Here is a 72089-nt window from a genome sequence, read left to right as displayed (position 1 = left end):
TTCTTCTGCATTGTTTACCTCTTTTAAAATGAAGTTGTATTCACATAATTTAAATTGCTTTTACATTTGTAAAAAGTAAGTGAACACATCTGGGAACCTCTCTCCTCTAGCAGCTCTTTAATAGGCTTTGAGATTTTTTTCTTCCAAAAATGCAAATATATCAATTTTAGCAAATTAGTCACCTGTATTTTGTTGTCATAGCCAGAGGCACTTAGTCACAGAAAGGACTTAGAATATATCATTATCTTCAGTCTATACCCTATAAACAGAATCTGACTCTGAATTGTTGGCACATGTCTGCTGGGGAGTCAGGGGCAATACCCATGAGTGGTGACAGAAGCCAGCCCGGGCACCAAGTGTCCCGACCTGCAGGACAGTCGAACGGGCCCTGGAAGGGGGAGTGGGAATGGAGGAGACAAGAAAACACAAGAAATGGAGACAAGACAAGTAGCCTGATCAAGTCTCGTTTATTGAATGCAGGGTCATGCCTTATATAGGCTGGCAGGGGAAGAGGTTGGGCCAGGGCGGTGACGGGGGGCCGGTCTTCTCAAATTACAATCGCGCATGCGCCGTGGGTTTGTACTTTTCCCGGGCGCGGGATCGCGCCTGCGCCCTAGGCTGCATATCTTCCTGGGCGGGAAAATGTTTGCGCGAGCGCGGGAAAGGTTGGCGCGCGCGGGAACAGTTTAGGCGCGCCCGGTAAAAACTTAGGCGCGCGGGAAAAGCTTTGGGCGCGCGCGGGAACAGTTTTGGGCGCGCGCGGGAACAGTTTAGGCGCGCGCGGGAAGGGTTTATAATAAAGAACCCGGAAATGTGCCGTCTTGTCTCCGCTTTGCGGGGATCAAGCAACAGAGGTCGGCTAATTCCGGGCCTCATGGCTCCGGACAACCAAGAGAGACCGAACTGTCACATAGTTACATTGGAGGCCTCGGTGGATCGGGCTGGCCACTCTGACCGTCAGAATTGCTCTGCCTCGAGGCAACTGCCCCATCCCCATCCAACAGCTCTTACTTAGCTGGGGCTGCCCCAGGGTGTGGGTGTGACAGTGACCAAGGACTTCTCAGAGAGGACTAAGCTGGGTGCACTTCAGCCACCAACACATACAGCAACTGGGGCAATGAGAGTCCCAGCTTGAAGCGGGGATTTGGACGGTTCTTCACCAAGGATCCCACTACCATCACATCCCCAACTTCACCCAAAGAGTGATAGTTTAACTAATGGCACAGCAAAAGCCCAACCTGGGCAGTAGAAAACTGGGCCTTACCTAGCACATAGCATACATTCAGCAAGTATTTGTTGGATGAACAAATGAATGGCGCTATCCTTGGACCAGGCTCACAGAAGCCTGAGGAGCCTGTGAGAGTGGATCAAGGAATAGGATCCCTAAAGCAGAGTCTCCATACATTGCAGAAACAAATCCGGGTGAGTCTGGACCTCACACTCTCTAGGCCTCACCCTGTTGGTTTCCATTATTCTCACAGGCATGGAAGGAGGGAACACCTGGAGGTTGCAGGAGGCTAAGCCAGCCTGTGACCATCCAGGCTTCCAGCTTCTTCCCCTTCCTTCCATCTGCCCCATCTGGTCATTTCTCTGCTTCTCAGCACTTTCTTCTAAGGGCATCCATGGGAAGAAGAAGGAGATAAAGCTCTAGACAGATGCTGTGCCACTGGAGGGTAGCCCTGGGGAAAATATTACAGCTATTGAAAGGAGAGTTGGCTCCTATTGACTCCTAAGACACAAGCTAATTATTGGTTAAAATGGGTTGAAGTCCTTGGAATGTTCTAGGCCCGGGCTTCTGAAACTTAAATGTGAATACAAACCATCTGTGTGTCTTTTAAAAATGCATATTCTGATTTAGAAGGTCTGCAGCAAAGCAAAGTTTAGTTTTTTGTTTTGTTTTGTTTTGTTTTTTTAAGATACTTTCTCACTCTGTTACCCAGGCTGGAGTGCAGTGACGGGATCTCAGCTCACTGCAACCTCTGCCTCCCAAGTTCAAGTGATTGTCATGCCTCTGCCTCCTCGGTAGCTGGCCAACACGCCTGGCTAATTTTTGTATTTTTAGTAGGGATGGGGTTTCACCATGTTGGCCAGGCTGGTCTCGAACTTCTGGCCTCAAGTGGTCCTCCTGCCTCCCATAGTGCTGAGATGACAGGCATAAGCCACCACGCCTGGCCAAGATTCTGCATTTCTAACAAGCCCCCAGATAATGGATGATTCCTCTGCTGCAGGTCCAGGGACTACACTTTGATTAGCCGAGGCCTTAGAGAAGGAGATTACAGATATGTGTCACTGGCTTAAGAGTCAAAATTATATATCATCATCACCACCTGACCACTAACAGCTTGCTATGCTACGTGCTTTCAACACTTTTTCTCATTTAATTTTTAAGGAGCCCTCAAAATAGCTATTATTACCATGCCCCATTTTACAGAAGGAAGAACTGAGACCAGGGATCCTTAGTGACCAGCTAGTATGTGGTGAAGCCAGCACTGCAACACAAGTCCATCAGAGTCCTGGTCCTGTGTTCTTCACCACTTCACAGGAGAGAGAGCAGAGCTTTGAAGCAGTCTCTTGTGATTGTGTCTTCTTGGAGGGACCTCGGCAGGGCCCCAGCTTGCTGAGAAGAGAAAGACATTGGAGTCTTTGTGTCTCTAGAGAGGGAGATGAGGACGCTTCTGGTAATAGCTAATGGTGGATCAGCCGCTTGTGCTTAGCTGCTTCCCTGATGCTTCGGGCAGCATCTTGCAGCTAAAGGAAGGAATCCACGCTGAGCCACCCAGACGGTTCCTGGCCGCCAGTCCCTGGCCGGCAGGGCGTCCACTGAGCGGTCATCAAGGTCACAGCGCTGCGCCCGGGCACGGAAACGCCGCCTCTGCCACGCCCACGTCCCCAGCTCAGCTGCATGCTCATTGCACAGGGTCTCTGCGCTGAGCTGGGCTGAGAGATTGCTTAGCTCAGCTTTGAAATCCAACCTAAATTCACCCCCTGGGCCTGCAGACACTCTGGCCAGATGCTCTTCCCAACCAGAGCTGGGTAATAGGAGGTGACAGGCTGAGCTCAGGGACTTGGGGGCGTGGCTGAGCGGCTGACAGCTAAGAGATCCTCTCCCCAAAGGCAGGACGCTAAAGGCTGAAGGCTGGAGCTGCGTTCCTGCGCTTTTTGAGGTGCACAGCTGCAGGATGGGGGTTCAGAGATGCACCCTGGGGAATCAGGAATTTCATCTTTTTTTTTTTTTTTCGGCCTACATGTTCCAGTGTCTTCACGTGCGGGAAGTTTATTTGCTGTAGGTAGCTCCTACTCCCTTGAGGGGGGAAAGGATCCCACCCGCATCCTCAGAGTCCGCTGCCACAAACCCTGACAAAGTTATGGTGAATTTCTTAAGGTGGAAACAAATTGAGGTAATACTGGTGACTAAATAAATAAATAAAAATACACATTTCCTAGACAAAATATTTTCCATTTAGCCCCTACCCCATCCTCAATCCATATAGCACCTTGTGAAAATTAGCAGAAGTGTCCCTTTTGGGACCAGGCAGCAAATGAGGACAGTACAGGCAAGTGGGAGGACACAGCCAGTCACAGGACTCCTGACTTGGTGAGCAGAGTGTGGCCTAGCTTTCTGCACTAGTCTGCCCCGTCAAATGGTGCCCTTGTGCAGTGAACAACAGCTACAACCACACCAGGTGACTGATCTTCCTTTCCTCCTTCCTTCCTTTTCATCAATTGCTTATTGAATACTTCCTCTGTATTTCCTGTTCCCTGAACCTCCCCTCCACATCTCCCTACTGTGTAGGTAAGGAAGACCTAAAGATAAAGAGGACATCAAGAGGCTTATGGTACAATGGGGGAGGCGGACATGTAAACAGACAAACCATTAGGATTTCTGATATCTAAGACTGCACAATTTATACATGTCTAAAATCAGGGAACCTGGCTGATACATACTATTCATATCAGGAATAAGAGCCTGGGAACTTACCTCCTTAAAGACCAGTGCACAGTGGAGGATGCTTAGAAGTGTCACTGTACAACATTTGCCGTCCAGAATCCTGACTTTTGGAAAGAGACATGGACAATGTTAACAGGGAAGAGGGCTTGCTCTTCAAATATCTTGATGGGTTTGCAACAGCACATTTGAGAGGAGGCTGCATTTGTCTGCTTTATTTAAAGGGGGAAGTTTGAAGTAGAGGTGGTGGGGGCACTGGAGTAGGAGAGGAGTAAGAATGGCAGCATTCTACATGGACAAAAGGCTGGAGAAAAATCTCCATGGAGGATGAATTTGTAAGTTATATCTACTATGAGCAGTGCTATTAAAATCTTTACTCCCTAACACTCCCCATCCCCCAAATCCACTCATAATCTTGAACTGCCTGGGGTAAAAGGAGGAGACCAAGGAAGAATCTGGATCCTCTAAAAATGTATGGGTCAAAACTATAGGAGTTAGAGGCAAAGAAAACCACGAGAATAGAAATCCATGACATTCACACAACTACTGGGGAAGTCTTCGGATATTTTTCAGGCCATGGAATTGAGGATTCAAGGGAATTTCAGGCAGCTGCCAAGGAATAGGGAGGCCCCAAATGCTATCTACGTTGGAGCAATAATATCCATGAAATTGTTGGTTTTATTTTCAACTTAGGGTCCTGTTCAAACGCTTACAGCAGCAAGGGAGGTCAAAGAGTAAAGCAGGCTGGATGTGAGACAGCAGGGAGTGGTGGGCGCTGCAGCAAGCTGTAGGGTGCAAGTCCTGTTAGAAGGAGACAATTGCCTCCCAGCTCCAGCAGGAGTGTTGCCTTTCAAGAATGCAAGCCCAATGTTGCCAGATAGTCCACATTTTAAGAGAAGCCAGAAAAGCAGATGTTTCAGAAAAACCTAGTTTTTTAAAAAATGTTAACTAATTCAAAAATATTTTCGAACTTCAAGGGTCAAACAAAAGATGTCTCGTGATGTATGTGGTTTCTAATTTAGAAGACAGAACAAATACAGGGATAAGATTCATTTTCAAAACAAGTAATGAAATGCATGACATTTAAGTGAGATATGATAGGAAAAGCTCTGATCCATGCATCCTAAATCCAGGGCTTTAGGCTCTGCTTGACTACTATTTTTCTGTACAATGAAATAATTTATAATATCTTGGCCTTCATCTCTTTATCCATAAAATGAAGGCATTAAATCTGACACTTTTTTAGAGTTGGAGTTCCGATGATTGAGGGGGCAGAAAGAGAGTGTAAGCAGTGGAGAAATGAGCCCTGGGGGTGTTCCAAAATGTATTGAATTCATTGACATTTATTACGTGTCCGCAAGGTACATTGCATTGATCATGGAATTCTTGCTTACTGTGAAAAAGTAAACATAAACTAAAAAAGCACCTTAATTATTTTGCCTACCTGAGAACAGTGCTTTCAAAGAAGTGGGAGAAGAGCCTTCCCCAACTGGGAGCTGTGTTACTGACACTATCAGCAGGTGAGTTACAGAGTCTGTCAGCAATGATAAGAACACTGGTGTATTTCCTATTCAGACTGACGTTGCTCCGAGACAGGAACCTAATTGATGTTTGTTCAATAATACCAAGATATGTCACAGAACCTGTGGGGGTGTCCGGTATCTGTTGTCAGCTTAGAGTCAAACCCTGCAGAAAATAAGTTGCAGACTGTTGCAGATGTTCTGAGATGAAATGATGTTTTCCTGAAAATGCATGAGGCATGGTCTACCAGTTTGCCTGTTGGCAAACCAGCTCTTGCTGCCATCAAGACCCCACCCCCTCCCCAGGTCATTCTGAAAAAGCAGAGCTGCCTCTAGGCCTTTCAGCTTTACCCTGAACCTCAAGACACTCCCACACTCTTCAGGGATTTGGGGATGGGTGGGTTGGTCTTACGATCACAAAAGAATGGGATAGGGGAGAAGTGGGGGTGGGTGGGAGGATGAGAGGTAGCTGCAAAAAAACGGGTGGGGAAGAGAAGACCTAAACACAGGGCTGAGATTGAGTAATTTTAGGACGCAGTACTGTTTATGGAACATTTCATTCTTTATAGCTACTGTCACATTCTAGTCATTAGACTGCATTTACTTGTGGGTTGTAGAAATTACTTCCCATGGGAAACTAAAGCAATTCCTTCTTCAAAGGATGCTTTGTTTTCTAAGAGAAGCATATGACAGTGCAGCCAGCTATGTAACCTACATTTCCTGCTAAGCCACTCTTAGTTCAAGTTCACTGTTTAGCATGACCACTTTAAGAAGTAACCAAGGAATGATGATGATGACGATGATAATGATAATAATAGCTAGCATGTACTGAGCATTATACATACACCAAGCCCTGAACTGAACCTTTATATATGTTTTAATCCCTATAGAAACCCTAGCCATTATCATTAACCCCATTTTACAGATGAGAAAACTGAGGTTTAAAGAAGCTCTTTGTGCTCAGTATAACACAGCTAGGACTTAAACCTGATCTGTTCTGCTCTGAAGTCCATTCTTACAGGCACTGACCTCTGAATGTATCACATTTGGCTGAGAAGTCCTTTGTCATTTCTGACATAGAATCTCTCCCAGTAAAATCTGAAGGAATAAAGAGTGAATTAAACATATAGGAGTGCACAAAACGGACAATGGTGTACCTGAAACCGGAGAAGTCCATGTGAATTTCAGTTTTAATCAATTACATCCATTAGGCAATAGCTGCTTCCCTTCTGCCCTCCAGGTGCCTGCACCTAGAGCTTAAAGCATCTGCAAATTAAAGTGAGACTGTGCTGCTGTCCGAGGAAATGAGAGCAGCAGCTTCTGCTCTCTGCCGTCTCTGCCAGCCCAAATCCTATTCTTGCCTTGTTAGCATTTATATAAGACCTCTGGCTGCAGCACCAATCTACTGTACCTCCCTGCCCTGCGTATTCTCATTTTGATTAGTTACAGTGGAGCTGTAATAACTGGCTTTATTTCTTCCCTTCACACCTGATAGAATACCAGGAGCTCCCTGGGCCCTTCCTCTGGTCTAGCATCAAGCCAGGATCAATCCTACCTGAGCAATGATTATTAATTAAATCCTTCCATCCTTCTATTCCATGTTCCAGTTTTCAAAGAGCTTTCAAACACATTCTATTGTTTGCAGTGACGTAATGAGTCAATGGGGGCCCAGCGAAAAGCTCCATGTGTCCCTGCCCCTATCACGCAAAGAATTCTTCTTTTTGCTCTTGAGAGCAGGACTCTAGAAGGGTTTGGGTTTTGGCTGTGATGCTAGAAGGAGGAGGAAGGGAACCCCCATCATGCAGCTCTTATAGTGTTAAGGAGAGAGTTTATCGAAGAATAGAGGCAAGAGCCTTGGAGCCTCTAGAAATGCACTTTCCTAAGGTTGGGTGCCTCCGCTCAGGTGTCCTCTGCCTTCAAGGTAGTTGGAGATTTAAACTGATTCCTTGGAGTAGCCGGCCACCCACCCTCATGGAGGGCACAGATCAGCACCCTCCTTTCCCCTTCCAACACTGGATCCATCAGTTCGCCAGTAGCTCGGAGGGATGCTTTTGCCCTTGGTCAACAGACTCTCCCTGGGCTTAGCACATGGGGCCCTCCCAGCCCTTGGATCCCAACTCAGTTCCTGTGTTGGATGCTTTTCCATCCTAAAAGAAGAGAAATCTTTTCTTATTTAAACCACACAGTAGAGTGTGCCGCATTGCTTAGCCAAGCACATTAATGAAACTTTGGAGATGTCAAGAGAAGCCAGAGTTGAGTTTGAGAATAGGGGTTGGAGCAGCTGAAGTGTGCTGCAAAATGATTCTCTGAAAAATGTTTCTATGCTGGTGAGAGCTGAGAAGAGGAAGGAGGCATGAGGCATGACTTATAGTAGGAGGCAGATGCCTGCGCTGACAGAAATGGGCAAGGTGTTTCGGAAATGAAAGTCCAATATTTAACTTTGTGTTGTTTACAGTGTGGCAATGGGAAACCCTTCTGTTTCCCAGTCAGTGCAGTCTGACTTATTAACATATGTGCAGAGTGAGTTGTTTTGTGCAAAAATGAAGGGAAAAGAGGAGATTCACAACTAGAAGCAGAGGAGGAGGACAGTCCCAGGAGTGGGATGTAAGGAGGATAGAATGTGAGTGGAGCCAGGGTTTTCATGAGAACAGAACCCCAGAGGAATTGCAGAAGGCCTCTGGGCATAGGATTGAGTAGGGTGGATGTGAGAGAGCGGGCTGATGATGACACTTGGGGGATACCTGTTATAGTCTTGTGAGGTAGGCAGAGCAAGTGTTGGTATAACCGTTCCATTGTATAGATGAGAAAACCAAGGCTCAGATACGTTACAATACTTGCCCAGTGTCACATAGGGCCTGGCAAGTCGGGAAGCCCAGAATAGAATGCAAAACTATGTTTCTTTCTAGCCGAAAATTTCCTAGCCATATTTGCCAGCTAAAAGGCATCAAGTAAAAGATAATTGAAGGTAAATGAGCACCCAGAGGCAGGCAGAGCTGCCTCTAGGCCTTTCAACTTTAACTTTTTATATACTTTGGTATAATCCATTACATCATCAGCCTCCTCATCACTGGGTCACTCTGCTATAAACTTCCCCATCAACAAGCAGGAGGGAAGGAAAGGTAATTTTGATGCAAGGAACATTCCCAGAGCAGAAAAACTAGGTAGGACATCACAGCAGTGCAATCGGATGGGTGAGCAAAGGGTGGGAAAGTGGATGCTCTGACTCGACCAGGCCCAAGCTACCCCTGACAGGATCAGGAGTCCTTACAGGTCCTGTCCTGCCTGAGTGTTTTTTCTTCTGCAGAAATCCTGCTAGGATTTTTCTACTTTGGTACCATACTTCATCTGACAACCTACCTGGCAATGTAACCTTCATTTCTATCTTGTGACCTTCTCCTCCATTGACTACTTCCTCCATTCTGTGGATCCGTGATTAGGGAGGTTTGCTTATGCTTAGCCCTGGTCTGGCTTCCTGTGGGCCCTTGCTTACTGGGTAATTGGTGGTTGATTCACGGATGTTTTCACCCTGAAACGTGTGATTCTCACATGACTCTGAACAAGAGGCAAGCTGAACTTGGGCCATGTATCATTTGCAGGTAGCCTTGTTGGCTCATTTCTTGCAGCTGCATGCTCTGGTAAGTGAGCATGGGACAAACCTGATGGCTTCTGTCCTTGGCGCTGCCCTGATGACTGCTGTCCCCAAGGCGATCGCCCAATGACTTCATTCCCTGAGGCTGTCCCTAATTGCTTCTGTCCCTGGGGTTGCTCCCAGAACTCTGCCTGATGCTGAGGAGTAAGCAGTCAGGCCACGGGATGATAGAATGGAAAAGCAGAAACTCTGAGCTGGAAGAGGACTTTGTGGTAGGGTACTCATACATTTCTGTCTAATATGGCATCACTTAAGTCTGTTATCCCAGTATAATTATTAAGAACATCTTTTTAATCTCAAAATATCCCAGTGTGGATAATAAATTATATATGATCATCCTACTTTAGGGATCATCTAGACTAGTTTTTTTTTTTTTTCCAAGTTTTTGTTTAGCCTTGAAGACCGCTTCTTGAAAGAGATACTTATCCTGATCTCTAATGTGTAAACCCAAAAAAGGGAGAGTTGTCCAGGCCAAAGGGGGCAGAGAAGGCTGAAGCTCCCCACTACCCTACCCTAACCTGCTGTGGCAGCCCTCCCTGCCAGCCAATGGAGGTCTTGGAGCTCAGTGCATCCCTGGTTATACCCGCTACTTTAATCTTACACATGAGGGAACTGAAGTCCGTGGAGAGGTTAAGGAACTATGTATGACCACATCACTAGTTAGTGCAGGAGCCCAAGCTAGAACTCAGATATGCAGACTGCACAGTGATCTTGCCACCATGCCGAGTCTCCTTCCAGCTTGCCTAATGGTCTTAAAACTAAGTGGCAAAATGTCCACTATTGTGCTAGTGTGCACCCTCTTTCACTCTGTGTGTGTGTGTGTATGCATGTAATTTTTAAATGATGTATTCTTTATAAAATGTATGTAAAATTTTTATACTGGGAAAAATAGTCATGATTTTAAAATTACCCAGTTCACCCTTGAGAAGTCAAAGTCCATAAAGCAACAATAGCGGAATAGCGTTGTATTGAGGTGACTTCGTGTGAATTGTATACGTATTATTAAAGTCAACAGTGCTTAGGGACAAACACCTTTTCTAGAGCCTATATCCTTGAAAATATTTGGATGGACTTCATTAATCCTGTCTAGCAGCTCTCAAAAGTCAAACAGGAAGCAAACCCCAGGCTGTAGTATAAAATAAACACTGTCTCTCCCAGGACCTCCTGGGTGGACAGAGTCCTCCCTTTGTCTTAGCTCTTCTTCTGAGGCAACTGTTGGCAAATCTAAACTGAAACAGAGTTCTATCTTGAAAGCACACAACTTCTCCAAGCCCCTGGTTGTTTAAATAGTTGTCTACCTTTCCTTCTGCCTTCTGCTTCCACCTGCCCTCAGCTGGGACCCAGCCAGGCAGTGTCAACTTGAACCCTGGGCAGGAAAAGCAGATACCAAATGCAAATCAGACAGCAATGCAACCTTTTGATGGCCCAGGGAAGGCCAACAGGAGGTAAGGTCACGTAGAACGCAGCCTGCTGGTGGCAGCTCCCTGCTGAGGGCAGGGTTTTGCTGTTTTATTTTAACTTTGTTTCAGTTTGATCCAAGCACTGTCTCAAGGAAACAAGCACCTGTAACTGTGGCCCACACAAAACCAATTTTCCCACAATCAGAAAGCAATCATTTCCGTCTCCTGGTGTGGAAAAAAAACAGCCAGATACAAGCAGGGCGGGGTATGGGCTTGACCTTGTCCTTCTTACCTGCTGACTCAGAGGATTTGCATAGCTGGAATTCTGAGGAAACACCCAAGTCCAAAAGTGTAAGAGTTTGGGGTATTTATGCAAAGCATATGTTCCCTGTTCTGAGGCAGAGACTCAAGGGTTTGATAGCAACAATAGGGCAGAAATGAAATCTAACATTTGTGAAGCCCTTACTCTGGGTTCATTTTACCCAATTCAAGCCTCACAAAAACCTCATCGGCGGAAACTATGATTATCTCCATTTCAAAGATGAGCAAATAGGGCTTGATAAAGATTAAATGACTTCAGCCACTCAGCAAGGAAGTGGTGGAGTGAGGGAAGTTCAGACTCAGAGCCTGCCCCTGAAAACAACCAAACCCACATACCGAGAAACATCCAGGCTAGTCTTCCCAAACTTCAGGGCGCATTCAGATCACCTGGGGCTTTTGTCAAAATGCATGTTCTCATTCAGGAGCTCCAGGGCTGTGCCAGAAACTCTGCAATTCTAAGTAGCTCCCAAGTAATGTCAATGCTGTTGCTGGTCTGTGAAGGATCTAGGGCAGCCATCAGCAAACTTCTTTTCTGGAAGGGGTGAGATAGTAAATATTTTAAGCTTTGTGGGCCACACCCAACCTCTGTTGCGTGTTCTTTCTCCCTTTCTTCCTTCTCTTCCCTTCTTTTCCTTTCATTCTCCATCCTTTGGCATGTAAAACCACCCTTAGCTGTTGGCTCGTGGGTGCCTTTGGCCAGAGCGGTGATTTGCTGTTTCTCGCCCTAGGACATTGAAGATAGAGAAGTTGCCTTGCCAGTGGGCTCAGATGGGGACCCTTTCCCAACAGCAGCTACGAGATTCAGTCCTACTGTTCTCAATTAGGTATGCTCAACCAGGACAGTAAGATGCTAGACAGGCTGTCTCCCCAGTGATCAGTCTGAGTTACAGGTAAGAGGGGGGCTGACTTACCCCAGAAAGAATGCGTTGGAGTGGTGAGGGGGCTGGACTCCAAGGTGTGCAAGAAAGCACTGGAGGAGGATTGGGACAGCGGAGGGAAGGGGGAGCCTGCTATGCACACAGTGAACACTTTACCTATTGGGGCAGTAGGTTGTTGAGGGGCTCCTGTGACAGGTGGGAGGTCAAACTCAAAAACCCCTTCAACTCCAAGAGTTCAAGACCCTGTGATCCTTGCGTGCAAGGCTAATCTAATGTTGTCCTGAGATAACGTGCACATGCGTGATCTGATTCTCCTGAAGCTGATCGGCAACCGCATCTCAGAGCAGCTGCCTCTTTATCTCTTGCCCTGCCTGGGAGGGGGAGGCTGAAATTCACTCCAGGATGTCACTGCTCTGGGGGAAAAGGAAAATAACTCCCACCATCCAGCTCAGAAGTAGGAAGTGAGGGCCTTCCGCTCAAGGCAAGGGCCTTCTCTAACTACTGGGTAGTTTTTCCATCTTCTTGTAACTTGAGAATGAAGTGAAGTCATCTTACTTCCAGGAATCCAATCTAGAGAAATAAGTATGGATATGAATAAAATGTTTTGTCCTCTTTCAGGTGCAAAGAGTCTATTCTGCCTACTCTGTCATTCAAGGCTTGGTTGAGAACTGGCTAATTAAGTGAGATCACTTCTATACAAATAGAATACTATGCACAGATTATAAAATGATTCTTGTATGAAACCATGTGTATACATGTATGTAATTAGCAAACACCCAAACAGTGGCTCTTTATGGGCAATAGGATTTTGATCATAACTGTGGAATAAAGAAGGGACCCAGTGAGAAACAGTGAGCGCTCAGCGGGAAGTGTTCTAAACTGCGAAGTTCTACAATGACCTACTACCCTCAGTGGTAAGGTAAGTTGGCAGCAGGGAACTATAGATCAGAGCTTCTCAGACTTAAAGGTGCATATTCACCTTGGGGATCTGGTTAAATTGTAGGCTCAGACGTAGGGGTGCAGAAGTCCCTGACATTTTGCATTTCTAACAAGCTCCCTGGGGTGGCTGATGCTGCTATGCTGCTGGCCCAGAACCTTATTTCATGAAGCAAGGCTCTGCCTACCTTGCAGGAGAAGGCACTGAGAAGAGGAGTCACCAGTGATGATATGTTACTCAGATGAGGTGGCAAGTTTAGTTTACATGTGTGTATGTTGTCCTGAGATTGTTGTTTTTGGAGGGGGACAGAACAAGGAGTATGTATAGAATTGAAATTACCTTTATCAATAATAAATATGGCCTAGCAGAAATTCTCTTGCCTTTTTCCTTTTCTCCTCCCCGTAGTTCAATTTAGCTGCCCAATTTCCTCTCAGAAGTAGGTCCTGAGGTTGAAGCAGGAAGGAGGGTAAGGGCTGTCTGGCCCCAGGCACACAGCTGGCCCCATGGACAGGGATCACCTGGGTAAGGTGAAGAGCACCCATACTAGCTTTAAGTCAAGGTGATGACTCTTTCCGAGCATCAGTGACCTGGATCCACCCCAGGTAGTTAGAAAGCCACTCCCCTTTGATTATCCACTGCCATTTATCAGCCCTGAATCCTCTGTCCTGCTGCCACTTTCCGGCCCTGACAACCTGTTTTAAATGAAGGCAAGCAGAATTCTCTCTCCCTTACCAAACTGCTTGAAATAGCCGGCACAAGCAGATTCTTCTTAATGGCCCAGTGATTTTTCACCAGCTGATGGACAAGGGGGACCCACAGAATAAGAATTTACAACAGAGTGTCTGTTCACGGTGTAGACTGTAAACCATTTTCATGTGTTCTTCCTTGTAAGCATTTAGAGCCTAATCACATGCATAAACAAACCCCGGATATTGTTACTATTTAGCCAACATTTATTTCACATTTTATATGTGTCAGGTACCTAGCTAGGTGCTTTCGCATTTGTCATATGACTTTAGCCCTGAAACAACTCTAGAGGCAAGATATTCCAATGAAAATATCAAGGTTCAGGTTCAGAGAGGTTAAGTAACTTGTGAAAGGTAGCACAGCTTACAAACAATAAGCCCCCAGTGAAAGAAAGGAAGAAAAGAAGGTGACAAGTAGATTGCGGGGATATGTTGGCAAGTTTGTTCTGAGTGGAGTTCTTGGTGAAGAGTAAGGAAAATGCCCTCAGAGGTAATGTGGTCCTGCACACCTACCTAGAATAGACCTCAAATAATGCTTCCTAGGCTATGGAAGAAGAGTCATAGCCACTTCTTTCTTTCTAATAGAACTCTAGTTTTGTCCAAGTGGCAACATGTCTAGTCCCAAGGGAAGAGTCATAGTTGATCTAAGCCGATCATGGTCATCTCCTTCCCCTTTGCCAGTGATTGATTTACTTGTGGGCATCTGATCTGGCATGAGATGAAAAAAAAGATCATGGGTGCTTCTGGGAAAGCCCTTCTCCCTGATAAGAAAGAGGTCCATAAAGAGAGGGTCCTTTCCCATAACCAACCATCCTTCCTTCCTGCTTAGGCTGATGTATAATAATATGAAAATATGATACTTTATACTTAGACAACCATCTTATGACCATGAGGAGAAATGTAGCCTTACACTGAATATGGCAGAACTAAACACAGACAGGATCCTTGTTGAATTTGTTAAAAAAACAAATGGAGTCAGGCACAGTGGCTCATGCCTGTAATTCCAGCACTTTGGGAGGCTGAAGCAGGTGGATTGCTTGTGCCCAGGAGTTTAAGACCAGCCTAGGCAACATGGTGAAGCCCCATCTCTATCAAAAAAAAAAAAAAAAAAAATTAGCTGGGTGTGGTGGTACATACTTGTGGTCCCAGCTACTCAGGAGGCTGAAGTGGGAGGATCACTTGAGCCCAGGAGGCGAGATTGCAGTGAGCCATGACTCCAGACTGGGTGGCAGAGGGAGACCCTGTCTCAAAAACAAACCAAAAAATCATCTGGGACCATGGGACATCTGCCTCTAGACTTCTCCAAATGTGGGATAATGTAGCATCTTGATAATGTGGCCTACTATACATCAACTATTCTTTTGCCTGCAGGCAAAAGCACTGCACATATACAAGAGGCTCCCCTTGGTGAGAGACTAAGCATTCCCACACAAATATCTCTGTCCCAGACCGATGACTTGTCTAGAATTGCTTTCCATCTGGTCTTCTCAAGATCTTCTCCTTAGGGCTCCCTTTGTCCACAATTAGCTCAGTCCAGCACTGGCAACAAATCAGGGAAGAGTCTTCATTATTCTACAAGAGACAGTTTGTTTGCTCTTCTACATTACTTCCATCTTTGCAAAACTCAGCTCACCTCCTCATGGTAGTCTGCCTCCTTTATTAGGACTTAGCTGTGATAGGCAGAACAACGGGACCCCCAAAGATGTCCGTATCCTGATCCCTAGAACCTGTGACGATGCTACCTTATGTGGTAAAAGAGACTGTGCAGATGTAATTGAGGTTAATGACCCTGAGATGGAGAAATTATGGTGGGTTTTCTGGGTGGGTACACTCAAATCACATGAGTTCTTAAAAGTGGAGAATGCTTCTAAACTGTGATCGGAGAGAGAGGTGGCTATAGAAGGAGATCAGAGAGATGTGACATTGCTGGCTTTGAAGGTGGAATATGGGCAGCCTCTGGAAGTGGAAAAAGGCAGAGAAAACAGATTATCCTCCAGAGCCTCCAGAAAGAAACACAACCATGCCAACATCTTGATTTTAGCCCAGAGAAACCTGTGTCGGATTTCTGACATACAGAAACCTGATTCCTGATAACTATAATATATTTGCAGTGTTTTAGCCACTAGGTTTGTGGTAATTTGCTGTAACGGCAATAGGGAACTAACATATTGGCCGTAAAGTTCCTGGCACTACATTTTCCACTAAGGTATGTAGTATACTAGGGGAGGATATGGGTAGATCCAGAAAGATATGTGTGCAAATCCTGGCTCTGTTTCCATGTGACCTTGAGCAACCCACTTCAATTCTCTGGATCTCAGTTATATCATCCAGAAAGCAGAGATGAATAAGAATGTTTCTGTCTTACAGGTTTGTTGTGATATTTGAATGAGGCTGTTCAAGTAACACACTTAGCATGTGGCTGGCAAATAACAGTCACTAGATAAATGGTAGCCATTATAATATTTACTGGAAGAGAGGGATTGAGGACCTTGTACATTCCTCTGTGGTGAGGAATACATTTAAAGCAGGCATGCTTCACATTCAGTTTGGAGTTGAGCGACCATGTGGTGTAACGGGAAATATTGTAGATTGCAAAACAAGACTCCCTGGGTTTGAATCCAGAGAGTTGTGTGACCTTGGCACAAGCTTCAGCATGTTAGGGTATCTTTCCCCAGAAGCAGACCCTGAAATAACCATTTGAGGGCACGTAGATCTTTCTGAGGTGATTTCAGGAAATATGTGTAGGGAATGGAAAAGTCAGATGGAAAGGGAAGTGGCCAAGAAGTGTATGTTTCCAAGCAAGTTACCACTGTGGGAGCTGGAGTGTAAGCCCTCCAGGGAAATTGGGGACACATGTAGAATTCATGCCTCTGAATTATCACACTCAAAGGGTGAGGGAGCTGGGGTCATTATATGCCAGCTCCCATCTGTCATTAGTTGAGGGTCACTTCCAGGGGACAGTAATTCCCCAGCAGGTCCTGCCTGCCACACAAGGGTGGAGAAAGCCCTCAGGCAAAGCTATGGTGGCAGTGGAAAGATGGGCTGGCATGTGCTGAAGTGGTGAGGGCTGAAGGGATATGAAGAGGAGCCCTCAGTATTACTATCTTAAACATGAGAAAATTTAGTTTTACATGGTCCCATAGTTTCTCAAAATGAGACAATGATAGTATCTGCTTCATAGAATTATCGGGAGAGGTATGTAAGTGGACAAGGCCAAGGGCTTCCATCAGAGTTTGGCATAGGACAAGTAAGCACCATTTAAGTGCTAGTTATCATCATCTGAAGATTTTTGCTGTTCTGTGATGTAAAAGTTGGTTTGTTCCCACCACCCCCCTCCACAATATTTAGTTAAGCTGTTCAAACTCACAAATACTTTGGGGAGATGGGGGCTTGTGGAGCAAAAGGAAGGGGCTAACGTTCACCCTTGGTCCAATCACACAAACTCTCAGTGATGGGCTTGCACAATATCTGGAGGCCTTTGGGCTTTTGGGGGCATGGATTTGGGAATTGGAACCCAGCTCTTACCTCTCTCTCAAAGGCCATGAGGCCACAGATGCTGTCTGGGTTATACACTAAATGGCAAACCTCTGAAGGTAGAAATGGTGTGCTCCTGGCTGGATTGACCCGGTTTCTTCCCCAGCACATTGTAGACACTCAGTGATTGGCTATTGAGTAGATAAGCATGAAAACAGCTTAGAAAGCCAGAAAGGAAATGTTTCCACCTAAAATCACAGGTGATTGATGTCATCCTTATGTGCAGCCCTCACCTCACAACCTCTTGTTTCCTTGGCCACTACTTGGCCACTTGGCCACCAGGACACAGGAAGTAACCTGCACCTGACCCCCTGATGTTGGCATTGGGAAGATTTTTCCACTCTCGGAGGCATCTTGTAGAATACAAAGGACTCGCTGTGATATTTATACCAACACACACATTTCAAATAGGCCCTCACTTCTTCCTGAAAGGAATCCAAAGACTCTGTTGGAACTGAAAACATTCGTATTTATGTATCACCAGTTATTGAGGGAATACAAAGTGTTCAGCAAATATGATCTCATTAGTGCTCATGACAGCCCTGAGGGAAGAAGTTGGCAAGAATTCCCACCCTCCTTGGAGAAGTGAGAGTATGGAGGCCCAGAAGGCCAGGGAACACACACCAGAACCACTCAGCAGGTGCTCCAGGGAGCTGGGGCAATGGCAAGGAAATGGGAGGCTCAAGAGAAGTGTCACAATGCTGTGACCTCCACAATCACTGCAGGGTCTGGGGGACGAGCAGAAACCTGGAAATATCTCCCACGTCTCTCATGATGGGGTCTGATAGATGCCTGATGGTACTAACAATGAAGTGCTATTCAGGCGTTCAAACAGATCCATGTTCTGTGTAGAAAGACATTCTAAAGCATTTAGATAAAAATACAAGTTTGCAAGAGTATATATAATATAGTCACTCATTACTATTAAGTAAATGTAATATGAAGGGGAAAAATCTAAAAGAATGTATACCAAATTATATATGAAATATATATGTCTTTGTGTGTTAGTATTTTCAAAGAAAAGGCCTAAAAGAATGGGTACCAAATTATACTGAAATATATATTTATTTATTTATTTATTTATATTTTCAAGGAAAGTTCTAGAAGAATGTGTAACAATGGTTATCTCAATAGTTGGATTAAATATACTTTTCTTAGTCACACGTTTGTTAATTTCCAATGTGCATTTTTTTGGTAGTCAGATTAAAACTTTCTAAAAACCAGAGAAAGGGAAATTCATTGTCACTTAGAAAGTATTAAAAATAGAAAACTATTAAAATATGCTCAGAGTGTTTTTCTTTCATTAAAAGAGAACACCAGGAGTGTTTTCCTTGATGTAAAGAATTTGGAAAAATTCCACCAGACTTTCTATTTAATTCCTACTACAGAGTGAAATTTGGATCAGATATTCTATTTTGTAAACATATGGTCCTATGTCTGCAAAGCCCAAATATAGAATGAAATCTTTCTGCTTTTTTCCTTGATGTTTTTAAATATGAGCTAGACCTGACTATTTAGTATTTTTACCTGAAAAACTTCAGTAGAAGGAAAACCAACCCCACCCTGACAAGGGATTTAAAATGTCAACTACTCAACATTTTCATGAGCTACTGAGAAATAGATGTAAATTTTGTTATATATTAAATTTCAAAAACTCAGACCACTGTGCTTTACAATGTGAATGTACTTAATACTACTGAACTGTACATGTAAAAATGGTTAGGATGGTAAATTTTATGTTGTGTGCTTTTTACCACAATAAAAATTGCCAAAAAACAAAAAAACCAAAGCTACCCTAAACTTAGATCCTTTAAGTCTAAGGTAGAGTACAGTGTAGGAAAGGAAAGGGTGGGATCCAGAAGAGTTGCATTCAGGTTTCAGGTGTGGTTCTTAAATGTGGTTCTTAAATGGATGTGTCCCATTTCGTGGTCACTGCCCTGGTGGAGTGACCTAACTTCTCTTAACCACAAATGCCCCCCAGAAAATAAGAAATAAGACTGGGCTCAGTGGCTCATGTTTGTAATCCCAGCACTTTGGGAAGCTAGAGGCAAGAGGATTGCTTGAGGCCAGGAGTTCAAGGCCAGCCTGGCCAACATAGTGAGCCCCTATCTCTATTTTATTTAAAAAAAAAAAATTATTCCAAAAATTAAAAGAAGTTTTTAAAAAAGAAAATGTAAACTAATAATACTTACGCTGCCCAAGCTTCATGAGAGGGAAAGAATTTGCTACCAAGGCTACAGCTTGACTGCAGGTATTAAAAAAAAAAAAAAAAAATCTCAGCTTTATCCCCTGGGAGACACACCAATGGATCAAAATCTGAATTTAGACTCACTTTCCGATCAGGAGCAGGGCCTGTCAGCAGCATTTTGTACCTTTGGCTTCTCATGCCCTCTTACCAATGGGGCTGGACAAATGAAGGGCACATTTGTGACCTGTGGTGAATTCACAAAGGCGGGACATTGGATAGTTACTGCAGGAAATTGGCCGGTGTGAGGGAGCTGCCCAGTGGCAGGCACAGTGGCGAGTGTTTATTGTCTGCCCTTTGAGACTGTAGTGATAACATTGATGATGGTGATGTTGGCTGTGCCAGGCACTGTTCGCAGGGCTTTGCATTTACTTACTTAATGCTCATGATGACCCCGTGATAGAACTACTTTTATTATTCTGTTATTACAAATGAGGAGACTGAGGGGCAGAGAGAATTAGCTAGCTAGAAAGTGGTAGAGTTGAGGTTCAAACACAGGCAATTCAAACATAGACCCTGGCTGGGCATGGTGGCTCCCACTTGTAATTCTAGCACTTTGGGAAGCTGAGGCAGGCAGATCACTTGAGTCCAGGCAAAAACTCCATCTCTACAAAAAATACAAAAAATTAGCCAAGGCTGGTGGTGCGCACCTGTGGTCCCAGCTACTCAGGAGGCTGAGGTGGGAGGATCACCTGAGCCTGGAGAGGTCCAGGCTGCAATGAGCCATGGTTGCACCACTGTACTCCAGCCTGGGTGACAGAGTGAGACCTTTCACATTTTATGGATAAGGAAACAGAAACTCAGAGAGGGACTTGCCTAGGGCTCCGTGTAGAGAGCTAGGTTTAGCTTTTTTGGGACTCCAAAGCCTGTAAAACACGACACTGTCTTGTAATGCCCCAGGCAGTGAAAATCTCCAGGACAATGAGGTACACCCTCAGGCTGGTAGCTGATGGGCAGAGCCACTGTCACAAGCCCCATTCTGCATCCTGACTCCCCAGGCTAAAAACAGGGCCTGGGGAGGGGTAATGCTTGCTTGGCTTTCTACCCATGGCAGATGAGACCATTTCACTACCATCTGTGAGTGAGCCTTAATAATTACCTGGATATTCATTCATTCGTTCAACAAATATTTATTGAACTCTTTGCCAGGTCCTGTTCTAGGTGCTGGGGATTAAATAGTGAGCCAAATAGTCAACAATGATTTTGTCCTTGGGTTCCAGGGTTTAAGCTCTTGCCTTCTTCCTTCTTACCCCATCCTTTTCTGCACCTCATTTCTTTCTGTAAATAGAGTCCCTTTTTGACCTTTAGGTATTGACATGGTCCATCTGCAGGACTCTGCTAGCCTAAATGGTGTGTATGTGCAAATGAAAGTGCCCCCTCAGAGTGCATGCAGCCTCACAGGCCCCCAGCTTGGAGAGTAGCGAGTGGGCTGGATTTCAGCCCCCATGCACCCTCCAACCTAGGCGTCTTTGGATAGAACACAGTTTATGTTATGGCATGTAGCAGGTCGCTCTCTGAGCACTTCCAGAGATTAGAGATGTGCTCTTGACACACAAGCCCAGTGTCTTCAAGTCGCACCTGCTTCCATGTCCCACCTGCTTAGCCAGGTCCCCCATTCGCTTCAACTCCCATAAGCTGGGCCCTGCAGACCTCCAGTTCTTTATCCATTGCCCACTGCTGGGCTGGTCAGACACACCTTGTCCACCTCTCTGGACCCCTTTCCTCTTCTCCTCCTCTTGTCTGCCAGCTGTGGGACAACTCTCTCCCACTTTGTAGCTCTCCCCCACCCTCAGGCCAGGATTCAGCCATCCCTGCATGTGCTTTTCATGTTCACATCCAGGAGCCATTGTGACAATGGGGCCGTTTGAAGGGTGCCCCAAACCCTCACTTGATTCACAGAAAGGCACTGAAGTTCTGCTCAAGAGCTGGAGGGTATAAAACACACAACTATCAGGATGTCCTCCTTCCTGATTCCATTCTGACATGAGACAGAGATGCCATATCATGACTAGGAGGTTATTTAGAGGTAGCACTCAAAATATAGAACAGATATTATATATTATGTAATTTTTCACAGAGAAAGTTGTGGTTTTAAAAAATGTAATACTTCCTATTTAATTCATGATTGAATAATTCACCTGCCCAACCCCTACATGTCCTAAGACCACATCTTCCAAGAAGCTTTCTCAGATTGCCTCCTGTCTACCTCCCCTGCCTGACAACCAGAGAAGGATTAGGTACTCTCCTCTGCAATCCTCCAAGAGCACTCAAACTTGTCCACCATGACACTCATCACATTGAATTGTGATTGACCGTTTGCTTCTGTACCTCCTCAAGTAGACTGTAAGTTCTGTGAGAATCTGTACTAGACCCAGCTCACCTTTATATCCTCTGCACTTGACATAGAACCTAGCACCTAGCAGGAACTCAGTAACTGTTTGTGAAATAAATAAAAGGTATTTGTATGGGGAAAAAAATTGGCACCAATGCCAAGCTGGAGTTTTCCCCAGTAATGGACATCCTGTTCTGTGCTGGGAGGAGTGAGGGAAATGAAAAATTGTGGCTGCTCTCAGATCCCCCAGACAAACATCCATAAATAAATCAGAAATTACTATACCATATAGCAATTCCATCCATCCATTCATTGATTGATTCATTCATGCATGCATGCATTTGTAGCAGCCATTTATTGAACATGCCTGTGTCTCATCACTGGAGATTCTGCAGTGAAAAAGATAGTCAAAGACCCTGCCTTCTTGGAGCTTATCTTCCAGTGAGAGTGAAAGGGTAGACAGACAACAATACCTTCTCTAGTTGGTAATTTATATGACCATGAAACTTCATAGCTTAATTGGTGTTCATTGGTCCCAGCTACTTCGCAGAATAGTATAATGATTAACTTGTCAAGCAGTGGAGATAGACAGGTTGGAAGTAAGTTCCTAAGCTGTGACTTACTAGTTAATTTACCTTTGGGCAAGCAACTTGACTTCTCCAAGCCTCCGTTCCCTCCAGAGGTAACAATAACAACAGCACTTACTTCCCTATACCTATATGCCTGTCTGAGAGGAAGGACAGTAGAGGTTAGCAATAACAATTCCTCACCACTTAGGTGGTTTGGGAAGGGATTCAATGCCCTCTAGGCATCAATACATATGCACTTTAGTAACATTAAGGCATTATTTTGATTTTTTGCTTTCACTGACGTGTTGCAGGGTGTAACTGGCTTAATTTAGTCCTCTCGGTTGTACAGTATTTGCATGTGATCTTTGAGCTCAGCCTTAGTTCCCAGATCCCCTGCAGTGGGTAGAGACACTGTCCACAAGCTTCAAGCAGGAACACAGAGCAGGCAGCGGTGGGGACTCCAACATGAAGGATCCTGCTTGGGTTCTGGCCATTGACTCTACCATGGAAGTCCTGGAGCTAATTTCCCCTTATTCTTGAACTTGAAACAGCTAGGATAAATAAAGCAGATTTTTATCAACTACATTGTAAACAAAAGGCACAGATGGCAGGGGAAGATTGACTGACAACAGCAAAGTCCTCAGGGTGTTCTTGAATCCCCCTTGGTGGGGGAGGTGCTAAAGACAGGGCCCCCTGCTTTGTTTTGTTCTTTGCATTTATGAATTCCAGGAACTCCTTTCCTTGAAGTCTATAGCTTCCATCAACAGGATATTAGTTGGTGAATTCTATTTGAAGCTACAGAGGAAAAAACTTTCAATTAGGATCTGAATAGGTCAAGGGGTGATTGACTGTCCAGAGGATAGGCAGCAGGAAGAGAAACCAGAGTTAAATGAATCGAGGGGAATACAAGAGTCCTTGTTGATTCTGGAATAATGGAATAGCAGAGGCAAAAATAAGAAAGAATGATGAGGCAAGTTTAATAAAGATGTTACCAAGAGATCCTAGATTCACTTTATTATTATACCTTCTCTTTATCATTCTCTCCTACAAAGCGCACAGGAACACACATACTTCATACGGACATACATACTTCATATGGACACACATACTTTATATGGACACACATACTTTACAGCACACACAAACACACCTGCCTCATGACTAAAATCTAAATCAACTTTCACAGATTTCATATTTAACCACGATCCAGTGTTATCCTAAAGCCATGACCACTATTATTTGTTCCAGAGGGGGTCACCTGACCCAAACAAAGCCAATCATATTTCTAAATCCGGACCCTAAACTTCAACCATAGTGGAATGGTCAGAGTTCTTCCCCAGGAGTTTACAAGCAGAACTAAGAGCACGAGTCATGTGCCTGCTGCAAAGCCAGAGTGTTTGAGGGCACCAACCAAAATTTAAAATTGGGAAGGTAGAAGAGAGGTAGACCTTAGTAGAAATGAGTTCTAAGATGAAAATAACTGAATTGAATGCTGAGAATGGGATACATTAGATCCTTGGGGCTATCTAAAAATGAGTGGATCAATAAAATCAAATTTTTCAAAGGGCTTGTTTTCTGTTAACTCGTGTGTGTTAGAGAAAGGATGGTATGCCGCAGAGCAGTGATTCCCAAAGTGTGGCCTTGGGACCTGGGTGGTGGTGGGGAGAGGTACCAAAACATTTTCTGGGGATCTGCAGAGGCAGAGCTATTTATATAATAATCCTAAGGTACCGTTTGCCTTTTTCAGTCTCATTTTCTTATGAGCATAAAGTGGAGTTTTCCAGAGACTATACAACATGCAGTGTTGAACAGACTGAATGAAGAAGCAAATACGAGAATCCTGACCAGCTTCTATCAAGCCAGGCGTGAAAGAGATTTGCAAAAAATGTAAAGCAACGTGACTCTTCTAGTTCCATTATTTTAGTTTTTGAAAATAGCAATTTTTATGAAATTTGTATTAATATAAACAAATGCTATGTTTATTGTTGTTATTCCTAAATAATAAATACATTTTTTCACTTTGAATTTCTAAAGTAGTAAATGCTTATAGACACACACATATCAACACAAGCTGTTTTGTGTCCTGTTATTTTTCAGAGTGTGAAGGATCCTGAGACCAAAAACTTTGAGAACCGCTACATCACAGGGTTTGAAAAGTGTGACAACATTTTCTTCCAGTGTTAGAAACAGTGTGGAATATACCTAAATTCTTTAAAAGGGAAGCAGCAGCTATGGGGAATAGGGTTTATATCTGAGGCTATGACACAAGCCCAGATCCCATCACCTTCATGCAAGTAAAAGATTGGACGTTGGACCACAGAAGATGGTCTTGGGGAAAGCCTGGTTTACTGTAGTTGCTGTGGAGTTGGAGACGACACTGCATCAGAAGGCTGCCTAATGGCCTCTTTCCGCTTGGCCTTGTCTTTTCATGCATGGGGAAAGATGCCCTGCTGAGTGCAGAAGCTGAGGAGGAGTCTCTCCCCTCCAGGCCCTGGGGGATGCCTTCCCTGGGAGAGACAAATTTCAGGCTCCAGAAAATTGACCAGTAACCTAATGGCATTGGCCATCATTGGAAATCAGAGCCACTTGGTGTTGAAGAAATAAGAGCTCTGGTGTGCCTTGCCTGTTTGCAGGGGAGCTCTTCCACCTGTGGAGACATGCAACAAGTTGACTTCTTGGGTCATGCAGAAACCACGTGCCTAATGCTACAGGGACAGGTTGAGCTCACAGCGAATTTCCCAGGCCCGAGTCTGGTGCTGGCTAGGTGGCTCTGTCCTTTGCACACAGAGATGTGATCCCAGTCCAGCTAGGGGCCTCTGCTTCTAGCTTAGTGGGTCAGAAGCTCCTAAACTTCTTCGGTCCTTTGCCAGTGGGTCTTGCCCCTGGCCCTTCCAAGGTAAGCCTCCGTTAGAAAAATAAAACAAGTATCTAATAGAGATCTCAGAATACCCCTTAAGAGACAATAAAATGGATCAGCAACCTTGGCTTTTCATTTCACATAATGGTAACAAACGAATCACTTTAATCCAGAAAAACAAAATGAGGGTGTTTTTTAGGCATTGTGCGTCTTTACTTATGGATTAGCCAATCCAGGAAATAATCAGAGGGAGCTGGGAGATGGATTCAGGGCAGGTCATTTTTGGTAGTGAAGTAATTTTTTTGCTGTATTTATATTTCATGTTCTCAACAGAATTATTTAGGTTGTAAAAATACGCAACAAAATAATTAAAACTGAGGAAGTCAACCAGATGGCTTTTCAAGCAACCTGAACCCTCAGATTTACTGAAAATAAAGAACAAAGGAAAACTTGGGAGTTTCCAATGGAGGAAGATATTTAGCTCCAACAACAATTACTAACATCTCTGTGGAACTATGAACTTGAATCAGGAAACTCTGGTTAAAATGGAAAGGAGAGCTAATTTCCAGTACATGAACATATGTTCACATGTGACTGTCTAGATTTCTGTTGAAGGTTTAATAGTATATTCTGGTAAAAAAAAAAAAAAAAAAAAAAAAGGAAAAGAAAGAAAAGAAAAGAAAAATACCCCCAAATACTTTAACCCTTAATTTTCAATTAAAATAGTGTATCTCAAATAAATAAACAAGTCACCAGGCCAAGGGATTAATACTATTAGAAAATAAGAAAATATTTGAAGTAAGGTCAGTATGCACACCATTTGTAGATGGAAAGCCATATATTTCACCTTGATCTTTCTAGCATCCAGCACAAGGAAAATAACATGATAAGGCAAATATTTCCTGAGGTTCATTAGATAAAATCAGTCCATCAGTCAGTCCTTGGTGTCACATAGGCAAGCCTCAAGGCAAGGAGGTTCAGCTGTGTAATTTGACTTTTCTTCCTGAATTGACTGCAAGTCCCTTGTTCCGGACTACACAGAGGTGACTTTAACAACTTAGCAAACTTAGTAACATATAAAAATAATCATCTAGTCAACTAATGATCATTGCATTTGGTTATATGGTTTTATCCCCCATCTTCCTCTCCGGTAATATTGTAACTTTATTTATTTATTTATTCATTTGAGACAGAATCTCTTCCTGTTGCTCAAGCTGGAGTGCAGTGGCACAGTCACTGTTCACTGCAGCCTCGGACTCCTGGCTCAAGTGATCCTCCTGCCTCAGCCTCCAAAGCAGCTGGAACTATGGATGCACACTACCATGCCTGGCTAATTTTTTATTTTTTTATTTTTATTGTCTGTAGAGACAATAAAATTATGTTCCCAATATGTTCCTCATTATGTTCCCAAGGCTGGTCTCAAACTCCTGTGCTCAAGCGCTCATCCTGCCTTACCTCCCAAAGTGGTGCCCAGCCTTAATCCTGACGTTTAAATGCAATCTGGCAAATAGGAAAACCCTGCGGGGAAAGGGGCGGAAAAACTGATTCAAATAACAGGTGTTATTAGAACTACTGAGAATTTTAGAACCAGGAAAATTTGAGTTATAGTTCTGGCTGTGGCTTATTGGCCAGGCCATCCAGGGCAAACTAGTGAACCCCGCTGAGCCTTTGCTTGGTCATCTGTAAAATGATCGCTATAATAGTATTTACCTCATAAGGCTGCTAAGAGGATTAAATAAAATAATGCGTGTAAAATATTTAGGAGAGTGCTTTGTCTATAATAAGCACTCAATAAATACCAGATTATGATACAAAGAACTCTCACTATACAGACTCATTAAATCCTGATCACAATTCTGTCAGTTAAGAGGACATTTATTATTATCTTATTCTATGGACTGAGAAAGAGACATAATTTGCTTAACACACACAACACCATCTGGTAAAGAGAAGGGTTACCTATAATATATAATCTAAATATACACATATAATAACATATAATCTAAAGGAATGAGCTACTCTGAAGGTCCTGCAATTCTACCATTAGAGATTAATTTATTTGTATTAATATGTCTTTAAAAATATGAATACTAACTCAAGAGTGGTAGCATATTGAGTGTATGGTTTTACTGAGGGGAGGTGCTTATCACAGTACCTAACACATAACCAGAATGTAGAAACCTCATTTTGCTTCATTGTATTTATTCTTACAATTAACTTCTATTAATGACAAAGGATACACTGGTTGCTCATTTACAATGGTAATATGTAATTTAAAAAAATTGTACTTGAGATTCAGAGTTGGTTGACATAAATAAGAACATAAGTTTAAAAAATTCAGTTGGTAAATGAATAATGCAATGTCTGAATACCTGCAGTTTGAAAACTGCAACTCTGTGGGGTGAAACATACTCTCGGTCTTGTCTCATGAGGCGTTCTTTGCTGTGGCATCTGCTTAAGTTTTTAGTGTCTTTCTTCAACATTTCCTGTACTCTAGTCACATAGGAATACTTGCTGTTTCCTCTTTGGGGTTGTTTTTTTTTTCTTTTTGTCCCTATATAAGCCGGTTTCACTAATTGGAATGCTTTCTTTTCTCACCTCCTTGACAAATAAATTTCTGCAAGTCCACTCTGCAAAGACTTTCCAGACACCGTGGCAGCAGCAGCTGCCCTCAGCCTTTCTCACCACATCAAGCAGGGTGGATTGCTGGTCTATGAGTCTGTAGCACCTTGAGCTGCCTCCTCGGAGAACATCTCCACCAGAGGATGACTTCTTCTGGGGACTCTGCTCTGAGTGTGCTGATAAATAATGTATAGTCTCATTTGGCAACTGCATGGTTTTATAAATATTTATATCATCACATTTGTAATTATGTTGTTCAAGTCTTCTGTATCTTTTCCAATTTGTGTACCAGTGTAATCTACTAGTGCATAAAAACCTACAACTATTATTATGAATTTGTAAATTTCTCCTTATAATTTGACTTGTTTTAATGTTGGTGTTTCCACACATATTGTTTTGTTGCCTACAAGTTCACAACTGTAGCATCTTTTTGGTTGGTTATGACCATGTCCCGGTCATCTCTGTATCCAACAGTTAGCTTGATGTGGAGTCAAAGGCAGAATTTGATAAGAGTTCGCTCTTTACAAGAGATTCAGAGGGCTTTGTGTTCACAGAAAAAAGAGAGCATTTTTTGCTGGCAGCAGGACTCTGTGCCCTTTAAATATTGTAGACCAGAGCCCATTCAACTTTCCAAGGGCCCATGGCAAGGAGGAACCTGTAAACAAAAAAAGTATTGACTCCCCAATAAATAACAAGAAACTGTAAAACCAAAATTAATAAAAATATATTAACTGTCTTCAATAATAGCTAAATTTAATATTCATCAAATTTTACTGTATTTGAAAATAATCTATGATGTAGAATAGATTTTCTGGCTGGGTGTGGTGGCTCACACCTATAATCCCAGCACTTTGGGAGACAGAGGCAGGCAGATCACCTGAGGTCAGGAGCTCGATATCAGCCTGGCTAACATGGTGAAACCCCATTTCTACTAAATGTACAAAATTAGCTGGGCGTGGTGGCGCATGCCCGTAATCCCAGCTACTGGAGAAGCTGAGGCAGGAGAATCGCTTGAACCCAGGAGGCAGAGATTGCAGTGAGCCGGGATCACGCCATTGCACTCCAGCCTAGGCAACAGAGTGAGACTCCGTTTAAAAAAAAAAAATGATTTTCTTACCCAAATTTCCAAGGATAAACAAAATAATTCACCAAAAATTATAGCCAATTGTAAACTAAATTTTAGTTGGCTAATAATATGTAATTTGATGAGCAAAGTTATATTTAAAGTTTTTATAGCAAAAATGTCATACTTAGTGTGCATCTTAATATCTCTGATGTGAAGGAAGGTGTAAAAGTACATGAGACTATAGCATCTTAAAATGTCCCAAGTTAAAGGGATCTTAGGGACAGATTGAAGGAGATGGCATTTGAGCTGGGCCCTAAAAAAATGAGTAAATCTTTGACCAAAGCAAATGGAGAGGAAGAGGACATTTTGCACAGAGGTAAGAGCAACAGTGCAGAGGCTGAAATGCACACAGAGGTTCAGAGGATGAAGAGGAATTTGCCTGAGAAGAGGGCATGGGAGCTGAAACCCTCCAACCCTGAAAGGCCTTGAATGCCTCGGCTGAAGGTTGGAATATTACTTTCTGAAATATGAGGAACAAAGAACAGCTCCACAATCTGAAAACGCCTCCCTGGGTCACCTATCACTAGAAACACGCTCAAAGGCTTCGCTTTCCTAAATGAATTTGTTTTCATTTCAGCCTGGGCCATCTGGCTTCCAAGGCATACAGTATGAGAAATCAAGAGGCCAAGAGGCCAGAATAAGCAACTGTCCCCTCTCACCCCTGCACGTCTATCCATTAACACACAATTAATCCCCTGGCTTTCTCAAAGCTTGGGCCTCCTGCCTCTTTCACCCCTCGGCAATTAAATCCCTGCCAGTGAAAAGGCCAGAGAGGACAGGTGTGTTTCACACTTGGTTTCACTTTCCTGCAAGGTGCCAGACGGGCAGCCCCAAAAACCACAGACTTCTTTGTTCATTTAACGGCATCGGTTTCTAGCCAGACAGTCTCTCTGCCTGCTGGTAGCCTCAGGTGTGGCCAGGAAGAAAAGGGGGCTTCATTGCTCCTGCTAATTCCTCTACTCCAAGGCTTGACATATTGAGACAAGCTCCTCCCGGGAAGGCAGCATCTGAGGCCACTGCTTTGCTGTGGGAACCCATACGTTCATTCATTCAGTCAACACCATTCCTTGAGCCTGGAAAAGCCAGCAAGTCTGCTACTACATGGGAGATTCAGTGTAGATGAGAAATGGCCCTTGACTCTTCAGAGATTACAGGCTAGTAGGGGGGATGCTTACAGGGTTTTATATAATGTAGGAAGCATAGCAGAAAGACATTTATTTGCAGCTTATTTATATACTAATTGACATATAGAGTTAAAAACATATATAGTGCTTATTAAATAGCACTACAAGAGTGTCAGGTACCATTTCAAACCCTGAACAAATATTTAGTCATTTAATCCTTATGAAAACCCTAGCTAGGTATTACCATATCCCTATTTTACAAATGTGGAAACAGAGGTATTAAAAGCTAATGTATAATAACTTGTCCAAGTTCACCCAACTAGTAAATCAAGGAACCAGGATTTGAAGCTGGATAGTTCCACTCCAATCTTGATCAATCTTCTATGCCACAGAGAATACTTTGCTGTTTGACCCAGAAAAGGGATTTCAAAAGTAGAAGTGTCATGCCAGTTGATAATAACAACAACAAGAACAGTAACTATCATCTACTGAGCACTTACTCTATGCCAGGTTTTGTGCTAAAGAATTTACACAGGTTATGTCATTTTATTCTCATGATAATTCTCTGAGGAACTATTGTGATCAACCCATTTTTACAGATCAGGAGAGTGAGGTTTGTAACAGAGCTACTAGGTGAAAGATCGGGCAACCTGACTCCAGAATTGAAAGTCTTCACCAGCATGCAGGCCTGTGAGACACATTTGAAGGCAGAAGCTGCTAGGCGCCCCTTAAACATCACAGTATAGGAAGGGTGTGTCTCTATTTTCTTGATGGCCTACCAGTCAATGAACTCAAGCTCCAGATCTCCCCCCAGTTCACTCCCTGAAGTGAAAGCAATACAGGTTCCAAGGATTTCTGGAGCTTGACTAGAAAAGGGTTTATGGCCATGAATGCTGTGGGGCCTAGACTTCAGATAGCCCCCAATGTCCCTTAGCCCAACCTCAAATGGTCATCATTCACCAAAAGTAAACTGAAGGCCCAAATCATGGCTGTCTTGGCTGCAGGGGTGAGTGCAGCTGTAGAGTAGAGCATTCCTGGCTCTGACCAAGGTGCAGCTGCATCTCAGGGAGGGGAAGCCTTTCTGTAGTTGTCTGCCTTGGAAGGGGCACCATTTTCTAATTCATACAAACACTCCGGGTGTGCCAGCCACTTGGCTGGGCGCAGGCATACCTTTGACTAGAACGTCAGGATATGACCTAAAGATGTGCTAGAGAGTTGAGATAATAAATCATGTTTCCTGACAACTTCTGTGGCCTCATTTGACCTCCTTCACCAAGACAGTGAATTCCAGCTTCATTACCAGGCTTGGGTTTCATGATTCATGTGGCAGAAGAGCAATGTCCCAAACAGAAGAATGGCTAAGCCCTGAAAAAGGAGGCTTCATCAGGAGTGACCCTCGGTAGATACCTGAGGAAGAAGAACCCCCTGGGAAGGAAGAAAGAAAGGCCCCCAAATCAGGTGGGAAGGATTACCTGGCAGATGTAAAAGAAACAAAGTTCTAGGGCCTGACAACTGAGTCTTCCTAAGAGACTTTGTGGTTGTGAGCCAAGCACCCCCGACAGCCGCCGCACCAAAAGAAAGATTGTAAAAACAGCAAAGTATAGTAGAGTAATAACAACTCTCAACCCTCTCAGACCCAAAGTTTGTTTTCAATACAAATATTACATAACTCCTTTACTGTCCTGAAGTGAAATACATGGCTAATATAACCACCCTCACATATAATTTTCAGAAAATCAATATAGTAGCCTAACTGTAATGTTACGCTGGTGCAGAAGTAATTGCAGTTCTTGCCGTTACTTTTGCAGCAACCTAATATAATAGAATAAATACAAGGAAAGGAGTTTATAATAAAGTAATATGTGTTTCTGTCCACAGACACTTAGGCACGACCATGCAGAGACTCCATGAAAGACCCACATGCTTAAGGCTTTATGCAGAATCTATGGGAACAGATGCACGAATGCAGACGGGCACAGCTGAGTTGTGTTCGCAGCTCAAATACTGTGAGGAGCATAGCCATCGCTGACCTAATTTTCCAAAATAATGCATAACTCTTGTTAAGATTGCCACATGATCAAAGCACAATCATCCCTTGCTTTCCATGGATCTTACCTTCTCAGAGCAATTAACATATAGTAAAATGATGCAAACAGTGCTCTGTATTTACAAGTACAACCAAATTACTCAGTTACTCTCTGAATTCATAAGTAGAAAAAGAGTTTTCACCTCCTTGCACGTCTGAGTGTGATTTGTGTGATGTTCTGCTCATTGACAGTCGTGCTTCCTCCATCATTAAAAACGAAAGACACCCCACACCTGAATGCTTCCCGGGGCTGGAATTACCCTTGTAGCAAACCAATAGTGTAGGGTTTACTGTTGTAACCAAATAAAACTTACAAGAGCTCTATCTGCATATATTCATTAATTCACTCAACGAACATTTACAAAATACTTAAGGTGAGCAAGGAAGTTATTCATTTATTTAACAAATATTTATTGGGTATATGCTAAGAGCTAGACGTCAAGATATATAAGACTTGGTCCTTCCTCTCAAAGGTCTTATGTTCTGATATTCAAGATAAGTTCCAAATATAAAAATAACATTAAGATAATAAATTACTGTAAGAAATAAAAAGTGACAAAAAGCACAAGATAGGCCAGGAACGCCTGTAATCCCAGCACTTTGGGAGGCCGAGGCAGGCAGATCACCTGAAGTCAGGAGTTTGAGACCAGCCTAACTAACATGGTGAAACCCCATCTCTACTAAATACAGAAAAATAATCTGGACGTGGTGGCACATGCCTGTAATCCCAACTATTTGTGAGGTTGAGGCAGGAGAATCACTTGAACTGGGGAGGCAGAGGTTGCAGTGAGCCGAGATGGCACCATTGCACTCTAGCCTGGGCGACAAGAGAAAAACCCGTCTCAAAAAAAAAAAAAAAAAAGCATAAGATGAATAGACAAAAAGTGTTTGATTTGTATTCCTGATTGTACTACATGGAGAACAGTGGAGATCCTAGTTTACAGTGGTTGGGATTCCCAACTCTCCCACCATGTCACAAGGTCCAGGATATCTAGTACTTTATTACATACACAACACCCACACAATGCACACATGTGCATCTACTCAGACATCTTTTACACACTGCAGGGCTTCTACAGTCTCTGCCTGGGAGAAGTTATAAAAACCTTTGGGCTGCAGAGGTGGGACCTAGCTGCCCCTAGAGGGGACAGAAAAGCAGAGACACCACTAGAAGATGACTAAGGATAGAAGAAAATGTTCTGGTCCCCTCCCTTGCACTTCAGGAGATTCAGGGCAGAAGGATGGTAAGGGAGGAGTGTGGATTAATAGCAGAAGAATCCCCTAAGAAGCCTGTTCAAGTTCTTTTCTTTTTGTCACATGATATTCAGAACAATATCTAAATATTTTGTTAACACTTCTTTTTCATGTGCCTGGCTCCTCTTACCAAATTATGGGGTATTTGGGGTAGAGTCTCTGTTTTTTCATTATTTTTGTCCCCAAATCTGGTCGAGAACCTGGAAGAAGCACAAGAGGTATGCACTCTACAGATTTTTGTTGAACTGGATAGAAGGAAGGAAGGGAAATAGGGAGGGAGGGAGGGAGTGAGGAAGGAAGCAAGATCAAAGAATTTTCTCTGTCATCCTCTGTCTCAGGGACCCCAGGTCTTCTGAGAAAAAGAGAGTTACCCTCAGGAACGTTAGACTGAGGAGCTCAGAGTCGAGAAGAAAGGAAAGGATGATAGGTAGGTAGATAGATAGATAGATGGATAGATAGATAGACATAGAGGTGATAGCCCATGTACTTGCTATTATTTGAGGTTCTTTGAACAATGAGCAAAGCCTTTCATTTTGCCATTAGAAGTAAAAAAGATTAACATGCAAATTCCTGAGAGAAACGCACATTGACAAGATAGAGTTTGGGGCACAGTACAAATGATAATAGTGGATTCTTTCTCATTTTGGAAGGGAAATGAGGTAGAAAGTTATAAGACAGCCCATTTGGTGGGAGAGGATGTTTCTAAAGAGGCAAACATTTTCAAAAAGGAGACCCAGGTCCCCAGAGCCACACTGTGGCAGGTGCACCCTTATCTGTGCACACAAGTTCTGGCCGCCAGCAGGACAGCTGTGCGATGCCACCTGAATTGCCCCTGCGCCATGCTCACCTCCACAGACCTCTGCTCCCGGCAGATAATAGAATGGTCACGAGATATTTTTAAGCAGTTGCTTAAAAAGACAGCATTGCATGACCACGACCCTGGGGCGGCTGCATAAACCCAAGCCTATAGTAATCTTCAGATAAGCTTTCCATTTTACTGAGCACTGCTCAAGCGCTTCCTAGAATACTGTGTTTGAGCCCTGTAATTAAAGAGGAAAGAGGAGGTCTGGGAGAGGTTCCGAGAAGATTTGTAAGGATATTAAAAGGTTGGAAACAATAAAGCTTGTGGGAGAAAAAAAGGTTAAAAGAACTGGGATTGTTTAGACTGAAGGACAGAAGGTCAAGGAGCAGAGTAACAATAATCTTCAAATACACTCATTATAGCATCAGGGAATACAGCTAATTCCTCCCTGATAAAATAGTCATTTGGGGCCCGGGTGCACTTGCTGTATGGACTTGTTAGCAAATGAGACAGAATTCAGCACAATGAAGGAGCTGAGAGCTCAGGCGGTCACAGTCTGCCTGATTGTCCTAGATCTTGGTCATGGCCTCTGTGCAGGAGCCATAGAGGCCCAGGGTAGGCAGGAAGGCTGGTAGGAGATACAATTCTTTCTAGACAGTGTAAACTCTCAGTGATATTAGTGAAAGCCTTCGCATGAGTCTAAGAAATCTCCCCGACCAGGTTTATTTATCTATTAAACAAAAGTTTATTATTTTTCCCATTGTAAAAGTAATGCGCACTCTATCAGGAAACCAGTTGCTTTCTAAATAAAAGCAAATCCAGATCTTCGAGAGTTGCCAATGAAGGGAGAATTCTACAAGGGTGGATGGGGGCGGAGGGAGGAAGAGGGGAAGGGGAGAGAGTGATGGGTGGTTAAGACATTATAATGAGACTTTAGTAAGGTTTTAGGATTATTTGAAAACTTGATTTACAACACAATCCAGGTTTACACACAGCATAGTTTCCTAATCTTCAGCCTGAGCCCCCCCGCAGAGATGCCCTCCTGCCTGGATCCCACTGTATCCACTGGGAAGAGAGAAGCCTTCCAGTTCCTGTAATAGAGTCAAGGTGAGCAGCAAATGGATAAGCTCAAGATGGGAGTCAGCCAAGGACCCCTTCCCATGTCTCTTTCTCAATATTCCTACCATTTCCAACCTTAGAGAAGCTGGAATCAAGTCTATTAATGAAGCAGACAAGCATCAAAACTATTTGAGGGGGCCAAACTTCCTCAGTCCACCATTCAAAGGCGTTCATACTAGTGTATTTCCTCATAATATATATATTTTTCTATGTTTCTACTTTGTTTTAAATTCTTAAACTGATGACATATATAGGATTTTGCAACTTTTTTCACCTGTTTTAGTTAAGCTAAACTAATCAAAGTGGTACATGTAGTATGAAAGTCTTTTTTTTTTTATAAATATGCACACATATGCATACTTACACTAAAAAGACTGGGAGGAATCAACTCAAAATACAACTACGGTTATCTCTAGATGTGGGATTACAAATTATTTTATTTTTGATGTTGTTATTATTTGTATTCTCCACAACTAATATGTTTTACATTTGTGAAAAGAAAATATACATACATTGTTGCAAAATTACAACATAAAAATTTCTCTTATTATTATGAACTCTGACCACACCATTTCTTTAGTTTTGTTTTGAGACAGGGTCTTACTCTGTTGCCCAGGCTGTAGCACAGTGGTGTAATCACAGTTCACTGCAGCCTCAACCTCCTGTGCTCCAGCCATACTCCAGCCTTAGCCTGCCGAGCAGCTGGGCCTATAGGCATGTGCCACTTTGCCTAGCTGATATTTTTCTTTTTTCCTTTGTAGAGATGGGGTCTCACTATGTTGCCCAGGCTAATCTTGAACTCCTGGGCTCAAGCAATCCTCCTGACTTGGCCTCCCAAAGTGCTAGGATTACAGGCATGAGCTACCATGCCTATCCCTGACCATACCATTTCTAATAGCCATGTAGTCTAGGGTGTGATTGATACTTCATTTAATTATTCCTTCCCACATTGTTGAAGTTCGGCTGTCTCAAATGAAAGGACATATTCTCAATAGGATCAATCTAACTCAATAGCAATTTAAGATACATTCTCAGAAGGGAAGCTATTAAGTTAAGTGACATGAATGTTGCTAAACCTTCCTGCAAATTGCTGACAGTCCATTCTCTCTGATGACAAACATGCTCTGGTTTTAATACCCTTTTCTTTAGCTCTTATATGTGTTTCTCTCTCTTTTTCTTCTGGCTGGATTCAGGCTCGTGTGCTTTCATTGTCCCTGCCTTGTGGTGTTGATCACTGTGGTCCTTCCTGTCCCATTTCTCTGCCTACTTCCCTTGAGGAAGCCTTAAGACCCCCAGTGTTACGGGTTTTCCTGGGCATGCTTTCTTCCGGCTCCTGCCAATGAGATGACACTATTATTAATTTACAAACCTCCATTTCCGTCACCTTGAAATTTAGGACACAAGGAAGCAGTAAGCATGCCAAAGTGCCAGGACCATAACATCTGCCCTGAGGGGTTGTCATAAACAATAAATGCTTACACTACTGATACTGTGAATAGCCTTAACGAAATTAATAAACCTAAGGTCTAAACACACTTTTGATGATACTTCTTTGATGTCTTGAACACAGCATAGTGTTTTCCATGCCTATCTAGATAGGCAGCCATAAAAGATGGTAGGTTATTTTTAAGTTTATCTGATGCATGTGACTTACAGACTGCTGATAAGACTATTATAGATGTAAAGGCTCTTACTATTTGCCTTCACTCATTGTCTGAAGACATCAGCCAAACCTTTCTGATGTGAACCTACATGTGAGGACCTTGACTCAAGCAGAGGTTCCCACTACTGAAAATTCATGATCTGGTCCAGAAGTTCCTGGCTTTTTGGAGTTATGCTGTTGTTCATTCTACATAATAAACACCATTCTGTGCATTTCGCATCTTCAACTCACAACCTATTTGTGGCTTTATTGGTCACATTCATAGAATTTCAGAGCTATCAAGTATCTTTTTCTAAAAAACTGATGTGAAATTTACGTAACATAAAATTAATCATCTTCAAGTGTACACTTCAGTAACATTTACTACATTCACATTGTTGTGCAAGCACCATCTGATATGGTTTGGTTCTGTGTCCCCACTCAAATCTCATATAGAATTGTAATTCCCAATTTTGCCAATTTTAGAGGTGGGGCCTAGTGGGAGGTGATTTGATCATGGGGATGGGTTCTAATGGTTTAGCACCAGCCCCCTAGTGCTGTCTCATGATTGAGTTTTCATGAGATCTGGTTGTTTAAAAGTGTGTAGCACTTCCCCCTTCACTCTCTCTTCCTCCTGCTCCAGCCATGTAGTGTATCAACCCTGGTATCTAAGTCAAACACTATTCTTTGTAGGTGTCATACATGCTTATCTTTTCTGTAATGAATCTTGTGCAAATGCAAGTTAAGTTGTCCTCAAGAACATTCTCATATCTAGAATACATGAAACTAAACAAAAGATATTGGAGCAAATACGGAGTCTCTTGACAAGGGAAAATGCATAAGATCTAGAACCTTCCGAGTGGACACTTCTTGGGCCCCCAACACAGTCCTCTTGGTGCACTCCAGCCATTGCTGTAGCAAGCTCCTGCTCACAGGTGTAACCTGACAGCACTTTGCCTTGGCTGTCCTGGGTACCCCTGTTTTCTGCCCTGGGACATCCAGTGTAAAGAAGACCTATAGGTATGCACTTGGTAGTATGGATACCTGGATTCCACAAGCCTGGAAGTACAAGAGAACTAATACCCCAAGGGGCAACAATTCACCAAAGGCCGGGAAGCAGAACTGATGCATCAAGGCTTCCTTTTCTACCCCTTGAGTGAACAGATCTGAGTTCTCTTCTATAGGGCTCTTCAGAGGGTCTCAGTGGAACTCAGGTCCAGCTGCCCACGGCAGTGTTCCGCTTCCTAACACTGAACACTGATCTTTGTGTTGCCTCCCCTCTTTCACTGTGACACTATTTCCTGTCTCCACTCTTGTTTCCTGGGGTCATTTTTCAAAATAAACTCTCTGGCCGGGCGCGATGGCTCACGCCTGTAATCCCAGCACTTTGGGAGGCCGAGGCGGGCGGATCACGAGGTCAGGAGATCGAGACCATCCTGGCTAACACGGTGAAACCCCGTCTCTACTAAAAATGCAAAAAATTAGCCGGGCGTGGCGGCGGGCGCCTGTAGTCCCAGCTACTTGGGAGGCTGAGGCAGGACAATGGCGGGAACCCGGGAGGCGGAGCTTGCAGTGAGCCGAGATCGCGCCACTGCACTCCAGACTGGGCGACTGAGCAAGACTCTGTCTCAAAAATAAATAAATAAATAAATAAACTCTCTGAATGAAAGCCCATATCTCAGGCTTTATGTTATGGTGGAAACCCAGGCTAAGACATGCCTAAATGTAGGCACTGTTGTTATCCCCATTTTACATCCCCATTTTAACAATTAGGAAACAGAGGTCCAGAGACTTTAGGAAACTTCTCTTGGGCACACAGCTGGCAAATGACAAAGCAGAGAATCATGCCCATCTGATTTCAGAGCCCAGGTGATTCACGTCACACTCTACTCTCTCCACTTAGACTTTTTATTTATGTCCCTCTCATTGTCTTACTATCCCAGGAGAAGCCAAGTATGTACAAACTCCTCTCAAAGGCTTCTCACTGTGCCCAGCTCCCCAGCCTCATCTACCTTTTGCAAGATGTAATTCCCAACTACCAGAGGACCAAACTCAAATGCCTCCAGCAGTTGACTTTCTGGCAATATTCATAACGGCTAGCATTTATTAAGCTCTTTTTAAGTATGAAGCCCTGTCATAAGTCTTTTACATGTATCAGCTCACTTAATTCTCACTACAACCCTATGAGGTAGGCACTGCTATTATCTGACCTTACCTGTGAGGGAACTGAGGCATATGGAAGTTAAGCAACAGCCAAAGACACACACTCTGAAGAAGTGGAGTCATCCTTCTAAGCCAGGTAGTGTGACTTCTGAGCCAATGCTCTTAAGCTATTGTTTCCAGGAGAATGCAGATGAGTAAAGCTGGCTGACTAAAGCACAATAGGCAATGACAGGTATTGCACCAAATTCAGGAACACAAACTACTAAGAGTGGGGTAGGGATGAGGAAGCAATAAACTCCTTAGCTGCCATTGAGGGTTGCCTAAAAGTGATTTCAGTCTTCTGATTTTTCAAAGAATCCCAAAATCCTGATTTTATACAAAGCCTTCTAATTGTTTAAGACTGTTGGGCTAATTCATATTTAAATTACTCTGGACAAACCAAACAAAATAGTTCTATTCATCAAATTTTAGCCCTCTGTACAACAGTTTGCAAAATCTATTTAGCTATTCGGTAAGTCCCATCTTTTCACAAAGTATAGTTATTATTGTCACAAAGGACTCCCATCATAGTCTGTAACTTGTGAGAAAGATAAGATTCATCAGGAAGAGTGGTATAATGGGATTGCTTTAATTGTCATAAACCACCTGGAGCAATTGTTTCTAAAATAACCAGCCAACTGGATATTGCATTTTAATGGAATATTAGGTCATGGAGATTGATGCTGGCTTATGAACCCATAAGTTCTTAGTAATGGAATAAAGATGAAGTATTCTGCACTGTTATAAATCTAGCCTTTACATTGTGTAGCTGGACAAAACATTGTGTATTTGAGAATATAATATTCCATTCCATTCTGATTGGAAAAAAGTAACGTATAATGTTCATTTTAGAAAATGTGAAAAATACAGAAAAGGTGAAAAACACAATAATCATTCTGAACCCTCCTGTTCAGAGATAATATCAACAGTTGAGAGTGGTTCCTTTGAGCCTTTTTTTCAGTCGTAGAATAATTTTTTATAGATGGGTCTCATCTCAAAGTAATGTGAGGTTTTTAAAGAATTTGATTATAGTATGAATATAGACTCAAATTGAAGAAGTTCAATTCTGCCTGGTTCAAAGCCATTTAAAGTGATTTTCATGTTTTCAGATTAGTATAGTATATGCATTTTTTAATTGCTTGAAGTGGCATTTTTTCCCTTTCTCCTCGCTTCCAGTTTTCTAACATTGCTTTTTAGCATTAAACTAAATTTTTCATATACATTTTAAGTTAAATTTTGTGAGATTCTTTTGAGACTCTCTTAGCAACTGTTTTTGGTCTACAAAACAAAAGTAATTCAGAAAGGGTCCTAGAAAGGACATCTTTCTTATGGGAGATAATAAAAGTTTGAGGGAAGATTTTTTTCCAATGTATAAGTTAATTCTCCAGACAGTAAGGCATTTGGTGGAGCTGTGTTTGTCCTCTCAGGCCACTTGAATATTGCAGGGGTTTTTTTCTTTTTTTCTTTTCTTTCTTTCTTTCTTTCTTTCTTTCTTTCTTTTTTTTTTTTTTTTTTTTTGAGACAGAGTCTCTCTCTGTTGCCCAGGCTGGAATGCAATGGCGTGACTTCAGCTCACTGCAACCTCCGCTTCCTGGGTTCAAGTAATTCTCCTGCCTCAGCCTCCCAAGTAACTGGGATTACAGGCGCTCACCATCACACCTGGCTAATTTTTTGTATTTTTCGTAGAGATGGGGTTTTGCCATGTTGGCCAGTCTGGTCTCAAACTCCTGACCTCAGGTTATCCACCCACCTCGGCCTTCCAAAGTGCTGGGATTATAGGCAAGAGCCACCGTGCCTGGCTGAACATTGCAAGTATTGATGAAGTAGAAACTAATCTACTAAATGAGACCTTAGCAGCCTAAGATTCTGAACAGTCCTACAGTAAATGCTGTTTTGTCTTACCCTAATCCATTCTTCTCTTTCTGCTTCCTAAAAAGAGCCTAATTTTTTATCTGATGTATATCTAATCCTACTTACTCTAAGCCAGTCTCCTGTTGACTATGATTATTGGTCCAGGGTAGGTGAGACCTATGGCGGCACAATCTGACAGATGTGAGGATTTTATTCCATGGGTGGGGAAAAGTTTATCTCAGTCAAGTTTACTCAAACAAGGGAACAAGTAACCCAGACCTGCCATTAGCAACCAAAGAGCAACCCAGAGTGAACTTGCCATAGGCTAAAGCTGAAGCAGAAGACAGCAGAGTGAAAACGTGCACAGAGTCTGGATCTGTGAGTTACCATGGAGTCTCAGAATAGACTGCATCCGAGGCCTGTCCAACTACGGTCTCCCAGCTATGCAAGATACTACCCTTCCTTATTGTTTTACTCTGCATCAATACTGCCACTTACAGCCTACAGCGTCTTAACTGGTACAAGTTCTACAAGGCACAATTTCTTTTAAGCTTCTAGGTGTTATAACTAGTTTTGTATTATTCAGAAGTTAAACTGACAGAAACAGTTCTATATTTTTGCTATGGCAAATCATGATAAACAAGAGTATACTAGTTTTAGACAATTTACTTTTAAGAGATTCACCACCAACAGGGTGAATTTTACTATAGGTAAATTCTAAATTAAATCTGACGTAAAAGATATGTTTTAAAATATCACTACCAAGAAAATTGTCTGTGTATCAATTAGGATTGTATTTAACTTGCTCCATAATGGCATCACTCAGGCTCTTTCTCTTTCAGTGCTGCCATCCTTAATATACTTAATTCAGCCCTGGGGCCAAATTAGGAGAACTCTCAAGAACAAGGAAAATTAAACAAATAAAGGGTCTGCTAGCTAAGATGAAAAGCAAGGGGAGAGATGACTTTTATATAGGCAAGAAAGAGGGTGTCTACCACAGTCAGTCTTGAGTTGACTCCAGCTTCACTCAATTTTCTAAATCTCTGTGCATACATCTCCAGTAACACTAAATCTGATTATATTATTACCATTATTGCCATCATACAAAGATCTCAAATCACATACTTAAAAATCAGGGAAATAATACACTTAAAAGATACATGCATTAAAATCATGGAATCCTGAAAAACTGCATCAATTTCTTTATTACATCTTGAAGAGCTGACATATACCAAGCTTAGAGTCACCTAAAATCCTGGTCTTTTAAAATAAAAGTTGTCCATCACACACTGGGGCCTATCATGGGGAGGGGGTAGGAGGGAGGGATTGCATTGGGGAGTTATACATGATATAAACGTCATGCACATGTACCCTAGAACTTAAAGTATAATAAAAAATAAAAAATAAAAAATAAAAAAATAAAAAAATAAAAAAAGAATCAGACATGAAAGAGTTCATAGTGTATGGTTCCATTTAGATGTACTTTGAGAGCAGGAAACTTTTCCAATACTCTGTTGTAGAAGTCAGGATCGTGCTTACCCCCGAGGCAGGTAGGGACTAGAAAGGGGAACAAGGTCTCTGAGGTGCTGGTCACAGTCTCTTTCTCCATCTAGATGTCATTATGTGGGCATGCTCAGTTTGTGACAATTCATCAAATGGGCGTGTATGTTATATGCACTTTTCATTGTATGTGGTATTTGAATAAAATCTACATTAACTTTTTTTTTCAAAAGTAAAAGTTAAGGCAATATAATGCTGTCTGACCGGACTATCACATGAAGGCCATCGTCCACCATTAATTTCTCAGCTTGGATTAATCTATTGATCACCACTGTTGTAACATACTCAATATCGGACATGAAATTATCGACCTGGAATAGCCTCTAAATTGCCACAGTAATGGGGGGTGGTGGGTGAGAGGTTGTGTTAATGGTATTTCACAGGAAGTATATTGCATCTCTTCATCCTTCCAATGGAATGTCCATTTTTAGCCCTGACCCCATCAGAAAAGAATTCATCCTGCCCCCAAAGGAAACTAAAACACCCCTCCCTACACTGGACCAGCCACAGTTGGGAATCAAGTGCCCAAGTGAGAGGAGGCACTGCTGGAACAGCTAAAGGAAAAAGCCAGCCTTCCAAGTCTTTGAGAAAACAGACTTCCTCAGACATCACCCACTGACAAAAGCCTGGGTCTAGCAGGACCTTTGAGCAGGGGCCTAAGCAAGAGAGCAAGCCAAAGGCATGCAGCCCCAAGAGATGAAAAGGGCACATATATAGTGCATATGCCTCCCACCTCCCTGCCAAGCACGTGGCAGACATCACGAATCAATGAAGGCCCTTATACCTAAGAGACAGGACCTCACAGCCCTTCTCCACACCCCTCTGGGAAGCCTGGAAGAAGAAGGTCTAGCAGAGACGAGAGACTCTTCCCGGGGTTACATGGGCTAAGCAAGTAGTTGGGGGTCTTATTAATTGTGTGATGAAGAGCAGTTAGACTTAGCGCAACACACTGTGGATTACTCTGGGTTCGAAGTATAGATTTATTCTTTTAATTGAAAAAAAAATAAAATAAAATAAAAGTTGTCATAAATTCACGACTCCTCTCAAATCTTTGTTTCACCATTTTGAAGGTTCAATCTTCTTGATGAGATTAACTACCTCTTATAAGCATATGTAACTCTCTAAAATACCCACAACACGGATGAAATCTTACTTATTTAGTTCAGTTATATAAATTAAGAATAAACCCACGAGTCACAATATGAACAAATCTCAAATACATGCTGAGTGAAAGAAACCCAATAGAAGAGAGTCCATACTGTATGGATCCAATCTTAAGTCCAAGAACAGGCAAAATTAATATATGAAGATAGTAATCAGAAGAGTTGGTGGTGGGAAGGACTAACTTCGAAAGGACAAAGGAACTTCTGGAGAGATGAGAATATTCTGTGCTTTATTCTGGGTGTTTGTTATATGGGTATATGCAATAGTCAGAAGTCATCAAACCGAACACTTAAGATCTACGCATTTTAATTATATGTCAATAACATTAAAAATAATATATTTGCACACTCCTCAAGAGATAACACAAATTGTGGCACATCCGTTACTGAAATACTATGCAGCTTTGAAAAAAGAATGAGGCAGATCTGTCTGTACTGAAATAGGATAATCTCTAATACAAGCCTTTAAGTTAAAAAAGTAAGCTATGAAATAGTATGTAGATCTGCTGTCATTTGTGTTTTTTTAAAAAAAGAGGAGAATAATACACTAAGACATGTATGTTTGTACACCTACAGAAATAGTCTAGATGATATACAGGCACTGGTATCAGTGGTTATCTCTGGGGACAGAATCAGTAGGGTGGAAGTGGGGTATATGGAGTGAAAGGGTGGAGGGAGACTGAATTTTTTCACTGTAATGTTTTCAAAGAAAAATGTGCCAGGCATGGTGGCTCACGCCTGTAATCCCAGCACTTTGGGAGGCCGAGGAGGGTGGATCACCTGTGGTCAGGAGTTCAAGACCAGCCTGGCCAACACGGGGAAACCCTGACTCTACTAAAAATACAGAAATTAGCTGGGCATGGTTGGTGCCTCTAATCCCAGCTACTTGGGAGGCTGAGGCAGGAGAATCACTTGAACCCGGGAGACAGAGGTTGCAGTGAGCCGACATGGTGCCACTCCAGCCTGGGCAACAGAGCAAGACTCCATCTCAAAGAAAAAAAAGGAAAAAGGAACATTAATTTAATATGTTGGGGTACATAATATTGGGCTATACATGTTGGGGTATAATTACATGTGCTTAAGTTACTGGTACAGACCATTGTCGGATGTTGTAATAATCCTTGGAGGATGACAGCCAGGTGCAGGACAGATCTACTGGAATTATCTGTGGGGTTGTGTGCATGTCAGCCCTGCCATGGTAAATTTGATTATTACAAGTTGAGTATTCCTTATCCGAAATGCTTGGGCCCAGAAGTGTTTTGGATTTTGCATTTTTTCGGATTTTGAAATATTTGCATATACATAATGAGATATCTTGGGGATGAGACACAAGTCTAAATAAAAAATTCATTTCTGTTTTGTACATACATTATCCAGATAGCCTGAAGGTAATTTTATACAATATTTTTAATCACTTTGTGCATGAAACAAAGTTTGTGTACACTGAACCATCAGAGAGCAAAGGTGTCACCATCTCAGCCACTTATGTGGACAATCTGTGGTTGTTTGGGATCCCCAACAATCACTCCTGACTCTGAATTTATACACTACTGATTAGTCTTTTTCTTACATTTACTCACACATAAGTACTTAGTAAAAAACGTGATATAGCATTCATATAGCGGAAAAATAACAAGTTTGGGGTAACTAAGCAGCACGGTAACCTTGCCAGAATACCTGCATCAGCTATGAAACAGCAAGAACAAATAATGACAGATGTTCGGTCTCCACCTATGATTCTCATTTGTGTTTCAATTAAAAGTTTACTGCACATTCTGGTTTATGTCTTTAGGTGAGAAGAAACGTCAGAAGCAATTGAGAGAACAGGAAGTTCTCTAGAGGTGAGGAAGCATTCTGCTGGGTGGCTTTGTTAAGTGACTGGGAGGGTCTTTTTCCTTCGGGATGCTGGATACACTGTGCTGTGCACCTGTGTTTTGACTGCGGCCCATCACTTGAGGTAAGGTGTGGAATTTCCCGCTTGTGGTAGTGCTCAAAATGTTTCACATTTTGGAGCATTTCGGATTTCAGATTTTCAGTTAGGTATGTTCAGCCTGTACTACGTCTGGAGCTGAAGGAAGTTCTTTTCACCATCTGCCAGGTGGTATAAATATCATTCTAGCTAAAAGTCCCTGGTCTCCTAGGCATCCCTCCTTCTAACTCTGGTCTAATGCTTTGAGACAGCTAAGTCCTTAGTATACCAGTGAGTAAAGCACCTGGATGACATAAATGTTCAATGTGTGTTTAGGTAAACACAAGGCTTAAAAACATAAGGCTTATAAAAAAGGACCTAGTACTTTTTTTTTCCCCAAGCATGTTTATTTGACGAAAGTTAACCTTTCATGGCCGAGCACAGTGGCTCACGCCTGTAATCCCAGCACTTTGGGAGGCTGAGGAAGGTGGATCACCTGAGGTCAGGAGTTCGAGACCAGCCTAGTCAACATGGTGAAACCTCATGTCTACTAAAAATACAAGTATTACCCAGGCATGGTGGTGGGTGCCTGTAATCCCAGCTACCTGGGAGGCTAAGGCAGAAGAATCGCCTGAACCTAGGAGGTGGAGGTTGCAGTAAGCCAAGATCATGCCACTGCACTGCATCCTGGGTGACAGAGCGAGATCCCGTCTCGAAAAAAAAAAAAAAAAAAAAAAAATCAGCGTTTCTTGTGCTGGGGTTGCAAATCCTCTTCACTCTGGAGAAAAAGGTCTCTTTTATCTCAAAAGCAACCCTTGGTGATGAATGAAAGCAACCAATAGAAACTGCCATCACCAGTTAGGAAGTATCAGGTGATTGTTCATTTTCTGTGGTGCACAGCTGACCTTTATTGCTGCTGTTGGGTCAGGGTATGTTTGACAAGGACTCATTTCATTGTATATTTTAGAACTATTAAAATATGTTCCCATGTGCATATATGCTACCTATTTCAATAAAATCATTAAATTAAAAAGAGTAAAGATACAGAGCAAACAGGAGGTTAAGAAGAAGCAAAAGCTATTTGCAGCAACTAAGATGGTCGCGACATTAACGTGGAGTGAGCATTGTCCACCTGGCCTGCCAATCAGCCCTCTTTAGGACAGATGCACCTAGAGTTCTGCTTATCCACACTTGTCAGTTAGCACTTACCATAGCCACTTTGTTCTTTTTTCAGACTGAGAAGATTCTCTCACACCAGGCACCCCTCTCCAGCCCTCCTTGACATCTTGATTCACTTTCTCTGTGCATATGGTTGAACTTCACATCTACCCTGGAAGTGATCTTGAGAAGAGGCACCTGGTTTTATATATTTTTTGGAACCCATCCCTCACAAATAACTGGCTGCTGAATAAATATTTGATCATTAAAGTAAGTAACTAATACATGTGAAGGTTCTGTTGATCTCAATATGTAAAATAATTGCTAATGATCATGTGAGACAATGGTGACTCCAAACAAATTCCAGCCAATCCAGATTTTTAAAAATTGTTGCTTTTCTATGTGAATATTATATTAACGTGACTTGCTTATAAAATACATTGTCCTCAAAATTTGTAAGTATAATATGCACAAATCAAATCCATTTTCAGTGCTCCAGGGGCTCATTATTTAAAACAGTATATCTCACTGTTTTTTCCTTAAAAATTGATATTATACTCCCATCAGTAACAGTATAATTTTTTGATATGAATAACCATAGCATAATTAATCTGTTTTCTAAATTCAAAAGTCTAGGTCATACATTTCCTAAAGCAAGCCTCAAGTATGCCTGGATTAACACCAAAATGACTTTTTTCTGGGTCACACACTCAAATCCTAACTTAGTCTCTCTTTTTATTTTTATTATTGGATGTCAGTGAATGCAATTATTAAAGGAACAGGAGACAGGATTATAAAAGACAAAGGAATAATCTTAGAATATTAAAAAAGTGGAGGCCCAGGAGCTTTATATAACAATGAGGGGAAAAGAAAGACTGTCCCTGGGAGAAAAGAGGTCACTTACCCAGGAAGTACAGGAAGACACGTGGGCTGGAGAGGGGACTCAGAGAACAGAAACTGAACAAGCTCTTGCATCAACATTGAAATAAGAAGAAAGTAGTGAGGAGCTGTTTGAGAATCAGGCTAGATGAGGGCTGATTGTCCATTTCTGAATATTGAAGGGGAATCTTGAATTTGAGAGGTTTTTTTGTTTTTGTTTTTGTTTTTCTCAAATAGGACACATCTTTGCCTAGAAAACTAGTTGTAGGGGACAGTGGTGCCCTGCAGGTAGAGAGAGCTATATCTGCAGTTGTCTGCGCCCAGAACAAATACAACGTCCTAATGTCCACTATGTCCAAGTTGGTTCATTAATGACTTTGTTGGCTTTTATTTTGTTTTTTGTTGTTGTTTAAAAAGCAGGGTGTTTTTTGCTTGTTTCTTGCTTTCTTGTTTGTTTGCTGCATGTGTACATTGAATCTGAAGCATTAGGACAAACCATTTCCTAGCCCCCTGCTTGTATCTGTTTAAAAGGAAGCAGCTTCCTCCAAACGGTTCCTGTGTCCACTGGCAAAGCTGGTCTCGCCTCCATCTTGCTCTCTAGTACTGATGCAGGACCCAGGGGGGCAGATGAGGGAGAGTAGCCACTAGCTGTTTTCCCTGTTTGTTGTTTCTCTCTCCTACTGGGATGTGAGCTCCATGTGGGCTGGGATTGCTGTTTGTTTTGCACTAGTACATATATTTCTAGCTCCTGATACAGTGCTCGGCACATAGTGGGCACCTGATAAATATTTGAATTATGAACAAATGAATAAAGTGGTTGCAAGCCTGACAGCTTGCTCTCTGGAAGCAATGGCAGGATTTCAGGGAGAGGGAGGTGGAGAGTGTCAAGCACTGTACTAGGCTCCTTACATGAGATATCCATTGTTGAGTATTCACTTCAGCTAATTTGGTCATTTGACAGTTAATGGTTATTCTGGTATTAGTCTCTTCTGGCCATTAAGATGGATAAAAAGCCATAAATTCCCTCTCCCCTAAACTCCCTGTGACATACCATGTACTATCTAGTAAGGTGATGTGTTAAAATGAAAGCATATCCTGGACCAAATTCTTTGTTTTTTGTTTTTGTTTTTTTGAGATGGAGTTTCTCTCTCATTGCCCACGCTGGAGTGCAATGGTGCTATCTTAGCTCACAGCAACCTCTACCTGACAGGTTCAAGTGATTCTCCTGCCTCAGCGTCCTGAGTAGCTGGAATTACAGGCACACGACCCCACACCCAGCCAAGTTCTTTTTAAAGTACAAATGTTTATTAGCAGAAGGGCACAAAAACAATCATACAGGCTGTTCTTGTAAGCTTGGAAAAGCTCACTACTTGTCTCAGGATTTCTGACCACACCTTTCATGAGAAGCTCACTCAGAGTCTTTCCCTGACATTCTGAATGGTGGTTCAGCCAATGCTCCCAATACGTTGGAGAAACAGAGCTCTCTCTGAGCTATGAGGTGAGCGCAAGACCAAACAGTTCAGGATGGATATGCAGCTCTGAAGGTGCCAGATTCTCACCCCTTCCAGCAAGGGCAGTAGGGCCTGCTGAAACTTTCTAGTCAATGACGTATCTTGAGTAACACGAATGTCACCAATGGAAAAAAAAAAAAAAAGTGTTATATCTCTTATACCAGCTAACAAACCTTCTGGTGTATATTCTGTTAATGGATATTTGAAATACTTAAACAGCCACCTCTGGGGGTAGATTCCTGATTAGGTTTTTTAAATACCAAATAACCAATAACCACCTCCCTTTTCCCACTCCCTCCCCTCACTGCAGGAAAAAGTTAACTTACACATACACATAGGCACATATGAAAGTACTGTAGATGACCACATAGACCCATTCAATTCTTGCAACCTTTCTGGAGTAAAAATAAGAAGAGAAAATGCCTAGAAAGCATTTATGACATGCTCAGCCTTGTTTAAGGAGTTGTATACTAATTTAACCTTTGCATCAACTCCACACCATTATTGCCCTGATTTTACAGAGAAAAAAGGGAAAGCCCAGAGAAGTGAAGGAACACATCCAAGGCCATGCTGCTGCTAAGCGGTCAGGACCACGATTGTGACCTGTTGTTGAGTTTCGGAGCCCACACTCCAAACCTCTCTATTCTGCTATGTTTTCTTCTGAAAATAAGAATTATTGGAATATTAGGTATTCCACATCCCCAACACTTCCTTATCTCTTTTATTCTTCAAAAGCAAGGATCTAACGTTCCTGGAGGCAAATGTGTTCACTGATAGTCCCCACAGAAGTTGAAGGCACTCAGCAACAGTTCGGGAGAATTTATGCATGGGTGCCATTCAGGAACAATCAAAATTTCTAAAGATCACATTATCTTTTTCATTCCAAATAGAATTTGATTTTTGAGCCTCAGGGGAAGAAATAATATTCTTAGAATTCCTTTATCACCTTTCAAAATATGAAAATATCAAAACTTCAGGCTGGCTAAATGTAGTGACTAAAATGGGAATATTTGGTATATTTGGAAAGTAACAACTAACTCAGAGACAACTTTCTACTTTCTCATGCTGAAATTAGCTACCAAGAAACATCACTAGGACTCCAGTGACTCATTACTGTTGAGGAGATAAGAATGTGGGCTTTGGAGTCATCAAGACAGAGTTGGAAATTCAGCTTCACCACTAAATGTGCCTCTTCATGCAAGCTACTGCACCTCTCTAAGCCTCAGTTCTTCATTCATGAAATGGGAATGATGTGTGTGTAGTTCCTAACAGACTGTTAGTGGTAGCAGATTCTTACAGGTCTGCAGCAATCTTGATTCTTGCCTCAAGTTTTGTTGAGAGGTTGTGTGGTTGGTTTCTGACCTTCTTAAATTATAAGTAGTAGTACAGGTATATAAAATGTAGGCTAGATACAGCATAGCCAAAGCCCAGGAGCTCATTAATTAGCCTCATTTGACCCAGCAAATAACTTTGATAGAGTTTTCATTGAGGCTTGATGATAGCACTGCAAGAGGCTGTTCATCAGAAGCGTGTCAATCTTCATACTTGGTTGTACTGGTTCCAGTGCTGGGGACAACAAAGCTGATCAACACAGGCTTCATAGATTCAACAAGGTGGTCGCTGGTGTTTGCCTTTCCTTGGTCACACTGCAGTTCCAGTTCCTAGTGAGAAGGGTCTGAATGCTGTCCTTTCCTGCTATCTGCTTTGCTGTTTGCTTGCCACTTGAGAAATGATGGGAGCTAGTGCTGTGACCTCCAGCTCTTTGCAATGTAATTGAGTCTATAAAACCATGAGTCACCAGGACCACGTGAGCTACAGAAAGCTCACATAGTCCAGGTATATAAAATGTAGACTAGCTAAAGCATAGCCAAAGGCAAGTCTTAGAGCAGGAGTGAAAGTTTATTAAAAAGTATTAGAGCAGGAATGAAAGGAAGTAAAGTATGCTTGGAAGAGGGCCAAGCAGGAGAGCTGAGAAATCAAAGTACCCTGTTTGACCTTTGACTTGGGGTTTCATACGTTGGCATGCTTTTGGGGTGTTGCATCCATTCTTCCTTGATTCTTCCCTTGAGGCAGGCTGTCTGCATGTGCAGTGGCCTGCCAGTACTTGGGAGGAGCCACAGGTGCAGTGTGTTTACTGAAATTGTGCACATGCTCACCTGAGGCATTCTTCCCTTATCAGTCAAGTGTTTCTATATACCAGTTATCATATACCTGTTAAACTCCACCATTTTGCCTCTTAGTGCAGATGCTTAAGCCCACTCGCCCAGCTCCTAAGATCCTATCAGCAAGTTTCTGATCACTAACTTTAGGTGTTTTCTATTTACTGGGAGACTGCCTTTCCCTGGCACTGGCTGTGACCAATTTTTTTTTTTTTTTTTTTTTTTTTTTGAGGCGGAGTCTCGCTCTGTCGCCCGGACTGGAGTGTAGTGGCCAGATCTCAGCTCACTGCAAGCTCCGCCTCCTGGGTTTACGCCATTCTCCTGCCTCAGCCTCCCTAGTAGCTGGGACTACAGGCGCCCGCCACCTCACCCGGCTAGTTTTTGTATTTTTAGTAGAGACGGAGTTTCACCGTGTTAGCCAGGATGGTCTCGATCTCCTGACCTCGTGATCCGCCCGTCTCGGCCTCCCACAGTGCTGGGATTACAGGCTTGAGCCACCGCGCCCGGCCGACCAATTGTTATTTTAGAGAGCTAGTTTTGACAGCCACCTGACCATCATGTGATGGTTGTCTGACATTCCTGGGATCGGGGGCACCTCCCCTACCCTGTGCATGTTTGCCTTACTACCTACAAGATGTAACAAGATCATAACATAATTGCAGTAATTATTAAGATGTTTATTATTCCAGGGAAATTTGTATTTATTCAAGGCTCCTGAGAACAAACAGCCAGAAGAGCCACAAAAGCAAGGATTTCCCTGACTTTGCAAACTGCCCTCCATAGAAAGCCACTCCCAGCCTGGCTTTAGTATACATATTTTGAGAGCCCAGCTTATCGTTGTATAATCACTCAGTGTAGCTGGGTAGGAAGTTGGTCTATGACTTAGGCAAGTTCCATGTAACTTGCTTTAGGTAATCAGACAGGGGAAGCCAAAGTCAAGTTGTTCTCTTTGGCTGGCCCTTCCATCTCATGTAAAGATGTCACTTTAAATAGCTCAAGGGCTGCTCTGTGGATGTAAGAAGTAGACTTCCAGTTCAGGAGGCAGAACCACAACCAGCTGGTAAGGATTTTCCCAGGGATGGATATGGACTCAATGGAATAGGAGATAGTGACTTCTCTGTTACTGGAAGCATTCGAGGAAACCAGTGATTACAGGCCAAGATGGGTGGAGAGGACATTCTTGCCTTGGGGAAACATGGAGTCAATAATGATGGGAATGTGAATAAAACATGGTTTCTATTTATTGAAGCCATATGTCAGCATTACGCTAGGTAGTTCACATATTTTAGTTCATTTAATCCTCACAGGAATCTCTCCAATTTTATGCTATTATGTTTTTCACACATCATTAAACAAAAGCTCAGAGACGTTAAGTAATTTACCAAATCTCACACAACTGGAATGATCAAAGTTGAAGTTTTGAACCAGAGCCTATGCTATTATACCACCTCCCAAAATGATTTTAAAACTTTCTTTTTTGGAAACAGATCTCTTATACTACACACCAGTTTATAAAGTGCCAGAGTTATGTTGTATTCATATATATTTATTTTACAATTTCAAATATATATTTACCTGTTATAAAGTCATTCATAAGAATAATTACTGAAGATGAATAATTGATACCTGAAATTATAAATGACAGATATCATTTAATATCAATCTGAATATTCAAATTATATTTTTATTTTGCTTTGGCCCACAGTATTGCAAATGGTACAGTGTTTTCACTATCCTCGTTGATATTTCTGGGCAGTCTTCAGTTGAACTGATGCAGAAGCTGGAGAGAAGATCAGCAGGACATTTTGTTCGAAGTCTGAATCATTAACAATATCTAACAATCACACGCCCGTCTTATCATAATCCAGAAGTCAGACTAGAAGTACCCAAAGCTTACAGAAACTGCCAGAACCATCTGTGGTATGATATTATCATCACATGGCGGTTACTCACTCAACAAATACTCTTTCGGAGAGGCAGTGGAACATGTTGGTTACAAGCACACGCTTTGACATGAAGCAGCTCAGCTCTACCATCAACCAGCAGATTGACTGTGGGCAAAATTCTGAACCTTTTCCAGACTTATTTTTTTCATTAGTAAAGTGGAAATTGCCATGAACAGTTACTAGATTCTTTTGGGTAGATAGAGGTAACTTCTAACAGGTAGAAGTAGGTCTCTCCCACGGCATCCTGAACGCAGGAAGTATGTTAAAATGACCAGGTTCTGCTATATACACAAGCACTTACTACATAATCATTCTATCTTATTTTATGTGAGCTCAGTGAATTGCCAACCCTCTGCCCTTTTAGGTACTTTGACTGTACCTTGCACGAACATTTTACTTCAGGCTGCTGCAGCACTAGTCTGGCAGCAGGTTCAGCTAAACTTCTGGTTGGTCAGGTAACATAATCCTCCATTAAATCTCTTACACCCGGAAGTAACTGGAATCCTAAGCACAGATTACTATTTGAAGGGTGTAGGCTATTGTGTTAGTTAGGTTCTTATTTCCTATATATTCCAGATCAGGAGTGCCTATTCAATATTTCCAGTCAATTCACTCCTGCTTGAACACTATTCACTTCTTCAATGAAGTGTCATTTCTTTTTTTTTTTTTTTTTTTTTTTTTGAGGCAGAGTCTCTCTCTGTCGCCCGGACTGGAGTGCAGTGGCCGGATCTCAGCTCACGGCAAGCTCCGCCTCCCGGGTTTACGCCATTCTCCTGCCTCAGCCTCCCGAGTAGCTGGGACTACAGGCGCCCGCCACCTCGCCCGGCTAGTTTTTGTATTTTTAGTAGAGACGGGGTTTCACCGTGTTGGCCAGGATGGTCTCGATCTCCTGACCTCGTGATCCGCCCGTCTCGGCCTCCCAAAGTGCTGGGATTACAGGCTTGAGCCACCGCGCCCGGCTGAAGTGTCATTTCTATATCCATAATGCTAATTAGAAAAACTTCTGGTGTTGATCAGAGACAGTTATGAATTTGAATTATGGATATGATTTATGGATTAGAATCTTTGAAATGTGAACTAACTCCATAGATCCTATATTTTTATTTAAGATACTGCAAGTGTTAACTGCTAGCCCTTAGGATAGAGAGATTAAAGTTAGTACATACTACACTGAAGTATTTTTAAGTGAATTACAAATAATATAACGGGGGAAATTCTCATAAGAATATTGTGAGAATTAATAATAGCTAATTTTCTGAATGTTTTCTAGTGCCAAGTACTATAGTCAGGTAATCAAGTGCATATTCTGATTTAATCATTATAAAAACACCATGAGGGAGACAATATTATTAAATGAATTATGAGTAAATAAGCAAATAAATGTCACTATTTAGTTAACATTCTTCCCAGTGCATGATAAACATGCAATAAATGGTAACTATTCTTATTTGCAGATCTGAAGATTGTGTCATGATAACAAACTGTTAGCAGCAGCTGGGCCTTGTCTGACACTTAAATGAACATGACACATGCTAATTGACGTCAAACACTTCCCCTTAAAATTTGGGTGAATGTGGGTGAGGCTGAATTTTATAAAGGCCTGTTCAGACCTTTTTAATCAATGGCATATATCTATTAAATGCAAATACATTCACAGAGATGACACGTTTCTCTTTTTTTTTTTTTTGAGACAAGAGTTTTTTTCTGTCACCCAGGATGGAGTGCAGTGGCACGATCTCGGCTCACTGCAACCTCCACCTCCTGGGTTCAAGGGATTCTCCTGCCTCAGCCTCCTGAGTAGCTGGGATTACAGGCACGTGCCACCACGCCTGGCTAATTTTTGTATTTTTAGTAGAGACAGTTTCTTCATGTTGGCCAGACTGATCTCGAGCTCCTGACCTCAGGTGATCCGCTGCCAGCCTCGGCCTCCCAGAGTGCTGGGATTACAGGTCTGAGCCACTGCGTCCGGCTGACAGATGTTTCATTCTGAGGTCTATACAAATGGAACTAACCCACAGCATGTATTGTGTTGACAGTCTGTAATGTGTTAAATTTGCCATAGTGCACATTTGGATGTATGTGTAATTTTTTTAAGTCTCAGGGTATTTTATGTTTACAAATATTTGAAAAATGAAATATGAATCAAACATTTGTGGAGTCCCTGAAGCACTTCCCTCCATGAGGTCCCAGTTTGATAACCATTGGCCTAAATGACTGGCTGGCATCCAGCACTCATTTCAGTATTACAATCCTATCATTCAATTATTGCTAAAAGCAAAAATCTAAGATCTGCAAAAGCCCGGTCTCCTAACCAATGAACAAAATCCAGCTACCCTTTATTTTAAATTCCAATCAACGTAGAGAACATGATGAGAAAGATGATTCATTATGGTTGTCACTAATATTTTGTTCTCATTGAATAAACATGATTATTTGCCATTTGCTAGTCAGTTTTCTCTCTTCTTTTAAGGCTTTGTGTGTGTGTGGCTTTAAACACTAAAGAAATGTCATAAAGTTTCCTGATCTCTACTTTTGAAGGAGTCATATGCTTCTGCCTCACAAGACTGGCCATAGTCTCATGATGCGAAGAACACGCTTAGCCACAGGGCTTCTAATTGCAGATCAGAAACGTCCAGGTTTGAGGCCAACACTTTCAGTAGCTTCCTGACGGGCTACTTGTCTTCTCTTCATTCTTTTTCTGGAACTAGAAATCGTAATTCTTCCCTTCTTGGATCGGAGTAGGCCACTAGGGTAACAGGAATGAGTGAAGCCGATAGAAATAACTTCCTTAAGGGGAGTGTAGACATCAGTGTAAAACAAAAAAAAAAAAAAAAGAGAGAGAGAGAGAGAGAGTGGGGATAGCTTCAAAAAGCCACAGAGTGGGCACTCTCCCAAAGGCAGAGCAGGTAACAAACTCTTTAAAGAGTCTGGCTTTATAGCTGGGTCTCTGGAGGGGATTAAAAACTAAAAAGCATGGACTTCATGACAGAGTATGTCTAGATACAGAAGACACAGAGATAGCAAAACGCTAGAGGCAACCAGAGCATCCAAAAAGCAAAGCTAATTCAAAACTGCAGATATAATTACCGAGATTAAAAGACTAAATGCCCTTCTTAAATTTTCAGAGGAAGGTTGTTAAAATCACTTAATTTAAAATAAAGCATACCTCTGATGTGAAAACATGCAAGTCTGGAAGCAAAGAAAGGTAATATAATTAATTTTTTGATCAAATTTTTAATGAAGGGAAATATTTTGTATTTGTTTGTCAAACTTGCAAACATTAACAAACAATTAATGACTCCTAAATTCAACAGTTATTACCAAACTAATAAAGGCAATCATAGCCAAGATCCAGTTAGTCAACCCAAAGATGGAAAAGACTGAATTAGCTAAATGAAGTCAGATGATGAATTAAAAATATATATATAAATTTAAAAACCCACCACTTTAATTAATGGAGAAATTAAGAAAACTGCCACCAACTCCTGTGACTTTCTGTCTCCTCAGGCCATCTCTGCTCTCCTTCTTGTCTGTTCATTGTCTAACTTCGATTACAAGGCACTGAGGCAGGACACATCTCATGGACTCATTCCATGTTGAGCATTTCCTTGGCATTAAATGGAGTGTATTCTGTGGTTCATTAGTTCATTCATCCAGCAAATGACTACTAAACGCATACTGAGAGCAAAGCATTGATTTGAGTTTGCTAGTTACACAAAGAGAAAAAGATATGAACCCTGCCCTTGGAGGAATTAACAGTCCAGTGTATAAAAATAATTACAATATAATATGCATACATACATAATAATAATTATAATGCTGAGGACCTCTGAAACAGGTATAACAGGAGGTGAGAAATGAAGGGAAGGAGGCTGAAACCTCCTGTAGAGAAGGTTGGGCTTCAGCTGAGAGTTAGGGGTTGAAAAGAAGAGGTTAACTGTGAGAATTAGGGGTGCTGTGGACTCCCTGAAGCCTACTGGGTCATATAGAACTCAAGTGCAATTTTGCTAAACAATCACTGCTCTCACTGAAGAAGTTTCAGGCAGGTGAGAGTTAGCTACTCCTCCATTCTTACCACAATGAAAGCAAGGTTCAGGAAAAAAAAAATCTGCCAAATATAAGATATTTATTAAAGAAACAGTCATTGACAAGGAAGCACAAAACAGTTCCTGCTCTGTCGGTTAGATGAACTGGCAGCTCTCTGTCCTTTTGTGTGCTTTGTGTGCTCAAATCACCCCTGTGCTGTCCAGCAGACAGAATTACATTCCAGAGGCAGGATTCTGTCAACCTTGAAGCTGGCATCAGGCAACCATAAATCCTTCTAATCCAAAGGTTGGACATGGAACTATTTAGGGACTCAGCTTCAAGTGCCATCCCTAAGAGTGAAAATCTCCTAATTCTTAGACTCTGTGCATATGAGAGTAAAAAACGTCTCTGCAATATTTCAGCCAATCCACATTTTAATATCTTTAATTTCAACCATAAAAGCCCACGGAAAAAATCTGTCTTGCTATATAAGAAGCCATCATTACACCAATGAAAAACATGTCAGACATTTGCTATGTTGATTTGAACAACCTCGAATGTTGGTTAAGATCTAGCTAACACAAACTAACACAGGAACAGAAAACCAAATCCTGTACCTTCTCACTTATTAGTGGGAACTAAATGATGAGAACACGTGGACATGTAGAAAGGAACAACACACACTGGGGCCTATCGGAGGGTGGAGGGTGGGTGGAGAAAGATGATCAGAAAAAATAACTAATGGGTACTAGGCTTAATACCTGGGTGATGAAATAATCTGTACAACAAACCCCCATGACACAAGTTTACCTATGTAACAAACCTTTAAATGTGCCCCTGAACTTAAAATAAAAGTTAAAAAAAAAAGAATCTAGCTAACAGAAGCACTTACAGACTGTCTAGGGCTGCACTGTCCCACACGGTAGCCACTAGCTATATGTGGCTATTGAGTGCTTCAGCTATTGAGTGTGGCTATTGAATTGCTTTCAATTCAACAAGTTGAATTGAGATGTTCTGTAAGTGTAAGATATACATCAGAATTTCCAACACTTAGTACAAAGCAACAAAAAATGTAAAATATCTCACTAATCATTTTATATTGGTTACGTGTTGAAATAATATTTTGTATATATTGGATTAAATAAAATGTATATAAGAATCCATTTCACCTGTTTTATTTTACCTTTCATAATGTGGCTGCCAGTAAATTTAATATTAAATATGTGGCTTATATTTTATTTCTATTCAGCAGAGCTGTTCTAGGCTCTAGATCATGGAATTTCAAATTAGAGTGCTTGCCGGTATTTTCTTGACCTTGCATTCCCAGTGAAAATGCCATTAGCCTTAGGTATGGTTGATGTAGATTAACCTAAGTTGCATCCCCATAACATCAAACTGTATATGTCAAAGTGTTTTAAAGTAAATTCATTTATTTACTTATTAATTGCCTAATAAGACGGATAAAATCTGTACTGTCATGGGGATTTATGTTCTCTCTGGGGTAGACAGAAAGAAAGAACTGAGTAACAAAAAGTCATAAAATCATCAGTGTGGTGCAGGGAGTAAAATGGTGTGATGTGTTAAAGAGTGGCTGGACAGCTTCTTTAAGTTGAAGAGTCAGAGAAGGCCTCTCTGAGGGGACGACATTTAAAATGACATCTGAATGACATGAAGGAGTCAGACATACAATGATGAGGTTTGTTGGCAGTGGGTGGGGAGGGATTGTTCTAGGCTGGGGAAATAAGCTAGATGTTTCTAGCTTGTTTCACAAGTTCAAATGTGGGAATGAACTTGGCTTGACAAGAAAGAGAATAATGCATAAAGATGTTAAAAACATGACATTCAATGAAATCTGCTAGAGAGGGAAGAAGAATATAGGAGCCCTCTAGGGCTTCTCCTTCATTTAGTTTCAAGCCCTAGAGGGCCCCCATATATAGAGGTTGAGTGGTTAAGAAGGTATCCACAAAAGGGAAGAGGGATCAGGGACTGTGGGCTGTCACAGAAGTCAGGAGCTGACACTGTTTCAAGAGGAACAAGTAGTTCTGTTGAAAGTGTATTGCTGAACGGCTGGGCGCAGTGGCTCACGCCTGTAATCCCAGCACTTTGGGAGGCCGAGGTGGGCGGATCACCTGAGGTTGGGAGTTCGAGACCAGACTGACCAATATGTTGAAACCCCATCTTTACTAAAAAAAAAAAAAGAAAGAAATACAAAAGTTAATCCAGATGTGGTGGAACGTGCCTGTAATCCCAGCTACTCAGGAGGCTGAGGTGGGAGTATTGCTTGAACCCAGGAGGCAGAGGTTGCAGTGAGCTGACATTGTGCCACCACACTCCAGCCTGGGTGACAGAGGGAGACCCTGTCTCAAAAAAATAAATAAATAAATAAAGCGTGTTTCAGAAGGGTTGGGTGAGTTGGGCAAGTAAGACCAGTAATTACTGACTTCAACTGATTGGGAGCCATTGGACATGTAGCACAAACCATCTCACCTGGGCACTGGGAATGGAATTCCATTAGGAATCGGTTGAGAAGATAACATGCGGCAATAAGTGGAGACAAAAGTTCTAGTCAGCCCGTTCAAGCAGTTTTTCTGTGATGGCAGAGGACCATGTTGAGCCTGAGGAGCAACAGGAATGAATGTAGGTAATATTGAGTGTGTTATTGCTGGTAGAGGTAAGAGTGAGAGTAGATGGTCACAAGGAAACTTAGACCTTGTGACCTCACAGTAGTTTCCCTCCCCTCTACTATAACACAAGAGGGGAGGGAAACTACTGAAAGATATTGAGCAGAGGAACACAGTGATCATATACAAGAAGAAACAGGAAGATGAGAAAGAACAATAGGGGGCTTTGATTAACAGACGGGGTCAGGCCTGGTGTGGTAGCTCACGCCTATAATCCCATCACTTTGGTAGGCCAAGGCAGAAGGATCTGTTGGGCCCAAAACTTCAGAAGCAGCCTGGGCAACATAATGAGAACCTGACTTTACTTAAAAAAAAAAAAAAACAATAAAAGAGGCAGGGGTTGTCCTTGTACATTTCCCCCATCATGGGGTCTACAGACCTCATGGAAAGTTTTCGAAGAAGATAGTTCAGGAGAGAGAACAGTGAAGACATCCTTAGTAGAAGCAAGCCAACTTACCAAAAACCAATTCACTCAAAGTCAATTCACCAAAATTCACTTTGCCAAATTATCAATTCACTTAAGTCATCAAACTTTTCATGTTTTGGTGGAATTCACAGAAAGCTAATTTGCTGAAAGCTAAATTGCTAAAAACCAAATCACTGAATGGCCAGATCCCCAAATTATCCATTCATTAGCAACTCTGTATCATAAAGTTTATAGTTAAAATGGTAAAGGGACAAAGGATATGGACAGGGAATTCACAGACAGGAAAACCCTGATAGCCAAAAAGCATATAAAGAGATGTTCAAATTCACAAGTAATGAAGCCAATGCAATTGAAAAAACACTGAAATTTGACTTTAAATACATCAAGATGGCAAATACTATACCGAAAGATAATACTAAATATTGGCAAGTAACACTAGTTGCAATCCCTGGGCAACAGAGTCTCAGCATAAGCTTAGCATGCAAGGCATATATTAGTAAGCACCAGTGGGAGAAACATCTAAGGAAGGGTGTGGGAGGAAATAGTAGAGGAGCTTCAATGCTGTCTCAAAGAAAGCCCAGCCATCCTAACAGGCATGAGGTGATATCTCTTCGTGGCTTTGATTTGCAGTTCTTGATGATGAGTGATGTTGACCACCCGTTCAAATATAACTATTGGCCATTTGTATGTCTTCTTTGGAGAAATGTCTGTTCAGATCCTTTGCCCATTTTTTTGTTGGGTTTTTTTGTTTCTTGCTATTGAGTTGAGCTCCTTGTCTAGTTTGGATATTAACCCCTTAGATGTATGGTTTGCAAATATTGTCTCTTCACTCCTGAAAGAATGACTATTATCAAAAACACGACAAGTGTTGGCAAGAATGTGGAAAAAAATCCTTGTACACTGTTGGTGGGAATGTAAATTGGTACAAGCATTATGGAAAACAGTATGGAAGTTCTTCAAAAAATTAGAAATAGAACTACCATATGTTCCAGCAATCTCACTTCTGGGTACATATCCAAAGGAATTGAAATCAGCATGTCCAAGAGATATCTGCATACCCATGTTCACTGCAGCATTATTCACAATAGCCAAGATTAACAACCCTAGTGACTGTCGACAGATGAATGGATAAGAATATACAATGGAATGTTATTCAGCCTTTAAAAAAAAAAAAGGAAATCCTGGCATTTACAACAAATGGATGAACCTGGAGGACATTATGCTAAGTGAGATAAGGCAGACACAGAAAAACAAATACTGCAAGGTCTCACTCACATGTGGAATCTTAGAAAGCCAACTCCTAGGAGCAGAGAGTAGAGTGGGGTTACCAGGGATTGGAGGGCAGGAGAAATGAGATGTTGATTAAAAGGAATAAAACTTTAGTTATGCATGATGAGTAAGCTGTAGAAACCTAATGTACAGCATGGTGACTATAGTTAATAATAGTGTATACTTGAAATTTGTTGAGAGTAGCTCTTAAGTGTTCTCACCATACACACTCACACACACACACACACACACACACAAAAGGTAACTATGTAAGGTGATGGATATGTCTATTAGCTTAATTGTAATTATTTCACAATGTACACATTTATCAAAACAAAATGTAAACACCTTAAATTTATTTAATTTTTAATTGTCAATCACACCTCAATAAAGCTGGGGAAAAAAAGAAAAAGAAAGCTTCCTCTAGCCCCACCAGGAGGACTGAAGCTGGGTGGCCCCTCAAAGTTGACCTATGATGAGATGAACTGGTTATATATACCCTTTCAATGAGATGGTCAGCTACTGACTAGTACGGGCAGTGCATGATGGAAGGCATGATTCTAAGCAAGGTCATTTTCTCCAGCTGAGAACATTCCCAAAAGGGCTACCACTGATGACTATTCCAGCAATGGAGGACCAAGTTCATCTCTGAAGGTGGATCTGAGATTCATGCAAGTGTCGGGTTGGATGTTGTCTTTATTTTAAAATTTTGTTTTCTGGCTGTATTTAGGTGTAATTGTTATACAAAAACACTGCACATAGTTAATGTATACCATCTGATGAGTTTGGACATATGTATAAACTTGTGTTACCATGATCATAATCAAAGTAATGAACACATCCATCATCTCCAACAGTTTCTTATGTCCCTTTGATGTTGTTTTTTCTCATTTAAAACTTTGATTTTATTGTTCACATCAAAATGTTTTTGTATGAATTTCAATCTTAAAAATATTACACTAAAATATTATTTAACTTGATCACTAAGTCTTTTGGCTCTCCCTTAAATTTTGCCTCCCTCCTCTCATCCTAATCCCAGCCCTGCTCCTGGTAGTTATGTGAGCTAGCTAGACATTCAGGAAAGCAAGCCAGCAGTATTTAGTGACATTGTATGTGAATATGCCCTACGATGTAGCAATCCACCTCCTGGGTGTGTAGAGAAACCATCTCATCTGTCTATAAGGGGATGTGGGTGTGCATCTAAAAATTGTTATGGGACCAGGAACAGTGGCTCATGCCTATAAACTCAGCATTTTGGGAGGTCAAGGTGGGTGGATCACTTGAGATCAGGAGTTTGAGAGCAGACTGACCAACATGGTGAAACCCTGTCTCTACTAAAAATACAAAATTAGCCTGGCATGGTGGTGCACACCTGCAATCCCAGCTACTTGGGAGGCTGAGGCAGGAGAATCACTTGAACCTGGGAGGCGGAGGTTGCAGTGAGCCGAGATTGCACCGTTGCACTCCAGCTTGGGCAACAAGAGCAAAACTCTGTCAAAAAAAAATAATGGCTGGGCGCAGTGGCTCACACCTGTAATCCCAACACTTTGGCAGGCCGAGGCAGGCGGATCACGAGCTCAGGAGTTCAAGCCAGCCTGGCCAAGATGGTGAAACCCTGTCTCTACTAAGTAAACTATAAAAATCAGCCAGGCGCAGTGGCAGGTGCCTGTAATTCCAACTACTCAGGAGGCCGAGGCAGGAGAATTGCTTGAGCCCAAGAGGCAGAGGTTGCAGTGAGCCGAGATCAGGCCACTGCACTCTAGCCTAGGAGACAGAGTGAGACTCTGTCTCAAAAATTAATTAATTAATTATAAATAAATAAATAATAAAAATTGTTATGGTAGAGGAGAGAAGGAGAGCTGAAGACAACTTAGGAAGCCATCTTTAGGAGATGAATAGTAAAATGGGTTGGATACATTCTATAGAATGCTAAGCAGTAGTCCAGGGTGATAAAAGAAAACCGTCAGCCAAATTTTAAAAAGTTTAATCGAGCAATGAACAATTCACGAATCAGGCAGCCCCCAGAACCACAGCAGATTCTCTGAGACTCCAGGGATGCCTTGTAGTCACAACAAATTTATAGACAAAAAAGGGAAAGTGATGTACAGAAATTGGAAGTGAAGTACAGAAACAGTGAGATTGGTTACAGCTTGACATTTGCCTTATTTGAAAGCAGTTTGAACGTTCAGCAGTCTATAAGTGGTTGAAGTATGACTGCAGGGATTGGCCAACACTCAGTCATTGTTACAGGTGCATACTATTAAGTTAGGTTTTCAATTTTGACTTACTATTAAGCTAGATTACAGTTCATCCACAAGGACTCAAATATAGAAGCACAGAGTCCTTCTCAGGCCATATTTAGTTTGCTTAACAAGTTTCCTCTTTTGGTCATTTTCTCAATTTTGAGAGATTGACCAAAATGTTAGTTATTGATGTTACTATCACTGTCATAAATGTACTTATATGGTTTTGAAACCCACTGGGAAACAGTAGAAGAGTGGGTTTTACAAGGAAGGAATAAAGACTGAATAGAGGGTACTTCCTTATGCTGGAACATCCTGTTTACAGGAGAAAAACAAAACCTGGTCTGTTCTAGGACCTATGTGTTTTCTTAAAGCCTTGGTTTGATTATGTCACATTTAGCACAAGTGACTCCATTTTATCTTGGTTTGGTTTGTTGGGGCCTCAGTCCAAAATAATTGCCTCCCATAATTCTGTTTTTTAAAAATTCCCCCTTTTTGGCCAGGTTCTCACTAGGTGAGAGTGTGACCAAAACTTAGGACCTTAGCGCCACTCTCAGTTACCATATTTTGGGTTTCCAGTGTCAGCACATCATTTATAGGTTACAGTGTCCTCATGGTCGCGCATTTCTTTCATCCTTTGTCATTCCAGTTGAAAAGAGACCATTTGACATTCTAGAGATGGTTGCATGTGAACACTGAAAATCTTTGAAAGAATACAGAGCACCAGGGAAACTATCATTACGACTATTGGGAGGATAATACCAACAGTTTGGAATATGCTCCTTACCCAGGGTCCCCATAAACAAAACCATGTCAAATAAAATAGATTAAAGAATGAGCTAGATGAAGAGTCTACTTGCTTGACCAAGTGGTCTTTTCATTAATTCCCTACAACTGAATTCTTATAATCTACATTTGATGTATTTCTCCAAAGGTCAAAAGTGTCAGTAGCTGCACAGGTACTTTTCTGTTTAGTCAATTCTATTATTTAGCATAACTTTCACAAGAGAATTTAAAGTCTGTTGTGTAAGGATAGCCTTTAATGTAGAATTTGCTGTAGAGCCTATTGTGAGGGTGACGTTTCTAATTATTGCCTATTTTATTGTAAACCATGGAAAAAGGACCTAACAAAGGATATCCTTCTATAAGAGTGAAGGCCTCCTGGTAATGTTCTCTTTAATTCATGAGGAGTTTTGACAGATTATGAGGCAATGTATGTACTACCAAAGTCTCTCGCATACACTGGGCCTTCATCTTTTATCTATTAAAGTATACGATTATTCCTGTATAAAGATGGCTGCGAAATCCTTCACAAATAAAAGTATACCCTATAAGTGCACATAATAGACCCCTTTTTCATTTCGATTGTTCATAGAGGCATAACAAGGAAAAAATATTCAAAGATAAGAGTCCATGATAGTAGAAGTCTTGATCAGTGATCTTGGGAAAAGCTGTTCACATCAGGGATGCCATCTTCTTCTGGGGAGAAACTTTCCTGGTTACTTTTACCTTAAGGGTTCCAATGGGTGTACACTTCCGGGCCTGTGGAGGGTCCCTTCTCAGTTGTGAGATTATGAACCCAAGGCTCAAGGCTCCAGAGTTTTGCTGTAGTGTGGATGGCAAGGACAATCTTTCTCTGACGTTCTTAGAAGATCCAATCTTCAGGCTCTAGATTGTGAAGGGATTATCCTCAGTAAACCATAAAAAGCTCTCTTTACCTTGTGAAAATACACTATAGCATAATAATCTGCTGTTATAACATCAGTCCTCTTGCATGGGAAAGCTTTTATACCCCCAGAAAACATGCATTGAAAATGACAATTGAATGAAATCCCTTTATAAATGTTTAAATGGATCATCAAGTAGCCAAATGTACCTGAACCTCTGATTGTCTTCCCAGGAATATGTAACCAAACATTGGTTTCAAACTATTTCTGCAATTTATAAGTCACCACATCAATGTATTCAATTTGGATTATTTTATCTTTGTCATGACGAGTCATGGAATGCAGAACCTTTAGTAACAAAAGCTTTAAGCACTCAAGAAGGACAAGGCGACTGTCTTGGTTCTTCATGAGTCCATGCTTAACATTGGACTTATGTCCTCTTGAATACCAGTTGTTTCTCCAATGTAGGTGCATAGCACTGATAACTAATGGGTTATCAGAGGTAATTTGACTTAGACCATGGAGTTCATTCAAGTTGTATGTTTAAACAACGTTAGTATTGGCTGATTTAGCATGATAATCTAGACCTTGATTTTGAAAGGTCTGTTAAATAGCAAAGGTTTAAAATGTTGGATACTACAAAATAGAATTTTAGGTTACCATAAGTCATTCATTTAGCTGAAATGATAACTCAAAAATTTTTTAAAGGAAAAATACTATTCTGATAGAGAGGAGACACAGCTTTCTAAAGAAGACAGTAGAGATAGCAAGAAGCCAACTGACTCTGTCTCCTTTCTTTCCCTTCCCCCCCTTTTTCTTTTGTAGTTTACTTAAAAGGTAAACAAAGACCTTTCATTATCTTTTACTATTACATACAAATTATTTTTGAAAGAGAAAACCAAATTTTATGTTTCCATTGCTGTATTTTTAATGATAAAGCTAGTTTTTTAATAACATTTTACAAGTCTATCAAGTTTACTCAGTTTGACCATAAGGTAAGATGTTTATAAACCTTTTATAGCCCTTTACATTTTTTTTTTTTCAGAGCAGAACAATGTTCTAAGAAAACTCTGTTGTACTTTTATTCCAATGTCCAATTTATGGAAAAAAACTGAACAATGCCATTTTAACTTTAGCCAATATATCTGCACACATAATTTTTTAAATTAATTTTTTAAAAACCTTCCACAACTTGTTCAAACCTTTAGCTTTATTTAATTTAAAACAATCCTTTAACCCTCTAACCTAGGCAAAAATTTACATTCTGATACCTTCTTATAATCTCTTACAAAAATACATTTTATTCTCCTTACATACTTTGTATGTAAACTTATTTTTTCAGCAGTCTCAATTGCATATTACAATGTTAACTCTTAGAGACTTTTACTTTTGGTGAAAATCTTGGTAATTAAGGGATTTTAATTAGGTACTAGGTGGGGAGCCTAGGACCCAGACAGAAGTGCACGTAAGGTCTGACTCTTTCCATCATCTAACTCCAAGTGTCCCAGGCCTTACCTAGCTGTAAAATAGGCGAGCTGTACAGTTAAGAGTCATAGTGGCATGCTACAAAGCATTTAGGAGGCCTAATCACCTTTATTTATTTTTATTTTATTTTATTTTTTATTTTTTTTGAGATGGAGTCTTGCTCTGTTGCCCAGGCTGGAGTGCAGTGGTGCCATGTTGGCTCACTGCAACCTCCGCCTCCTGGGTTCAAGTGATTCTCCTCCCTCAGCCTCCTAACTAGCTGGGATTACAGGCGTGCAGCCACCACGCCTGGCTAATTTTTGTATTTTTAGTAGAGACGTGTTTCTCCATGTTGGTCAGGCTGGTTTCAAACTCCTGACCTCGTGATCCACCCACCTCAGCCTCCCAAAGTGCTGGGATTATAGGCGTGAGCCACTGCCCCCTGCCCTAATTACCTTTAAATTGTACATTTCTGGCATAAATTTATTTTCATAAATTCTTTCATGACTTACACAGACTATGTAAGACATGTTTAGACTTTCTGAGTGACTTGCCCTAAACATCCTTCTCTTTAAACAACCAGTCATTTTACTTTAGGACAAGAATTTACCATACAACATCCTTTCTTATATAAAATCTCTTTTCTTTATAACCTTCTTTGCACAGCTAAGGGGCATGGCTAATTCCATATATCCTCAGGCCTTATTTAGAATTTAATGTCTCCAAAATAAATTGAACAATTTTCAAAAGTCAAAGTAGTTGATGACCTTAAAGCATTTAGCAAACCTAATATCTGACCTGCATAATTTAGACAAAAATGTCTTCACTTTATCAATAATCTTTAAAGCTGTTTTTATTTTGCTTTCCAAACATTTGATTTAAGCGCTTATTTTTGTTTAAGTCAATTAATCGGAGCTCTTTTATAAACATTACACACAACACATATATAATTACACAGACAGAAGAAGATTACCACTGTAGTTATAAGATTTTTTATTTGCCAGTTTTTATGTTTCTTACCTGGTGATTGGCTTTCGGGTGGAGCCCTTGGAAGAACAGGGCCAGAAAGGGATTTCTGGTGCCTCCTATTTTTCCCAAGAATTTCAGGCAGTTACAGCTTCAATATCCACTTTTAGACTTTTAACCATCACACTCTTTAACAAAGTTCTTTTAAAAGTTTTTATTAGCCGATTTTAGCCAGGCCAAATGGCTGGTATTTCTGGCTTTTGAACTGTGCCAAAGGTAACCTCCCAGGTGCTCAGAGAAAGGAAAATTAGATAGTACATGGAGAAGAGATTAGACAAGGTCATACAAATATTAAGCTAAAAACAACTTACTTCATAGGCAGAAGATTGAACCCACACCACCAGTATGAAAGAGCAAAGCCTTAGCTACAGAGCTACAGCATGGGGCAATCTTCACTGCCCCTCCCAGGAGGAATCTAGAGTAGTTAATTTTGAGTTTGTAAAGGCTTTTAACTAATAATTTTTAGAGCTAACTATGACATAAACCCTAAAATTCCTGTTCCCTGGAAGGCGGAGACCAAGAGAAAGTACTGCCACGTGGTTACAAGGAAGAGCTCCCAAGGACATAAAACAAAATGGAGATAAACAGTGATTTTTACCATTCATTCAACCATTTGCATAGAGAGAGAGAGAAGCCCGAAGTCTAACTGATAAGAAATTCTTACCTTTTTGCCGGGGTGCCAGGCTTCTTGGTACCCTTTCCCTGAGCACCTCTAGTGACTCAGCTTGCCACACCATTGCGCAGGGGCAAAGCCACATCATAAAGGAAAATTATCTTTTTTTGTCCTGGCCAGAGTAAAATATGTGTGACAAAAACATAGACATTAGCCACTCTGATTGGCACGCAATGTCAAACTGACAAGCTCAAATTTGCCCCTGGTTGGGCTCCATCATTATTAATTCAACCTCCGACCAGGAGTTTCAACCTGTGGTGTTCTGGGCAAGATGGTCACCCTGAGTAATAGAAAACGTAAGAGAGGGAAAGGGGAGAGAGAAAAGCATTGCCTGTGGCAGGGTGGGGAAGGCGAAATGATCAGGAAGGCCAGAGAAAGACCCACCTACTGCAGCGACACTGAAAAGTTCAGGCTGCTGCTTCTTGGTACCAAATGGATCTTTTCTGGCAGTTCCATCATCTCTCAAGTTTCCCCTTTTAGGGAAGAAAAAGCTCCTCATGTCCCACGATCCTGTACGTGCCTAATCCTGTCACCCACAGCCATCAGCAAAGAGTGCAAGGCAGATTACGCTAAAGAGAGTAGCAATTGACATACTGGAGTGCCAAACCCGTTCTTAGCCAAAAAGGACTTTACCAAGAGCCCTCATTTTTTAAAAGTATCTCAATGCTTTGTTGTTCACTGGGAATGTTCCACTGTAAGGTATCTTTAGTAAGATTTTGCTGTTTCTGTAAGACTTTGCTGCCTCCCAGGCCTAACGTATAAGCCAGAAGGAACTCAGTTTTCCAGAAGTTAAGGATCCCGTTTTTACCCCAAATATTGGCTTTATGCTCAGGTTCTCTTGATTAACTTAGCCAGTGATTTTTTTTCTACCTAAGCATGCAAGAGAAATGAAACAAAGGGGTATAATGCAAAAATCCCTGTGGATGTTCAAAAGCCAAATTTTATAACCCCTCTAATATTACTGCTTATCATCAGTTCCTTTCTGACCTAGTCAGATGTAAGAGGCCTCTAACTTGATCCAAGTCAGTTAATTTCTGGATCAAATCCATTCCTGGACCCAGTCCAGTTTCTGCTGTGACTCCAAACCCAGTTTGGAGTCTGAGAGGGAGCTTACCCACCATGCCCAGCTGCTCCGAGAGATGAATGGACACCAGTGGGTCCTGTAGGTACCTTGCGTGTTCTGTCAGTCTTCCTAGTGGTCGCTAGCAGCTCTACTTTGGATACCGCTTGACACCGTTTGATAAAAGAAAAACTTAGGCCAAATTAAACTTAAAAGAGTTTAATTGAACAATGAATGATTTGTGAATCGGGCAGCCCCCAGAATCACAGCAGACCCAGAGACTCCAGAGGTGCCTTGTGGTCAGAACGAATTAATAGATAAAAAGGGGAAAGTGATGTACAGAAATCAGAAGTGAGGTATAGAAACAGTGAGATTGGTTAGAGCTGGGCATTTGCCTTATTTGAATGCAGTTTGAACATTCAGCAGTCTGTGAGTGGTTGAAGTATGGCCACTGGGATTGGCCAACACTCAGCCATTGTTACAGGTGCATACTATTAAGTAACATTTTCAAGTTTGTCTGTAGTCATCCACAAGGACTCAAATATGAAAGTACAGAGCCCTTCTCAGGCCATATTTAATTTGTTTCAACCTGGGTAATGAACTAACTGTACAAACCTCAACATGTGTAGACCCTTCAAACATAGAGTAAGAAACAGAAGATTTGTAGCACTATTTTACATGTGTAAAATGAAACCAAGTATATATATAGCACTACTGAAAAGGTACATGCATTTTAAGAACATATCATGAACATATTAAACTGAGTCCTATGGAGGTGGGGAATGGCAGTGGAGATTGGAGATGAAGGGGAAATACACAAAATAAAATCAAACATGACAGGAACCTTGTATGGCTCAATGATGATGGTATTTTATGATGTAAGAATGATTAATTCAATTCTCTAGATTGTGAGTAAAGTAAAAAATATATAATTAAAAAAATAGCAAATTAGTTATGTGAAATGGTTTCTAATGCCTTTACAGGTTGTCTGCTTGCTGCTGAAGTTAGAGTTTAGTTTTAGTTTTAGTTGTGCTGCAGCTGGTTCACCCTAGCTGCTTTGTAACAGATTTGTCAATCCAACTCAACTGAATTTCAATTTTGTGAGTGATCACATTTCAGATACCAATCCCTTCTCAAGTGCTTGAAATACAGGCAAAATATTTATTTGAACTAGCTGATTAACAAATCTGTGAATTAAGAGATACACGAAAGGCAATGAACTGGAATGAAAAGTATTGGAAGAGAGAAACCTGCTCTACCATTTATAAATCCTTGTCTTCCAAAATGTATGCATTCTAATTTGAAATAACAATGAAACTCTCACTCCCCAAAGTCATCGATCCATAATACAGAAAGATAGGAATATACTGAAGTTTGGTTGCGTAAAAACAACTAGAATAAACTAGAACTAAATTCAAATGAAAACTAAACCAAAGTAAATCTTCAAATTTATCAATTAATATTTCATGAAAATCTTTAATATCTGCTAAAATAATTCCGTCCAAAACAAATTAATATAAACATTATGAACAGTTAAAAATAAATAGGTAAACTGACAAAGAAGGAGAACTTACTTGAAAATCCGGCTGATCATTTGGAGAATTCATCCTTAGTGAATTGACCTGGAGTGTAAAGGACTAATCATTTCCTCTTCCCTCCTCAAGCTTGCCTTTGACATTCATCAGAACTGTGGGCACTTGGATCAAAACTCTAGAGGGTGAGATTGGGAGAGGGGCAGTGAGATTGACCTCAAAGATGTTCATCTTCAAAGACAATCCCATCTACCATGTGGCAGAATTTCAATACATGCATCCCCATATCCCTGAACCTGATTACAGGAAACCAAGCAGAAAAAATTAACCTTGGGCTGAATCCAGTCCACTTGCAGCGGCAGCCCAAGTGACCTTTTTAAAGCACACATTTGATCATGCCACTCCCCAGCTTAAACCATTTCAAGGACTTGGGATCAAGTTCCAACAGCAGCTCCAGGCTTACAAGACCCTTCAAAATAAACCTGCCTCTTTGACCTCAGCTGAAGCTTCCTCCTCCTCCCCAGCCTCTAAAGCCTCCTGGGCTTTTCTTTTCCATGCTGTTTCCTCCGTCTAAAATACTCTCTTCCTATACCTCCTATCCCCAAATGTCTGTTAGCTAACCCTTTTGTTTTTTTAAATGACTCCCATCAGATACAACTTCCTCTAGGAAGCCTAAAATTAAGAAAACTACTACCAGTACTGCAGTATTAGGAGACAGTTAGCTGTGGGTCTCTCACATTTGTGCACATCTCACAGAGGTACTCGCTTCTCTTTGTTCCAGATTAGTTTTGCAAGAATGTTTGGATAGCAAAGAGCCTTAGAAGACAGAGATAGAATCTCTCTCTGGAGCAAAAGGCAGGTTGGCTTTCAGCCTTACAAGATAGAAACAATGTCTCCCTCTCTCCAGATCAAAGGGCAGGTATGCTTACTGCCCATAATAAAAGATGGGTTCCCATGGATGGAGCTGGAGGCCA

The sequence above is a fragment of the Trachypithecus francoisi genome, unplaced genomic scaffold (assembly GCF_009764315.1).
Source record: "Trachypithecus francoisi isolate TF-2019V2 unplaced genomic scaffold, Tfra_2.0 Lachesis_group1, whole genome shotgun sequence".
Classification (NCBI taxonomy): Eukaryota; Metazoa; Chordata; class Mammalia; order Primates; family Cercopithecidae; genus Trachypithecus; species Trachypithecus francoisi.
This window is presented reverse-complemented; position numbering follows the sequence as displayed.